The 72,089-nt window shown below is 37.7% G+C and overlaps 1 protein-coding gene across 1 annotated transcript; it reads left to right on the top strand.

Moving 5' to 3' along the window:
- The first annotated feature begins 44,075 nt into the window (after positions 1-44,075).
- LOC139731466 (alkaline ceramidase 3-like) lies at positions 44,076-64,092 on the top strand. Its single transcript, XM_071642351.1, has 10 exons — positions 44,076-44,190; positions 46,288-46,401; positions 46,985-47,037; positions 51,626-51,678; positions 52,890-53,007; positions 54,149-54,204; positions 59,255-59,362; positions 59,784-59,888; positions 60,409-60,454; positions 64,024-64,092. Exons 1-10 carry the CDS (start codon positions 44,076-44,078, stop codon positions 64,090-64,092), a joined length of 837 nt encoding a protein of 278 aa, XP_071498452.1.
- Positions 64,093-72,089: the final 7,997 nt, after the last annotated feature.

Here is a 72,089-nt window from a genome sequence, read left to right as displayed (position 1 = left end):
AACAGGTGGTATCCAGGTCCATTGTTCAGGGTCGTGATTGTAAGTACACACTCACATACACATCGTTAGTTTCTGCAAGTTCATGTGTAAAGTTCATGTTTTGTACCAAAATCTGGAACCTTTTCATGAAACTGATTTAGATTTTCATATTCAAATCACCTCCAACTAAATTGTACACTATTCCGCTATTACTCATATCATTAACAGTTTTATCTGACATTTAGTTTTCGAGACTAAGCATCAAAAGTGGGAAATGTTTTTTTTTTTTTTGTAACACCTAGCACTATGCATGTTACAAAAAGTCTAAAAAAATGTGAGAAGGGGTATCCCCCCTCTCACATCTCCCCCCCCCCCCAAGGTCATTTTCCTCCATCGCCGAGGATCTCACGCTGTCACTTGTTAATGTGCCCCGTCGAAATTTTGCCCCCCCCCCCCCAGAAAAAGAAAAAACAACAAAAAATGAAGTAAAATAAAATAAAAGTTTTAATGCCCGCTTGGTCCGAATAAGCTTCCTTTGCAAAGACGTTTTACCAATTATTGCAATTCAATTCGTAATTATGATTCATAATTATGACCTATATATGTGTGTATGGCTGATAACTACGAGTAAAGTTATGAAATAAACATTGAATGACAGCCATTTTGGATTTCAGGAATAGCCTGAGTGTTTTATTGGTACCTTGCTGTTTCAAAATCTCTGTATAAGTTCTAATGGGTTCCTCGTCTCTAAGAATAGACATTAAAAGTGAGTATTCGTTATACCTACATGCAAAGCTATACACGTGAAAAAAAAGAGGAAAATATAGCGGCCATTATAGACGTCTTCTTGGACAGTCACTGCGGAAATGCCCAAGTAAGGAGGATTTACGAGGACTTTCATTATGTCAATTAAATTCTGACGTATTTCTGGGAATATTTTGGAAAAATCAGCTTGTTATCCAAATGTCAGGTTAAGGCCTATTTGACCTAAAGCTCTTGTCCTAAATAGAAATACTAGTGACTTTCTCGTCATTCGAAATCCATTATTTCTACGGATGGAGAGAGCTTGAAAGTCTTTCCTGGGTAAAGTTACCGAACAATCGTCCTGACTGTAAAGGAAAAAAAAGTGACTATCAACCGTTGCGGTTTTGCAGCACCCAACATCAAGAATAATAGTGTAAAATTAAAAATAACTCTACACCGCTAAGAGTAAGTAGTCATATTTTCTCTTTTTTATACATAAATAACCATTTCATTTTTCTTTTCACACTTTCGAAATGTAAGATTCATGTATTTTGAATTGCACAGAGGATGAAATCCTTATGAGAAGGCTCGCACATTATGTTTAGGCTACATCATCATGATACAAATTCTAACACGATGCATACGTACACATGTACATATAGACACATATTTTACATTCATACACTCACACATAAAATCATATTCACCTGTGCATACATACACACATGCACACAAAGACCCTTTTACATACACCCATACATATAGGATAATTTAACGTATGTATACATTCTGACATTACGGTTCCATATATTTGCTCCTGTGGCAATTGTTCCTATGAACTATCTACAGGCTATTATAAGCCAAACATTGACAAATATTCTACCCCTGACAAACATAACCCTAACCCTATTTCTAATCCTCACATCAAACGAAACTTAAAACCCTATCACGTGCCGAACCCTATATTACTCCTTGAAGAAAATAAGACTGGAGTAATTGTCGCAGGAGCAAAATGTTGGGTCCCCTACATTACACATTCCTACATAATATATCTGTATGAATGTTTAATGCCGCGGACACCACTCTTAGACCCCGTTTACAGTGCGAGTCCATCTTCATTTCAGTGTAAACGCGCAAAAGGCCAAATGCGAGGCCAAAATTGGGCTCGCATTTGGCCACGCTCTGGAGGCGGCCGAGCCGCGGCCGAGCCCTTATTGCGAGGCCGGGCCCCGCAATTTTGTCCGTTTACACTGCCGGGCTCGCCCGCGCTTTTGATTCAAACCTTGTGTTGTCGTAGTGGCGCTCTGCTTGTAAACAAATGCAATAATGGTATTGTCTGGTTTTCAGACCCTTTGCCCAATGAATTTTGTGGCGATGAAGTCGCCGTTCGGGCAAAGGCCTTTGCCGAAGGAAAAAAAAAATCAACGTTGAAAAGTAGTATAGTTAAAGGTGGTTTTGTCCTGGATTTGCAGGACAAAACCACCTTTAACTATACTAGTTTTCAACATTGAGGGGGTTAATATCCTGAACAGCGAAATAGTACAGGCAGAGGGTTTGGAAGCCAGACTAAAATTGGCCGTGCATTTGGCCCAGTTTACGTTTAGACTGAGAAAAGACCACCTCCAGAGCGAGGCCAAGGTTTTGTCCTGCAAAGGATTTTTCCTTCGGCAAAGGCGTTTGCCCGAACGGCGACTTCGTCGCCACGGAATTCATTTGGCAAAGGGTCTGAAAACCAGACAATACCAAATTGCGTTTGTTTACAAGCAGAGCGCCACTACGACAAAATATTGAAAGGTTTGAATCAAAAGCGCGGCCGAGCCCAGCAGTGTAAACAGACAAAATTGCGGGGCCCGGCAATTGAGGCTGGGCTCGGCCGCGGCTCGGCCCAGCCCCGCACTGTAAACGGAGTCAAATTGATGTGTCTTTTTTTTTTAGTACACATTCACCCACATACAATGTGAGAAGCTCATTAACCTATTAACCCCCAGATCGTAGTGATGAGACTTTCTTATAGGAAGAGAAGAGGACTAATGATGTTATAGTCCCTCTTGTTTCTGACTCACTCAGGATTGCCTTTTGAAAAAAAAAAGAACCCAACAAATACAATAGGAAGTCAGCATGACTGAAGGGATGAGAAATTGGTCATACTGAATCTAGAAGAAGAAAATTTTGTTGCTACCCAAAAGCGGTTATACTTCATTGCACCTTACCCAGCTATGCACATACATGTAAATACATAACTTTTGAAGGACCTTATTCACGGACTTAAATTTTACAGCTGTATTAATAGAGACAGGATGTTCCCTCGGTTGTGACTTCCGAATTCAGGGATTTGGCCTTCACCCGGGATAGTCATTAATGGAATCTGAGAAAACAAAGCTGACAATCCATCGGGTTTTTTTTTCTCTCTTTCACCCGATGACCAATATGCTCATTTATGCCGTTCCCGCTGCTAACGGTAGATAGGCGTGAGTAGGAGGTCGAAGCTGTGACGGGATAGATAACAGCAGAAGTTTGGTCCTCGTGTTGTGAAAAGAGGCTATCACATTTTATTTATTTCTTACTTTCACGAGACGCAGCGGGCAAGGAAACTGGGGTGAAGTAAGTATTGAACGGAATGATTTCTAATGCTATTAATATGTGTGTGCTCTTCTTTGTGTAACTGCCCTCTTTTTCACAAAAGGGGTGACTGCATTTATTGGCTGTTAACACTAACAGTCCTGTACAATATGCTGGTTCTCCCGGCCGCGAAAAATGATTTTCCTTTATTGCCTTGGAGTGCCGGCTCGTTACTAAACCCAAACGAACAGTATACCGGCCATCTGCCTATCAACAAAAGTCTTCAAGACTTCAAGTCAGTTTTTATCGTAATCAACCTCCTTGGTAAGACCATTGTGCTTATAATAATGTATGATAATCACACATTGTATGTGCTCTGTTGAAGTTGCCCTGCTAATCATCGTTGTGCGCATAAGAATTATCCATGTAACTGATATGCATGTTTGTATAGGCCTATGGATGCATTGTATGCGTTCACAATTTAATTATTGGATAATTCATTGCGTGATCGACACAAAGTATAGGCCCTACATGGGCTGCAGAACATGGGGGCATTTCATGAAGGAACTTGTCGGATAAAATATCTGACAAGTCAATTATATCCGACAAGTTTTGAGAAATTCTTTAGTCTGATTGGCTGATTTCTCTGAACTTGTTGGATATAATTGACTTATCGGACATTTTATCCGACAAGTTCCTTCATGAAATGCCCCCCTGGAGGGCATTTCCCAGCCCCCCCCCCCCCCCCACACACACACACACACACATACATGCAGACATACACAAATATGGAATTGTCATCCCCTCTCCCTCCTATTCACTTCTCTCTCCCTCCTCTCTGTCTTTCTTTCTATCCTTCGATCTGTCTGTCCTTCTGTCTCTCACGCTAACACACACGCATACACACATAGACCTACATACACCAACACCACCATTCGCAACAATACGACATGCGTGCGAAAGGACAGAAACACGTAACAGTTCGATATTCCGAAGGTTCTAAATAACGAAACAACCTTCTTTCATTTTCCACATTTTCCAATTAACGAACTTTCGGAGTAAAGTATCTTCGGAAAATGATACTAGTATTCGTATTAACAAACGCTTCATCATTTTCGGATTAGCAAAAATCAGATATATACGAATTTGTATGTTTCGAAATAACGATCCTTCGGAACATTGAATATCGTTTCATTTTCAAACGAACTTTCGAAATAACGAGTCTACGGAATAACGAATTTCATGTCATTTCTTTTGAACCGCCCGAAACCGCTTGAATCCACCAGTTAGCTTTTCTTTTTTTTTCTTTTTTTTTTGGTATAGTTTCTTGCTCTGCTATTTTTGTTAGAAAATATGATTATATAATTTGAAAGAGGTCAAAGGTCACCTAAAGTATGTCAAAATCATTCTGTGACACACAATTAAAGTCTCTTGGCAAGTCTTAGGTTTTCAAATAAACATAACACATAATAGTAACAAATGAATAGACAGAGAATGTATTCTGTTTACTAAGTAATTTAGAAAGTTGTCGAAATGAGAGTAATATTGGTGTACCTTCCAAGGAACAATAGGCCATTTTGTACAGAATCTTCAGTTGCTAAAGGGGTAATGAACTTTCGACAGTAAATATAACGAACATCACTGGGACTTGTGAGGGTCCGTTTCTGGGGACCCCAGAAACGGACCCTCACTGAGCCTTTTTGAAAGTACTAAGTACTTATCTAGAAATGGAGATGAAGAAGACAGGCTGTGTCTTGCTCAACGAAGAGAGCGCTTCGCAACGTGACTCTTGCAACAACGAAAGATGGCCCTCAAGCCTCAAAGGTGACCAAGAAACTCGTTGTCGGGATCGTCATCCTGGTTGTTCTCTTTGTCGTCATCTTCGCAGTCATTGTCGCAGGTAACCACATCTATACGACATGAGTGATGTATTTGTCGGTTCTAAGAAAATCACTTCCTGGACAATCACCCCAGACCCTTCCCCTGACCCTGACCCTAACTCAAATTCTAACCTTATATATAACCCGAATCTTTCCACTATCACTAACCGGTATTGTCGGTGGGGATTGAATGTCCTTATACGATATTTGTCCAACATTTTGAAGTGCGACAAATTCTAATAAAGGACCCTCGATTGAGACTATGCGTAATGTTCTGTTTCTTCAGTAAAAAAAAAAAGGAAAAAAAAAACAGTACCCAAATCTTGAAATGCTTGAGTTCAGGATTTATCATTGAAAGTACATGTAGGAATTGATACAAATGTAGATATGGAGATTCGTGTTTCTACTTATTTTTGCCACTGTTTAGTAAGCTCTATCAGCTGCTTCTAAATAGCGATTACTGTTTGATTTTACACTTGTCTTATTTCTTTCTTTTTTTAACCGTTGTGTCGAGCAAAATAACCGACCCAGTGTGGTTGCCTAATGAGGACACATTACAGTAAGAATAATATAATTAACTCATCCGCAAAGCCCCCGGCTTCCGTTTACAATTATACTGATTTTATTTCTAACAGGGAACTGAATAATTCATCATGTTTTCAAAATATCTGAAGTACAATACAATTATTATTCGGGAAAAAAAATTTATATTTTTTTTTTCTTCTCTCATCATTTTTGTGTTTCAGGGAGAGGGAAGGAGAACAAAGACACTGCCAGAGGTAGGGAAAAAGAAAAGAAGGAAAATTTTGGAACATGAAAGAATGGAAAATTTGAATTCAATTTCTTTAAAACTGCGTATCAGCACGATCAGATTCTTGTAAATTGTTTTGAAGATTTCCCATTCTTCTGCAAACAACATTTGTTCTCTCTCTAATCAGCGAAATGCAATGAAGGAATTGCCTAGCATTGTGTGATATAGGCCAATATGACAATCAATGACAGCATAAGAACACTTTCGATATTGCTTTATATATGGTAATTTGCTATGTTTGTTTTATTTCTTTCATGATACGTTTCTCTGCTACAACCACGTAGTATCCCGGGGAATTATCTATACACGGAAAACAAACAATGATGATGATGATGATGATGATGATATAAAAATTGTATGTAGTTAACGCTCTCTTTGAATACTCAACTAATAACCAGTTGCTTCTCCTCATGAAACAGGCTATTTTTTTTTAATGAATCGTCATACCCTGCCTGCCTGTCTGTCACAGAGTATGTCGAACTAGAGAGAGGAGCAGTCGACTACATCTCGTCCAATGACTATCCCAAGCCGGCGCCTGGAAAGGAGACTACGTATTCGACTGTCTTCGAGACACAGTTGACCAACTACGTCATCCGTTTTGAATTCACCCTCCTCCACATGGATGGCTTGTCCTCGCTCCTCATCGACGATGTGGACCCGTCGACGAACGTGACGTCGAGCCTCGCAGCCTTTCGATCAGGCGATCGGCCGACCACGTTGTTTTCGACGTCGAACAAAGTGGCGCTCACCTTCTCTCGCTCAAGTGAAGATGACGGAGTGGAATTTTCGGCCAAGATATATGTCACTCGCAAAGGAGGTTCGTGGCGCTTCGCGCTGGCAATACACCGAGTTGATTTATCTGTTGTTGTTTTTTATATGCTCAGTTCACGAAGACAACTGTCTGTCTGTCTTCTATCTTTCTCTCACCCTGTCTCTGCTTGATGATTTCATAGGTAATGCACATTACACCAAAAAAATGCAAATGTTTAGCCCTCTACACAACTTTTAAAGTTAAAGATGCAGATTCGGAAAGTGAGGAACATTTCGTTCCTCTTTTTCTAATAATTAACCCGCTGTAACTTTTTTATAATTTCTGTTGAATTAATTAATTAATTAATTAATTATTGTAAAGTTAATTGCAGCAAAAGTAGGGTTAGTGGACATCTCATCAGGTAGTGTAGTTTATGCTAGCCATAATCATAGCAATGAAATTGAAATATCTAACCGTACAATTCATAACATGTTTCTGTAGAGGATATCATAGCTGGTAGCATGAGTTTTGTTTGTTTGTGAGAGTTTTGATTGAGGCTGAAATCATTGTGTGTGTGGTTTTTTTTTCGGTGTGTTTTTGTGTTTTTGTTTCTTTTTTTTTTTCGTGCCTCCGCTACGTAGTGGTGCCGGAGGCATTATGTTTTCGGGTTGTCCGTCCTTCCGTCCGTTCGTAATCAATTTTGTGGACAGCGTAACTAAAAAACCTTTTGAGGTATCCTGATGAAACTTGGCATGCATGTGTATGAGGGGGTGAAGTTGTGCCTATCAACTTTTGGGTGCACATGCTCAAGATCAAAGGTCAAAAGGTCAAGGTCAAATGCTCAAAATTTCACTATTTCCCCTATACCTATGCAGTGCCTGAAGATATTTTCTTGAAATTTAGTGTAAAAAAAATACATGTCCTAACCAATTAAGTTTCTCTGGTGAGAGTTTGAGGTCATATTCCTAGGTCAAAGGTCAAAGGTTAACTGAAAATGTTAAAATGTTACTTTTTTTTTCTCCATATCTTGGAAATGTTTCAAGGTATCTTCATGGAGCATAGTGTATATGCATGTATTGACTGACAGTGATATCTAGGGAATTTTGGGGTCATTTAATAGGTTAAAGGTGGGGGGTTCAAAGGTCAAGGTCAACTCTTCAAAATTTGATTATTTCCCTCATATTTATGCAATACCTGCAGAATTTTTTTCAAACTTGTTGTATTCATGTATTATCCAATAGAGATTCTCTGGGAAGTCTTTTTGCCAAAAAGGTCAAAGGTGAAAAGGTCAAAGATCAAGTGAAAGTGCTGAACTTTACTTCTTCCTCCGTAACTCGGAAGTGGCTCAAGTTGTCTTGAAACTTAGTACATATTTATGCATGTTCTGCCTGACAGTGACTCTCTTATGAATTTTAGGGTCTTAGGGTCAAAGGACTAGGGTCAAATGCCATGTGAAAATGGTAACAATTTACTATTCAGTACAGAAATTGCACTTTTTCTCCATACTTTGAAAATTACTCTATGCATAAACTTATAAAAGGGTCAAAGTCAAGTAAAAGTCCTCAAATCCTCAAATACATGCTCTCCCATTCATCCAATCAAACCTGCATTGTAGGTCAAGGAAGGTGAACATTCAACACATTTGTGACAAACATGTCACTTCAATATTTTGCCAATTATGTGAAACTGTCATCACACGTTGTCCACATGTACAATAGACCTATTAGGAGAATCATGCATTATGGCGGAAGCATACCAGTCGCCATAGCGACATTTCTAGTTTTGTGTGTGTGTGTGTGTGTGTGTGGTTTTGTTTTTTGTTGTTGTTCTTTGTTTTTTGTCTTTTGTCTTTTGTCATCACTGCTTGAAGGCGTCGATATAATAGAGAAGTCCGGATAGGAGATGGCGGGGTAATTGAGATCGGACTGTATCTCATAACATCCATGTTTATGACCTATCCTTTTGCCCCTCCTTTGTTGCTCAGCTCTTCCAGCTGTGAGCTGCGATCCCGTCACCGAGTGGGCGTGTCTTGATGGAGTCACGTGCATCCCAATGGACCAGAGATGCGACAACGCAACGGATTGTCCATTGTACGGGGAAGACGAAGAAGCATGTGGTTGGTATACTATCAGAAAGCAAGCTGGCCCCCCAAAAAATTGTTGGTTCAAATGCCCCTGCCGCTTATTTTTCTCTTCCTTCTTTTCTCTCCTCCCCTCCTCTCTTTTCCTTTTTTTTTTGCATTGCCTTTCCACCCGTCTTTCCTTTCCTTACTTTTCTTTTTGTTTCATATTCTTTTTTTTCTTTGCTTGTCTTTTTGTCCATCTGTTTTCTCCTTTATTCCAATCACTTTCCGCTATATTCCACCTGCAAGGCCTGCCAAGTATAAGTTTTCAGCCTAAATGGAGAAAAATGACAAATATATTCACGTTCATTCCACGATACCGACACCCACAAGTACTGGACAGCCCACGAGTTCAAAATTGAAAAAGGGTCCACGAGTCATACAGCCCACGAGTCATCACAGCCCATGAGTTTGACACTAGGCAAACAATAAACGACCCACGAGTTTTACATTATCACGGGGCTTAAGTCGGTTACGTGGGCCTTTTTTCTAAGTGTCGAACTCGTGGACCTTGTTTGCATAGTGTCGAAACCATGACCCATATTTGCTTAGTGTCGAACTCATGGGCTGTATGACTCGTGGGCTGTATGACTCGTGGGCTGTATGATTCGTGGGTGTCGAACTCGTGACTTGCACCCGTATTATTCTACGCCAACAGTTTGTATTGCATTATAAAGAGGAAAACGGATTGTGCATTGAGGGACGGTGGAAGATCTATCGAAGAGACGAACATATTTCACGGGACGCATGACATTTCAGTATAGGGGGATGGGACGACACCAACTGACGGGGAAAAACAGGGTGAGGTCTTACTGGCAGGGGGAGGGGATGTTTATTTGAAGGGTAAATATTAGTTTGTTTGTTTTTCCCCTGTGTTTCTGCATGATCGTGGTTCATTATGTTTGAATCTGTGTGTATTTTGGTTTTTGTCTGTCCGCAGATGTCTGCGGACATGGCCACTTCCGCTGTGGAGACGGAAAATGTATCCCGAAATACATGTTGTGTGATCAGTCACAGCAGTGTCTTGGGAATGAGGACGAAGCACTGTGCCCCTTCACTTTTACAGGTGATATCAAGGGTCCGTTTCATGAAGTCATCACATAAAAGTCTTTACAAAAAAAAAAACAACAACAACTCAGAATGACCAAAGTCGCCCATAGTATATGTAGATATGAGGGACTCTCGAAGAGAAGTCAAATCCATTTCATGAAGTCTCTCACGTGTCTTATGAGCGAAAGGTCTTTCATAAGACTTTCATGAAACGAACCCCAGGTAGCCTTTACGAAGGCATTTGCGCTGCTGATCAGTCCGCATCAGTCGCGAATTAAGACTGGGCTGTAGTAGGCTTGCTAAGGGCAAAAAAAAGGGGGGGGGCGATCGCTGCATTTTATAGTACAAATGTCCTATTTGGCACAGATGTTCCCTATAGAGCAATTGAAAAATTTCCATATAAAGAGACAATCTGTATCTATGCAAATAAGCCCTAATTTGCATAATTTATGCAAAAATACATTTAAAATTATTTTAAAAATATATGTGCATCCGGCAGAAATACCTAATTTGGTAGTAGTATTCTATAGAATATCTGGAAACAATTCCTGCAAAAATTGATTTTATACTTATGTAAATAAACAATTTTATCCACATATTTTGCACAAGTTTATAATCAGTTTGATGTGAAAAGCCTCTTATTCGCTTGGTTGTCTACAAAATACAATGAAAATCAGAATTCACTCTTTCACTATGGTAGTGTTTTTTTCGTAGACAACCAAGCGAATAAGAGGCTTTTTACATCAAACTGATTATAAACTTGTGCAAAATATGTGGATGCAAGGGTATCTGCACACATTAAAAACTTACAAGCTTGAGTTAGAAACAAAGTCTGTTTCTGAAAATAAAAAAGTTCCCTCTGGCCTCAGTATACAACGAGCTGCTATGGCATGGAAATTTACAAAAGTTCCTTTTGTAAGCAATATTGTTCCGATTTGCATGATATCAGTGCTTTTCCTATGTAGGCCCTACTGTTATATTTGCATAATCATATTTAAAGAGTGTCACTGTCGATTGTTATTTTTCCCACCCTGCAAAGCATTTATGCAATGAGGAAAAATTGATAGTAAAAATGATTTTAAAGATCAATATGTTTCGAAATTTCACGCCTTGTATACTTATTTACATAATTTATGCATAAAATGCCTAGGTTGATTAAATAATGGGAAACAATTCAAGCAACAGAAGAGTGTTATTGCGAGGATATTGTCTTATTCAATTAGCTTTTGGGATATCAAGTTCAACGCGATTTAAAACATAATGTCACAATCCATGATTGCTTTTTGTTTGTCCTGATTATCTATGTACATGTATAGGTGTTGATATGCATATTATGCAAATAACAGGTTGCTTGCAATGAGACAGTTTGTCTCTTTAGATGAATCATTTGCTTATGACCAAGGAACATCCATCGCAGGTTCAAAATTTGTACTACAAGATCCAATTCTTAATAGATTAGACATTCTTTCGATGATGCAGATTATTGCACAATAACTTGCATAATTATGCAAATTTTATGTTTATTTACATAGGTATGAAATAAATTTTTGCAGGAGTTGTTTCCACATACTCTGTAGAATACTTCTACCAAATTATTTCTGCTGAATACACATATATTTTTTAATAATCTTTATATGTATTTTTGCATAAATTATGCAAATTAAGGCTTATTTGCATAGATACAGATTGTCTCTTTAGATGAAAATTTTTCAAATACCCTAGGGAACATCTGTGCCAAGTAGGACATTTGTACTTGCAAACGCAGTGTTTACCCCTTTAACAAGTCTACTACTGGGGTATTGATCCCTCTTTCTCGTTCAATAACCACAGAAGGCCTTCGACAAAGACCGTTCCGTCTGGGCCGCATTTCATTAAAAAAAAAATTGATATGAAAGAAACCCTTGCTGGAAGAGCAATTGCCATAGGAATGACAAGAATTCAGCTTCCTGATTGACTGTTGCTATGAGGCTAAAAAGCCGGGAAGTATCGTATAGTTATAGAAAATGTGTATGACTTTAAGCTAAAATAACATAGTTTTCAGAAGGGCTCAAATTCATCTTCAACCGATCGGAATTCGCTTGCAAGATATCTGAAGGCTCTACCAAAAAACTTGTCTGGCTGACGCGATTTTCCTGTTTAATGAGTTGTTTTGGAGCATTTTGAGACCATAAAGTGTGAAATCACAAAAGTCGGTGTACCCGACTTTTATTTCTGAAGCGCCCTTCCCCGTTCGGTAGTGTGTATTGATGTTGAATGCTTCCGGATACCTGATGATCGAATCGTACATCGCATGCAGTTAACAAGTTGCATGCAGTTCATTGTTACTATGTTTAATAAAGTGGTGCTGTACAGCCCTACACTTTTTATTAAAGACAAACGACAGAGTCTCACACTAATAATAATAAATGGAAATGATGTTGATGATGACGATGATAGAAATGATAGTAACATTGATAGCAATGATCATAATGATCATTGTAATCATCATCAAGATTATAGAAAATAATTATAAATGACAGAGTAGAAGACGATAATCTTGACAATGATGGTGCCATAACAAGATGATGATATCAGCACACATCGCGTTCTACTCACTTACTGTAGCCTAATACCCCAACGTATTCCGCTTTAATACACTGATGGTATTTTCGTTGCGTACAGGCTCTTGCCCCGCCACGCACTTTACCTGCGACGATGGCAACTGTGTATATCGGGACAGACTCTGCGATCACAGAAATGATTGCTCCGACAATTCTGACGAGTCTCCAGAACAATGCGGTGAGTACTGTAGGGTAATGATCATTATTCAGTAAGCTCGTTTTTATACCGAAAATGAAATTAGATTCGTTATTGCAAAGATTCTTTATTCCGAAAAATACAAGTCATACATAAAATAATCAATCATTAATTTTTATAATAACCTTGATGTTCATTAGGAAAGCCGTAAGTGAAATTAAGTTCTTTAATCTGAACATTTGTGGCGCTACTTCGAAGGTTGGACAATTCAAAGAATGACATAAGATTCGTTGTTCCGAAGGTTCGATAGTCCGAAAAGGAGAATAGAAAAAAAAAAAGATAATGCGTAGACCCTACGAACGAGCCTTCGGAATTACAAGCAAGAAAAGGGCATTATAATGCGAAACATTAATAATGAAACATGTCTAACATGTACATGGTGTCATGTTCCACCAATGAACAAGTATGTGGTAAAGAGACAGAGAGAGAGAGAGAGAGAGAGAGAGAGAGGGGGGGGGGGGAGAGAGGGAGAGAGAGAGAGAAAAAATGTTGATTGGTAAAAGCCTCCAGGGCAAGTTCGGACCAATATGTTTGTACTTGGACCAATACGACCAAATGTGTTTGTTTCTTCCCGCGCAGGCACATGCAACCCAAAGACCGAGGTAACTTGTGACGACGGGTCGTGCAAATCGATGTACTACACCCGATGTAACGGATGGGGGCATTGCCCAGGGATGGCCGACGAGGTGAACTGCTCGGCTTACCACGGCACCCCCATCGGTGAGTTTATTGGCGGAAAATAAAAGTTGATATCCCTATATCGATCATTATCCATTCAAAAGATAAGAATGGAAATTATACATATTCATGTCAATGTCCAATTTGACAAAAACAAACAAGAGTAAATGCGTACAATGTGGTACAGGGGTCAGCAGCACTGGACGAAGAACAGAAAGTTATGGAAATTTCATTATTGTTACTTTCTGTTCTAAGTCCAATGCTGCTGGCCCCTTTACCACTGTACAGGTACCCTGTAACAATAATGAAATTTCCCATGTTTTGACGATAAAATTGGTCGTATACTCGCATGCAAAAACAAACAAACAAACAAACATCTCCCAACAACTCGCCTGTTAATTGGCAGATACAGAAATATTGCAAAATGGTGTTGTTGATAGATCATTTACCAAATGCAAAAGCCTCAGTCATATTCAGGTGGTATTATTCGCCAGTTGTTACAACACTACAATATTTTGATGCAATAGGTACACGACAGTGTTGCACGACAGTGTCATTCAAACAATGTTTGTCCCTTACGAGCAATTATAGTTTGGCCAGCCATTGCAACAACTTTAACACGTGGAACGTGAGTTCACTATCACTGCAATAATATCTTGTTCTTAAATAATATATATCAATGATTAATGTATTAAGAGAGAGAGAGAGAGAGAGATTAAGGAGGAAGCTGTTTTAAGTATAGGAGATGTTGTAAAATACAATGAAGTTCTCTTCAAAACTGACAATATCAACATGTAAATGTTATTTGTATTACTGCAACTCGTATCAGGGCAATCCCCCCCCCCCCCCCCAGTCTTAATACTGGTTAGTGATAAGGTTGGAGCAAAGATTAGGTATAAGGTTAGGTGTAGGGGAAGAGTTTGGGTACGCTTAGGATCAGGTTCAGGATTTAAAATTAGGGTTAGGGTCAGTGGAAGAGTCTGGGGTAATTACCCGCGGGCCCAGGGTAAATATTGCCCTTGACTCCTGCAACTTAAGGGCCTGTCACACCTTTCTGGGCAAGCCTTGCTTGTGATTTGCGGAGAGCAATTTTTGCTACCCGGAGATCCTCGCAGATGGCCGGCACATGACAGTACCTAGCACGTATCTCGCAAGTAGTCGCCCGGAGGTGAGCATGCAAATCCTTTTTACCCGCAGCAATGTTTAGGCCCTATCACACTTTCCGGAGAAGCTGCGCTGCCTGGCTTATTGCGTGTGGGGATTTTCCTGCATACCGGACAATTTCTGAGGGCGGACAAGGATTTGGGCGAGTTTTGCATATGCCTTACTTGCTGGACGCGTGCTACTTAAGTTCTATCTGCGGGTATTCTGTGTGACCTGTTTGTCAGGCGCTTGGGGGCTGACAACTCAGTGAAAGAATTCCTCTGAAGGGATATGTTATTTGACAGATGTCCCAAAGAATGTCATAATCCTGGTCACAGCTGTCTCTCAACTAACCAGCAGGAAGGCAGTAACTGACCCTCAACATGCACGCGGGTAACTACCTGTGACTTGCGGCAGCTACATGCCTCCTGCTGGTGTTCTGCGTGGACCTCTGCTGGCAATCCCCGCGAGTCAACCCGGAAAAAGTTTTGAGCATGCTCAAAACTTGTGCAACTACGGGCGGCTACGTGGTAAAGGGGCTGTACAGTACTGGTTGAGGTGGAGATTCTTGTTTTTTACATTCCTAAGTGAGATAATGAGATACCTCTTATGAAATATTAAAGAGCATGTAATTTTAAGAAGGATTCAACGTTTATTTGATGAAAATTGCTTTTCAAATGGCTCAGATATCCAAAAAAGTGAAAATAACAAAACACTACAGGCCACGCCTTTTATTAGAATCTCTTTGTTTCACCTTGTTTTGGGATATCTCAGCCATTTCAAAACCGATTTTCATCAAATAAACTTTTGATACCCCTTAGAATTGCATGCTCTTTGACATCTCATAGAGTGATTTCTGAATATCTCGCAAAACGTTAAAAGCTAAATCCTCACCTTGACCACAACTGTACACACCCTTTACTGACATTGTGCAGGTCAATTGTGCAGGTCATCTGCGGGGACCTCCGGGTAGCAAAAATTGTTCCCCACAAGTCACAAGCAAGGTTTGCCCGGAAAGGTGTGACGAGCCATTGAGCATGCTCAAACTTGTTCCGGGTGAGTCGCGGTGATCAGATTGCCCGTACTGTCCACGCAGAGCACCAGTAGAAGGACCATATCGGCAGCAGATTGCAGGCAATTACTCCCACGCAACTATCACGTAACTAGAATATGAGTAGAACGTAAGTTGCACACGTCCAGCGGATAAGACGCACGCGAAACTCGCCCAAATCCTTGTCCGACCGCAGAAATTTACTAGTACCCTGTGTGCTGGAAAATGACAGAGCCTTTAAAGACTGCTGTCAAGACACAGACGAGTAAGCAGATTTGACCTCCTACATTAAACCAGTCCAAGATTTGAAAACAAAGACAACGATAAGACAGGTGGAAAAATATTATACAAACCCAATTACCCAGTAAGGCGTTTTGAATACACTGGTGATAAGCTTATACGATGATATAAGTTAGGTAGGCCTACTTAATATTATACTAAAGTTATTAAATTCTTATCTTTGTTGTAGTTGAATCCTTTAAATCTTATTCAATAATGTTTGTAAAAATTATCGTTATGATTACTCTATAATGTAATTAAACGAATAACAATATGAAATGCCCCCATGAAAAAGACAAAACTAAAAACACAAAAGTAATGCTAGCATGCTGTATTGGTGGACAAGCTTTTATTATGATGAGTACGACAGCAATGGCCCCTGGATAGTGTCGATGGTAAAGTTACTATAATGCAGATGGATTTTTCTTCTCCTTTGTCTTCTTCTTCTTCTTCTTCTTGGAGAAGGACGCACCTTTCACGAGCTCCTGTAAGTTCAAAATTTTCACGCTCTGACCACTTGGTCACCTGATTACAACTCTCACAGATGTGAGAGACGGTTTCGTAGCAGTACCTAGACCAAGTCCACCCACAAAATATATGTGTATTTGTTGTATATAAAAGGGTTTTTCATCTAGTATTTCTTGACTTGTGTACGCGGCCATTATGGCCAGCGAGGCTGCACAGGTCCCCCGGGACCAGCCGGGGACTAGTACCTCGCAGCCCGCACCAGCTGCTTCCAATGCTCCCGCTACACGAACGGAGCCCTTCAGCTCCGTGAGCAGGGACAATGGAATCTATTTCGCTGCCATGCCAGATGTTTCAATTCATGAGTATGTGAAAGCTCTCTCATTGACTACCTCTGCCGAATCTATTATCTCTGCATCACGAATACTATATAAGCAATCAGCGCATTGCTGTTTACCTGAAATCACGACAAGCTGTTCTGGAAGCAGTCAACAGCGGGTTGACATACCAAAACACGTTCATACAGATTAACCCCTTGGCACTGCCCACAACCAAGCTTACACTCTCTAATGTGTACCCAGAAATCCCAAATCATGTTCTGTCAAAGCATATCTCAACCTTTTGCAAAGTGGTGTCCCCAATCAGACCCATCCCCCTTGGCTTCAAAGACAAAAACTTCTCCCACATCATGTCGTTTAGACGCCAAGTCCAAGTCATGATTCTGCCCAATGTAACACCACCTGACCATCTGAACATAAGCTACAATGAGGGGACCTACCGTGTCTTCGTGTCTACTGACTCTGTAAGGTGCTTTGAATGCGGCGAGCTTGGTCACGTGAGCCGGGCGTGCAAGAAAGTCGCAAATCAAGACCCCATCGGGAAAGGGAAATCGGACCCCAAACATCCCCCCAAAAAATCAGTAAACCAGCACCCCGACCCCACCACTGCCCCTCCAAAAACCCCTACCCACGGTGCTGGCCCATCAAATGCCAACCATGACCCCACCCCTACTGAATCGCCACACACTCAAAAAGAAAACTCCCCTACCCGCCAACTAAACGACACTGCCCCGCCCCCTGATGACAGAAACAAATCCCCTCACCGTGACGCCCCCTCGTGTTCATCAGTCTGGGGCTCACCCCCTAGACCGGTTAGGCTGTTTTCTGACGTCGTATCTAAAAGGAAACAAGACCCACCAAATTCAGCTGTGGAAACATCCCAGCTCACTGTACTTGAATCTCGAACCCCTCCACGCAAACTCATGAAAAAAGCCTCCTCTCCCACAAGTTCAAACCCCACTCCCACCCCCACAAAATCCTCCAACCCCGCCTCCTCGGGACCCCCTACCCCCGGGCGGGCGACACCAACACTTCCCACCCCCGTGACCCCAAGTCCATCTACTCCCACACTAACGTCAAACCCACCCTCCCCAATCCCTTCCTCCCCTGTCTCTGTTCAGGATAGCAGCATCACCGATGCAACTATGTGGGAAGATGCACAGACATCCGATGACGAATCCGTTGATTGGGCATCATCCTTCCCCTCGAGCCAAGGACCCCTCTCTGACAAACAACTCATTCACTTCCTGAAAGTGGTTAAGTCCCGCAAAAAAACCCTCGAAATAGCCAGGAAGTTCACCCCAAACATCCCTGGACTTGTTCGTCAACTAAGACCACACAGGAACAGTTCACACAGCAGCGAATAAGTAAATTAATCAACAAACTAGACGATTGTATGTAAACACATTAGCTATGGATAGAGCCCTACATGCTTTTCTGCGTTACCTTATGACGCTGTCATTGCTCACCCTAAACTCTGGGGGCTGCTCTTCACCACTGAAGAATGCTTCCATTAGCTCATACATTGAAAACATTGCCTGTAATCCTGACATCGTATTTCTTCAAGAAATCAACGATCTACCTCAAAACTCCCCCTGCTGGAATGTATGGCCATTGTACACCCCGGTGTGCACTCCCAGTCGTACCCGAGGCTCAGGAGTAGCGACCCTTCTAAAACACACTGTTAATGTTGTAGACTCTGTATGTGTCTTTGAAGACCACATCTTGTATGTTAAAGCCGAGTCTAACGATACTCTTTATCATTTATACAATGTATTGATACCTCAAGACGACAAATTTGCATTGGAAGCTATCCGCCGTCTTTCCGTTGACCTAACACAACATGAAGACGGTGTAATTATAATTGGAGGAGATTTTAACAGCACTCCAAATCCTTTATTAGACCGTTTCTGTACATCACAAGAGCACAGACGCAAAATATCTGACTCTCTTAAACACGTCCTAGAGAGCAACCACTTTTGTGATGTCTGGCGTAGATTACATCCCCTCGACCAGGAGTACTCCTGGCAGAGAAACAACCCCAGCATCACTAACCGCGCTTCGAAAGCTAGACTAGATCGTTTTTACACACCTTTCAACCTAATGCCATCCATACATTCATGCTCTATTATTCCCTGCGCTCTGTCAGACCATTCTGCTGTCATCCTGAAAATAAAACCCCCCTCTTCACAAAAAAGAACCAAGAATATTTGGTATTTTAATAACACCCTCCTTGAAGATCAAGAATATCGAAACACCATCATACAATTCTGGTCCAACTGGCGAAGTGAAAAGAGTAGTTTTCCCAACGTCTCCCTATGGTGGGACTTCGGAAAAATACATATTAAATCACTCACGCATATGTATAGTTCCAAACTTGCATCTGAAAAGAGAGAAACTCTGATTACCATAAACAAAAAAATCAAATCTCTCCAGGCTGAATCAAATATGTCACCTGACCTCCAACAAGCCCTCGCTGAACAAAGGAATGAATCTAACTCATTACTTATGAACCAGGCCAGAGGAGCCCTTGTCAGATCGAGATTTAAACTCGCAAACGAAGTAGACACGAGCTCCTCATTCTTCTTTAACCTTGAAAAAATAAACTCTTCCTCCAAAACAATCAACAGAATCAGAATCCCCACAGGCATTATCACTGAAAATCAAAGTGATATAAAAGCCCATGTACATGATTTTTATGAAAGGCTTTATAAACGTGTCGATACTGATCAGAACTCTTTTAAGACTATATCGTCTGATCTACCAAAACTCAATGCTGAAGACTCAAAAAATCTCGACACCCCCTTCACGCCTGACGAAATTACCACAGCTGTTTCACAACTCGGAAAAAATAAGTCCCCTGGCCTTGACGGCCTGACATCCGAGTTCTTTCAAACCTTCTGGCCCACTCTCCGAAACGACTACATTGAAGTTCTACAATACGCAATAGCCTCCGGAAGTTTACCACCATCCTTCCGAAGAGCTGTAATCACTCTCATCCCAAAGAAGGGAGATCTAGCAGATATCGCCAATTGGCGTCCTGTATCTCTTCTAAATACAGACTATAAGATATTTGCCAAAGTACTTGCTAACAGACTAAAACTGTGTGTTGATGAAATTATTCATGAAGATCAAACCTATTGTGTACCGGGCCGCACCATACATGATAACTTACACCTAACCCGAGATGTAATTAATTATGCCAATCATAACAATACTCGATTCGCAATTGTTAATCTTGATCAAAAGAAAGCATTTGATAATGTGAGTCATGTCTTTCTTTTCAACACCATGAAAGCCGTGGGTATCGGCGACTCATTTATCTCCTGTATCAAACTCTTGTACGAAAACGCCGAAGGCATGGTCAAAGTGCACGGGTCGCCCTCACCGCACCGTTTTCATTACAAAAGGGGATCCGACAAGGCTGCCCATTATCCGGCCTTCTGTACTCCATTGCCATCGAACCCTTTCTTCACACACTCAGGCACAGACTCAATGGCCATAGCTTTTTATTACCTAACACCAGCACGTGTGTTTCAGTGTCAGCGTACGCTGACGATATATCAATCTTTGTTACCACTGACACTGCCTTTGATATTATTCATGATGTGTATTGCATATTCAGTAAGTCATCCGCAGCATGTCTTAACTATGACAAGTCACAGGGACTGTGGCTTGGCCAATGGGCAAATCGTAGTGACAAGCCCCTCGGATTTAAATGGAGTAATGAGGGGCTTGTCATCCTCGGAGTACACTTAGGTAGTAACAACAAACACATAAATTGTAACTGGATTAAATGCAAGGAAAAACTAAGTAAAACTCTGTCTCGTTGGAGTTCACTCTCCAAAAGTCTCTCCCTCAAAGGCAGAACCGTAGTTGCCAATCAACTAGCTGCCTCCAAAACATTCCATTGTCTCGCTATTCTTTCACCACCCCAGCGTGTTCTGTCTGAATTACAAGACATGCTTGTTAATTTTATCTGGTGTAACAAAAGACATCTGTTAAAGAAACAAACCTTGTTCCAGGAATGTGAAAAAGGTGGACTTGGTCTAGCTTGTCTCCAAGCACGAATTTTTACCTTTCGCCTTAGTTTTGTCCAACGGTTTCTGAACCTCTTTCCTCACCCCGCGTACAAAATGTGCTCACACAATCTCCAAAAGTACAAGAATCTCAAACTAGACTCTCAACTTTTTCTCACTGACCTAGAACCAAAACATTACCATAGCTTGTCACCCTTTCATGCTGAACTACTTAGTGCTTGGAGAATATCCGGAGCTCATATTGAAGCGTCGTCCCTCTCCTTCAACCATGTGATGAATACACCCCTGAACCATCCCCTATTAATTCCAAGTTCAGTAGTAGGTCACACGGCTTTCCCCGCCAGACTCTTCGCAAGTGGTACCAAACTCGTCAAAGATCTCATCAACCCAACCCATGGCAAGTGGCTCCCAGCCAGCGACATCAAGCTTCCCCTACTTCTGCGACGATCTTCACTCCGCCTTCTTGATCACGAACTTTCCCATCTACACGAATCTCTCATCGAACACTTCCCTGCCCTCTTCACCATTGACGGACTTCGGTCATCCACACATCCCCCTCATCACATCTCTCCGCAGGCATTGTTTCCCCCCTTCCGGCCAGAACCAGTGACAATCGAAACCTCCTCATCACGCCCATATGGCAAGCCATATTACTTTTAAAAAAGATTTTCTGATATCACGAATTCCCTTTCGTGATATCAAAAATTCGAATTTCTGATATCACAAATTCAATTTTTGATATCACAAATACCCATTGGTTTATCACGTAAAACCAATTTTTGATATCACGAAATCGAATTACTGATATCACAAATTCAATTCGTGATATCACGAATTCAATTCGAGATATCACGAATTCACATTCTTGATATCAAGAAATACATTTTGTGATATCACTAATTCCAATTTGTGATATCATTAATTTACATGGAATTTCAGCACATATCTTTCGCAAAGAAATAATCTGATTTCGAGCATTAGTTTTGCGCTAAAATTCAACCGTAAATTCTAGCGTTAGTTGAGGGCAGAAATACACAGGGAATTCGAGCTTTAGTTCAGTGCAGAAAACCAACTTGAATTTGAGCGTTAGTTGAGCGCAGAAATACACACGGAATTCGAGCATTAGTTTTGCGCTGAAATTCAACTGTGAATTCGAGCGTTAGTTGAGCGCAGAAATACACAGGGAATTCGAGCATTAGTTTTGCGCTGAAATTCAGCTGTGAATTCGAGCGTTAGTTGAGCGCAGAAACACACAGCGAATTCGAGCATTAGTTTTGCGCTGAAATCCAACTGTGAATTCGAGCGTTAGTTGAGCGCAGAAATACACAAGGAATTCGAGCATTAGTTTTGCGCTGAAATCCAACTGTGAATTCGAGCGTTAGTTGAGCGCAGAAATACACAAGGAATTCGAGCATTAGTTTTGCGCTGAAATTCAACTGTGAATTCGAGCGTTAGTTGAGCGCAGAAATACACTGTGAATTCGAGCATTAGTTTAGCGCAGATATTCCTATGGAATTTCAGGTGTTATCTTTACATAGTATATAACGATAGTTACAAAAAACCCTAAATGAAGAGTTTTGGCAACTCGTCTTCATTTAAAGTGATTAGGAATTGATTTTAAAAGAATCGATGAAAATAAATCGTTCAGCAACATATCTAAAATGCCATTATTGATATGTTGTCAATTACTTCAAAGTCATTATTATATTCTTATTTTTCTCCATTTCTCGCCACTGATTTGGCAGAGACTGGTTGACTTACAACTTCTGTTTGCGTTTCTCTTTACTCTGTCATGTGAAAGATACTCTCTCCCGACCTCCCCCTGTTACTCCTCCGAGTTAATAAGAGAGATTTCTCATTGCGCAGATTAACAAAATTGAAGTCCTTCGTACCACTGCTTTTTTCTTACTACAAATTCTAACTGTTTGTTTGCCATGCATACTGCTGCATAAAATCCTCATAAGATCTGGATATCTTCACTCTTCTTGATCTGGTCTGAAGACTTTTGGGCTTGTGCATTCCAGTTTTGTTCTCCCCGGTTTTGGTTCTTGAATAAACTTACCTATATGATTACACTTTAAATTATTTTACAAAATCATAAACATATTGGGGCAGGCAAACTGTACACCCAACACTATTGGTCTTAATGGATACACCCCTTCGTTCTGGAGGACTGATTTTGAGGAGTGAGAAAATGTCTTTAGGAGAAACACGTTGCTTTATGTGACCACCAGCCGACACCAGTGGTGGACATTTGACAAGTTTACGACTCCCTCTCGCACCCTGCATGACTCACAGTCTCTCTATCTTATTCTCCGCTGCTGACATACACAGACCAGAGGGGTGATTGCCCTCGGTCGGTCCTCCGCAATACAAACACATGGTATGCTTTTATAACACACATACACATACAACCACACATAATTATCATCGATTTGGTGGAAGAGTCTTACCGTATATAAAGGGGATTACCACATGAAAAATGGGGGGGGGGGATGTATAATGATTAACAATAATGTAGTAATAGATGACAATTTGAGGACCAAAACGATGAATTAAATGTAGGCCCTAAGTGAACATAGTATCATTGAATTCATGATAAGATGTTGCAAAACAATAATTGATTTGTATCAATAATTCAGCGGAATATACCTTGATGATCATTTAGGGAATGATGGATGTGTAAATCTCTCATATATAGTTTGTATTTTGAACATTGTTCTAAAAAAAAGTTAGCAGTATAATATACCTTCCATCTGAATATCAGCTCAAAAGTAATGTTCCAATTCCTTGTGTATTCTGCGCTAAAAAAGAAAAAAAAACGCTCGAATTCACAGTTGAATTCCAGGGCAAAACTAACTATCGAATTCCCTTTGTATTTCTGCGCTAAACGAATGCTCGAATTCACAGCGATTTTCTGCACTGAACTGACGCTCGAACTCCCTGTGTATTTCAGCGCTCAACTAACGCTCGAATTAACAGGTGAATTTCAGCGCAAAACTAACGCTCGAATTCACTTTGTATATCTGCGCTAAACTAATGCTCGAATTCACAGCGATTTTCTGCACTGAACTAACGCTCGAAATCCCTGTGTATTTCTGCGCTCAACTAACGCTCGAATTCACAGTTGAATTTCAGCGCAAAACTAACGCTCGAATTCACTTTGTATTTCTGCGCTCAACTAACGCTCGAATTCACAGGGATTTACTGCACTGAACTAACGCTCGAAATCCCTGTGTATTTTTGCGCTCAACTAACGCTCGAATTCACAGTTGAATTTCAACGCAAAACTAACGCTCGAATTCACTTTGTATTTCTGCGCTCAACTAACGCTCGAATTCACAGTTGATTTTCAGCGCAAAACTAACGCTCGAATTCACTTTGTATTTCTGCGCTCAACTAACGCTCGAATTCACAGGGATTTACTTCACTGATCTAACGCTCGAATTCCCCATGTATTTCTGCGCTCAACTAACGCTCGAATTCACAGGTGAATTTCAGCGCAAAACAAACGCTCGAATTCCCTGTGAATTACTGATATCACAAATTCGATTTTGTGATATCAATAATTCAATTCGTGATATCACAAAATAGAATTTGTGATATCAGAAATTCGCATTTGTGATATCACAAATAAGAATTGTTGATATCACAAATTCAAATTAGTGATATCACAAATTTATTTCGTGATATCACAAATTCGAATTTGTGATATCAAAAAATAATTTTGTGATGTCACGAATCACCATTGGTTTTTCACGTGAAACCTATTTTTGATATCAAGAATTCGAATTTCTGATATCACAAATTCATTTAGTGATATCTCAAATTGAATTTTAGATATCACTAATTCGAATTTCTGATATCACAAATTGAATTTGTGATATCAAGAATGGATTTTGTGATATCACAAATTCGATTTCTTGATATCACAAATTAAGTTCATGTGCTACACTTACGGGAATTTGTGATATCACAAATTTGATTCTTGATATCATTAGTTGAATTCTTGATATCAAAAATTTGATTTTATGATATCACAAAATGGAATTTGTGATATCAGAAATAAACTTTAAATGTAAAAAAGGCTTGCCATACGCCCACCCGTTCCATATACCGCATCCTGAACAAATCAGTGAACTCTTTGCCGTCTTTCACCTCAACAGCCTGGCACGAAAACGGCGTGCTGTCACCAACAAAGACAATTCACTGGTCGGACGCATTCATCGTCCCCCCTCCTCCAAACGAGATGGAGATACACAGTATAAACTGTTGCACAATGTCCTGCCACCACTCACAGTCCTCCACCACTTCAACCCTGACATTTCGCCGATGTGTGGATGGTGCAACGAAAGGGGGACCATTCTTCACCTGTTCCTCACCTGCGAGGCCATACAACCTGTCTTGGACCTTCTCCACAACCTGCTATCGCGTCTCCTGCCTACGATTAAGCTCGACTTCGACCTCTACTGGACACTGGTCCCACACGCGCGGGGTCGAAGCAGGGAAGCCGTGTGTCTATCCAATTACCTAATCATCAGCCTAAAGAGCACCCTCTATTGGCTCTATCGTACCTCTCGGTTCCTAGACCCGATCCCCTTTTGGACAACAAAGATATAGAACAGGATCACTCTTGAATATGAATTTTATAAGCTACAGAACAACACGAGCACCTTCACAAAACGATGGTGTCATAACAACTCACTCTTCACGATGCACGGGGAAAACATCACATGGTTGATATCATAATTGATATTACTGTCAACATTATGACCTCCATTTGCTTTTGTGTCACTCTTGGCTCAATACACCTTAAGCGAAAGTATGAGATTTCTTCATGCTGACTGTAAGCACAGTCATATTGTTCGCCTTGAATCATAACATGTACCAATGTGAATAGTATGTAAGTGTGATGTAAACAAAGTGTCTTTTTCAAAAGCCACAACGTTTTTCCTTTCTTCGGTGTAGAGCTCACTGCCTCCCCATAACGCGGCACAATGTCTTGCTATGTTTATATAATCCGCTGCTAACACAGCATAGATACGCCATAACCTGGCAAAACAAGCACATTTGAGTTTTTCATGTACACCCGCTGAAAACAGCTAATTATCCTTAATATTGTCACGAGTATTCTGCTTACAAGCTGGCTGCACCTTGTAAAAACCTCTTTTAGCTGTTATAATAATGCAATCATGCCGACTGCAAACGCAGTCCTCGATTAGTGTTAGACCCGACAGTTACACAGAGTCTGTTCATTTCCATTTACCACCGACTGAATCCCCTGATTTGTATTCAACACCTCGATTCTACCGCATGGAAATTGTAAAATCACCCGTGATGTATTAAATGTCAAAAAAAAAGAAAGAAAAGAAAAGAAAAAAAAAACATAGAAATGAAATGTCGAGGGCGAATATGTTTTCCCTCTTTTTTTGATTTGTATGTTTACACCGCATTCACCATGTGAAAAAAGCGCAAAAATGCAAAAAAAAGTGCAAAAATTATTGCCTTCTGTGTCACTCTTAGCTCGTTATGAGAAATCATCATGCTGACTGTAAGCACAGTCATCAATTGTTTTGACTTGTATGTACACATCATAACATGTATCAATGTGAATAGCTTGCAAGCATGATGTAAACAAAGCATTTTTTTTTTTTTTTGAAAAGCCATAACGTTTCCTTTTTTTCGGTGTAGAGCTTATTGCTCCCCATATTACGCCGCACAGTACTTTGCGACGTTTATATACCATCCGCTGTCACCACAGCATGTACGCCATAACCTGGCCAAATAAGGATATCTGAGTTAATCATGCATATTATATACCCACTGAAAACAACAATTAGTTCTCAATATCATGGTTACGAACTTTCTGCTAACAAGCTGACTGCAACAATGTTGTAAAACCTCCTTTAGTTGTCATGACAATGTAATCATGCCGACTGTAAATGCAGTCATCAAATACTGTTATACTTCATTTGATTTGCATTTAACACCTCGACTTTACCCCATGGAAATTGTGAACCACACGTGGTGTATTAAAATGCAAAAAAAAAAATGAAAATGTCGAGGGCGAATGTACCCCCTCTTCTAAAATAATTTGTATGTAAACACTATATTCACTGTGTGAATAGTGTGCAAGAGTGATGTAAATAAAGTACCAATTTGAAAAGTCAAAAAAAGTCTTTCTTCTTCTTCTTCTTCTTCTTCTTCTTCTTCTTCGTCTTCTTCCTTTGATGTTAATTTTACCACTCTCATTCATTATCTTTCAAAGAGTTTATTGAACTCGGACTTTACCAATCCGTGAACATCACATCCCCCGATTGGCCGCAGCCGTACGCTGCTGACAGCTGGATGGCGTGGAAATTCCAGGGGCCATCTGAAAGTGCGTTTCGCCTGGACTTTCTTCACTTCGAGTTGACTCTGGCGGCGTTTGTCAACCTCCATGACACCCACGATCTCCTAGACTTTAGCAACCTGACACATTTTGGGAAATTGTCACCAGGCGATAGGGTATTACGTACGAAAACCAACAAATTGGCCGTCCAATTCTCTGGCGGAAGGTTCGGGGGCTCTCGACCTGGTTTCTACCTCACAGTAACCGCTCTCCCGTTTGGTGGTAAGTTCCAAGTGCCTTTTACACCATTCTGTCCTGCGTCTTTCTTTGTTTGTGTACAAACTGGAGTGGGGTACGAGGGGCAGCAATGGGGCTTCGACGCTGGGCTGACCCAAGTATCCACATTTTGAGGAAATTGCAATTATGCGGCTACCCACTCGATATATGCCAATGTATACTGAAGCAATGACAATGTACACAACATAATTCATCTTTGTAAAGAATGAATGATAATATGCTATGTACCACACCCAATATGCATTAGAAATATACCTTTAATCTTTTTGTCATACATGATCTTGTCATTTTGCAATACAAAGTAAATAGGACGAGATCCGGTTCAAAAGTTTGAAAACAGGCAGACTGACGAGGAAACGAGAGATGTATAGAAAGGAGAAATGGAAAATTAAAACACAGTTTACCTTTGGGAGCAGTGATTAAAAAAGTAGAGTTATCACATTTGATGCATATGTCGATAGGTCAACGGTATCACAACACATCTAGCTATCATATGAACATTTTGCAATTAATCCTAAAGCAAAGGGAGATATCACTATATTTTTATTATGAAACCATAATTGCCAACGGCTTAGGCTGGAAGCAATTTTATTCATTTTTAACATTGAATATCCTGATTGAAATGTTTACAATGGTTGTTTCTATGCCTAACTCACATTTCAGAACTATTTTGAAGCACTAAAGCTGGGCTTTTGTTTCACCTGCAATGGTAAATAATGCCTTTAACAATATTATGATGTAGCAAAGACAACAAGCATGTGATAGGATTAATAAGGTGCATTTACGTACATATCATGAATACAATGATTGCTTTGGCGAAAATATTCGTCATAATAAGTAAACGCAATGGGATCTTCCGATTTATTGTATAACAAAAAGCAACAACAACTACAAGGCTAGGCTCGAGAGGGTCGAACTTATATATAATATATCCATATAATCGCATAATGTATGTGTATCAGTATGTCTCTTTTTGTATTGATCATACGTGTACATGAACATTATACAACTGCTGTTATTGCTTCCTGCATGTGTATTATTAAAATGTATGTCCAATTTAAATCATTTCTCTGTATCATTCTGACGACAAAAAAAAAAATAAAAATAAAAATAAGATGAAATAAAATTTGAGCTTGAGCTTGAATAGCTTTGCAAATTGCCGCCTTTCTCAACAGACAGCGAGCTGCCTGTCTGTAATCCAGGAATGATCAGTTGTAACTATACGCTCAACGCAAGCGACTCCTCGTGTGTCACTCGATGGGCTATTTGCAATGGGTATAAAGACTGCCCTCTAGGGGAAGACGAGCAAAATTGTACTGCTGCCGTCGGTGAGTTTGGTGTCTAGTTTGATTCATCAAGTTCTGGTCAAATTCATCATCTTGTTTTCACTAGTTTGGCACCTTCGAATGTCACTGCATATCTGATGCAGAAAAGACCGTATACCATGTATACGATGAAATACATACATCTGTCATGACACACATTCCGTAAATTTGAGCTGCTTGGACATGTGTGTGTACTCATTAAGTTCAAATAGCAGACTGCTGAAGAATCACTCAAGCAAACAAAAGTTTTGCAATTTTCACCATGCTTCAATCTTTGAACCATTATCGTAACAAACAAATTCCTGAAGTGCTCACTCCAACACGTACTCCTGTCCACTGAAAAAAAGAAAGCTTGGTAATTCCGGTCAATTGAATAAGATTTGTTTGTATGAAGTATTATGAACCCCCAATTTATTTCATTTGTAATATTGTTCACCAGAGGATTGGAAAAATGAGGTTGTGTACTCCTGCAAGAATTTAAGTGATTCTAGCTTCAACGAACAACGCGTATGTAACACCTACCCGGACTGCCCACTTCTGGATGACGAAATGAGTTGTAAGTGACAAGTATGTATGTATGTATGTATGTATGTACACGTATATATATATATATATATATATATATATATATATATATATATATATATATATACACACGGTGGATGTTCAGTACCTTGCCTTCTAAAAGTGATATATTTTTGACATCATTAAAAAGAGCATTTTTCGCAGAAGACAATGATACCAAAATCATTAAATTTGGTTCAGTACTTTTTACTCTACGCAAATTTCTGTAAATGCAGTCATTTTCAAATTTCGCCGGATTTTTGCGACTTATGAGATAATAATTGTAGTGCGACACACAATCCATACGGTGAATATTGTGTAAGCTCGGTGATCCATGTCAACAAAAGATACAGCTTTCACATTGGGCGCGGGCCAGGAAAAAAAAAACAGTGTGTGTGTGTCTGTCTGTGTGTGTGTGTGTTTCCGCGCCCAGTATGAAAGCTGTATCTTTTGTTGACATGGATCAACGAGCTTACACAATTCACCGTATTTATGAAACGCGTGTCGCACTAAAATTATTATCTCATGAGTCGCAAAAATCCGGCGAAGTTTGAAAATGACTGCATTTACAGAAATTGGCGTAGAATAAAAAGTACTGAACCAAATTTAATGATTTTGATGTCATGGTCTTTTGCGGAAGACACTCTTTCTAATGATGTCAAAAAATATATCACTTTTATAACGCAAGGCACTGAAAATTCACCGTTCCGCTTTTTTTTTTGCGACACCCGGTATAATATATATAATATATATAATATATATAATATATATATATATATATGTATATATATATATATATATATATATATATATATATATATATACACACATAATGAGACAATAATGAAGACTACTAACGAAAACCTGAGGTCGAAAGCTTCTTCCACCAGCCGGCATTGTGCGACATCTACTGTCTTCATTATTGTCTCATCATTCTTCCCAAGATGACAGAAGCGTTCAGTAAAGATATCAGCATCACACACACGCACACACACACACACACACACACACACACATATATATATATATATATATATATATATATATATATATACGTATACATATACATAATCCATTGGGTGTATATCCGTCGGGTATAATAGTTTGTTGAGGATTGATGAAAAGTGCTCGATGTTGTAAAGCAGATCATTATTAGGCGTATCTTTGCTTTGGCGTCTTGTCCGCTACCGGGGTTTCATGCTGTGGCGATATAAGCATATACATATACACATACACATATACATACACACACACACACACACACATATATATATATATATATATATATATATATATATATCCACTGCAAACTTTCGGGTGTTAAATAAATTTCTTTAGTTGATTTTAGACGAATAAAAACTTCTTGATTTTTGAAGAAAAAAATGTGAATGTACCACAGTAATAATAGTTGGTGTGGTCTTATACCACAGAAATCAACACCAGCAGTGTCAAATTAACACCACAAAGTGTCAGGTCAACACTTTTCAGCACCATCACAACATTATTTTCTACACTTATCACATTGTGTCCTCTATTGACACTTTATTGGTGTTAGATTTAACACCTGTGGCGTTAAACCTAATCTTTTTGCAGTGTATGTATGTATATATATATCAATATATATTATACATATTATATAAGGTGGTTGAACATTGTATTCTTGATCTCTTTTACATTCTTTAATAATGTTACTATACTATGATCTGTATCCTGAAGACAATTTGCAAATTTTAGCATTTTGCAAAGTTTGAAATCAAAAAGATTTTTTTTCCGCAGTGAAACTATATGTTCTTGTATCTATTTAGTGACTTTAAGAGATGTGGTTGTCTGTTACCATATCTAATGAAGGCGTCCAAGTTATGATCTTTTCTTTTGAATCAGATTGAATAACACCATTTTTCATTTTATGATTCCGTCTGAATCTCCGCTTGTTTTGTGGAATTCACTACCATATAATCTCATTCTAAGTCAGGGACTCGTCCAGGAATTACATAAGTATGGGGGGGGGGGGGGTAAAGCAGTTTATATTTCTGGTGCCACTTCCTGGTTTAAACAGCTGACAATAAAAAGAAGGCCTTTCAAGCAAAACAACAATAACAACAACAACAACAACAAGGCTTAAGCCCTCCCACTGTAGGGAGATTTATTTAGATATATCTATATTGGTCATCGTGTGATTTCATGCATGCTTTAATTTATCCACCAAAAAAAAAAAAAAAGAAAAAAGAGGAAGATGGAAACCAAAAATTTAAGTTGACGCGCACCGTAACCCTTTTTATGCCTCCGCCACGAAGTGGTGCCGGAGGCATTATGTTTTCGGGTTTTCCGTCCGTCCGTCCTTCCGTCCGTCCGTAATGAATTTTGTGGACAAGGTAACTATCTAAACCTGTTGAGGTATCCTAATGAAACTTGGCATGTATGTGTATTAGGGGGTGAAGTTGTGCCTATCAACTTTTGGGTGCACATGCTCAAGGTCAAAGGTCAAAAGGTCAAGGTCAAATACATAAAATTTCACTATTTCCACCATATCTATTGAATGCCTGAAGATATTTTCTTGAATCTTAGTGTATACATGTATTACCCAATTAAGATTCTCTGGTGAAAGTTTGGGTCATGAGGTCAAAGGTCAAAGGTCAAAAGGTCAGGGTCAAATACATAAAATTTCACTATTTCCACCATATCTATTGAATGCCTGAAGATATTTTCTTGAAACTTAGTGTATACATGTATTACCCAATTAAAATTCTCTGGTGAAAGTTTGGGTCGTGAGGTCAAAGGTCAAAGGTCAAAAGGTCAAGTAAAAATATTAAAACTTCTTTTTTTTCTCCGTACCTTGGAAAATTGTTCAGGGTATCTTCATGGAACATAGTATATACATGTACTGACTGGAAGTGATTATCTAGAGAATGTAGCGTTCATGGGGTCAAAGGTCAGGGGTCAAAGGTCAAGTGCAACACTTCTAAATTTTACTATTTCCCTCATATTTATGCAATGCCAGCAGGGTTATTTTTTTTTTACACTTGGTGTATGCATGTGTAACCTAATAGAAATTCTCTGGAAAGTTTTTTTTTTCTTCTTTTTTTTTGCCTCAAAGGTCAAAAGGTCAAAGATCAAGTGAAAGTGCTGAACTAACTTTTTCCTCCATATCTCGGAAGTGGCTCAAGTTATCTTGAAACTTAGTACATATTATGCATGTTCTACCTGAAAGTGATTATCTTATGAATTTTAGGGTCAAGGGCCAGATGAAAATGGTAACAATTTACTATTCAATTCAGAAATTGCACTTTTTCTCCACACCTGTACCTTGAAAATTACTCAATGCCTAAATGTATGAATGGGTCAAAGTAAAGTTAAAGTCCTTAAATCCCTAGATACATGCTCTCCTATTCATCCAATTAAACCTAGGTCAAGGAAGGTGAACATTCAACACATTTGTGACAAACTTTTCATTTCAAAATTTTGCCAATTTTGTGAAAATGTAATCACACATTGTCCACATGTACTATCTAGACCTATTGGGAAAATCATGCATTATGGCGGAGGCATACCAGTCGCCAAAGCGACATTTCTAGTTCCTTCTTATTTCTCAAATTTAAAAAAAAAAGACATTTAAGGGGCACCCGGTGCGCCCCCCCCCCCCCCACCCACCCGATCCGCCACTGCAAGTCTACAAGTTTAACCCATTGAGTATAATTGTTTCTTTGTCGGAGAAGCGTTCTGTACGTGTAGCAACCAATGAGAGTGGATTTGTGTCGCTTTTACAATGCAGGTACATGTGTCGACACCGACTTTCAGTGCGAATCTGGCATGTGTGTCTCAGCATTTGCTGTCTGTAATTTCTTCTACGAGTGTCTTGGTGGGAAAGAGGACGAGCTAGAGTGTGGTGATGACACAAATACCTGTAAGCTTCGATCTCTATTTGACATTCCATATTTAGCTTGTATTCATTTGTATTTGTCTTTATTTTTGTCAGCATTCAAGCATTAAAAACAGAGTAACACAAAGACGTTAAACAAACATATCTTAAGATATAGCACATACAGAGACAGTACAAAAGAGATCAGGCATACATGGATACGGATGGATTGCCCATTCAGCTGATATGTCAGCAAGGACACCGCTGTTTTTCCTTAGGGTCCAGAAGGTATTGATGCGACGAAAAAATTAAATGTTCATATGAATAATATACTAAGTCAATAAAATACATGCATAAGATATGACTCGCAAAAAAATCAGTACGAAAGACATTGTAACTAAAATGGGCAATCGTAAAAGATTAGGACAATTCTTTTTAATCTATTTCTTAAAGATAATAAACTATCTATAGGCAACTTCAATTCAGAAGGAAGACAATATCGAATAAGAAAGCACCTCTGTTAAAGAAAATGTACTTTTGCAATGATCCATACTCATTGGGTTTTGGTAAAGATAAAGTTCCGTGGGACCCACGGAAATGTTGGTTGTATTTGAACAAATCTTGTGAATAAGGAGGGGCCAATTCATTAATTGCTTTATATACCATTGTGTTTAGATGGCAATAACGTCTAGATTCCAAAAAGATTATACCCTATAACTGGTATGAAGCCCTTTATGAAACCTGCTCATATGGGCTCACTCTATAGTATAATGCAAACAACTCGATTTTCGTGATTTTGCAATCGAGCTAACCATTTAGCTTATTGCAGAGATTTTTTTTCAATACTTTTTGAGAAACTGAATTTAATGGAAACACATAGATTACATGATATGATAGATTCAGTCCATAATTATTAATTTGGTTCAAAAATACGCAAAGTGAAGTTTCGACATACCGTTTGTATTGTTTTATTCCCAAGAGGACATAATCTACCCATTGCTAAACGACATATACAATATTATAAGAGCACATCTATCCACCATGCCAGTGTCTTTTTGTCGCACGTGTGTTTACAGTTTCTTTCGAGATCGACCCTCAAAACCCGGTCAATATCACCTCGCCGCGGACCGTCCCGCAGAAATTTTACCATGGGTCCGGATACGCCGAGTATCACATCGCTGCACCGCCTGGACAGATAATTGTAGCCTTCGTAGAGGAATTCGACATCGAAATGCTTGCCCTGATTACCATCACGGACGGTAGTAATGCTGACGACCGCCGGAGAATTCTAGCCCTTTTCGACTTTAAAGATCGTCCACAGAAGATCTACTCGAAGACTAACGCAGTGACTCTAAGTTATTACTATAACAGCGGTGCTTCACGGCTCCACAAGGGATTTAGAATTGAGCTACATGCTGTAGAGCAGTGATTTGTTGGTTTGTTCGTATTCTAATCTACTTCTCAAATCAAATCAAAATAAATTACATGGTTGTGACAAATCTAAGCAAAACATAACCAAATGACAAAGGAGCAAAGCAAAGATACAGTCTATACTATGCTTGCATGACCATCATACTTGTAAAATATTATGGTTGCACATATTGATATTAAAAAATAAAAGAAGCAGAACATTCAACAAGGAAGCATGGAGACCGTCAGCATAAGCATGGCTTGACTGGGCTGATGGCCTCTTTGGGAATGTAGCTCAATTTTGCCTCTCACAAAAGTTAGCTCGTTATAATTAATATCATCAATGTTTATGGTGCTGGTGATGATGATAATTACTATGATTATCATTATTATAGCAATAGTTCGTTAAAGTGGAAGATAGACATAATAGAAGTGAGGGTGTGCAGCTGGAGTGTGCAGTAAGTGAGTTAAATGTTTGTGCACGGGCCATCATAATTCATGATCATTCTTTAAAATATCAATACAATAATGCTAAGAAAATCAGAGCAAAAAATAAACATTTCTTTTTTTTTACATTTTACTGAATGTACTGAGTTAAAATATACTTTTTATGCTGGCTTTAAAGGAAAACAGTGATGTTTTTGTATTCAGGGAGTCAGGTAAGGCATTCCATGTACCTGGTCCTGGATGCCTCACTGGAGCTATAAGGGATTTGGGACTATGCAAGTGGAAATCTGTTGAGTATCTTGTAGGGTAGGAGTGAATGTTTGTATCATAATCGAAAAATAAATAAATAAAGGACTGCGGCAGCAAGCTCTTAGTTGTACATGAATACAGAAATTTGAAATGTATGCACATCATCAATTTTAATGCATTTTGCAATTTGGGGTCGTATGCGCTTTGTATGCAGAGTGTGTATATACACTGATTGCCTTAAAAAATACATAGCATTACAATATTGCCCTAACAATATTACACTACGTGTATAGGTCATATAAGGGAAGAAAAAGTTCATTGTAAAGCATATGTAATGATTTGGATGACAATGAATATAAAAACTGCAAGTATCGATTTGTGCCTATTTTCAGTTGAACTATTTCTTTTAATTCTGGTCTTCTTGTGTTCAAATCGGGGAGGGGGTGTTTCATCAATTTAGTCAGCGCTGACAATTACAGTAAAATCCTTGGTTTTGATTGGTCGAGACGCTCTTGTCACTGACTGTTATTACGGTAATTACATGTCAGAGACTGACAACTTGTCACCGCTGACTAACTTGATGAAACACCCCCAGTGTTCCAAAACAACAAACACGCATATCTATCAATGTCTATGTTGAATTATTATCGTGATTATCAAACATAATATATAAATTATTTTCTTTTCAAGTAAAAGCATTCAAGCCATTCATGAATCACCCCTCCCCGCACTTGCATCTTTTCACTTCCACTTCTTATGTGTGTAAATCAAAGAGAATAACTTTTTAGTTCTTTTGTCACGAGCACTGATCTGAAACAGGGTGAATGCACCCTCAATAGTGTCGCATTATACTTTGTATCGTTATCAATCGTCAATTGCGTAGTGGACAGTCCTTCCATTTCGTTCTCTCCTGTTCTTTCTCACCATCCGTCCCATTATTGCTATCCATTTCTTTTTTTTATTTCTTTTTTAGCATCACCTGTGTACATGACCATGTATGTTTTGTTGTGTAAAATAGTATGGTGTTTGCCGTAGTTAAGTGAGTCGATAGTTTGTTAAACTGTATGAATAGATTTATATCTCATTTGATGAGGCCCCAGTATTAAGCTCGGCTTAATAGGAATCCTCTTGTATAGTGCTTTGTTATTTCTTCCTGTGTTGTATTATCTCTGTCACAATGATTCCCTTACCTTTCATGTTTAAAGTTATCCGCGAATGATGATGAATCAGTGTGTATGTTTTCGAACGTGATTTCGTTGATTACTTGTGTCATGCAGAAGCAATGAAATGAAGATAAAATTTTTTTTTTTTATCAAGCACTTTTATTTCGGATTATTGTGACCGTCCCTGCAACATGGAACATGTCACAGAAGAAAATATGCAACAATTCAGCGTATAGTCCGAGGTATCTATAGTCGGATGTATGTGAACAAAACTGGTAATGTTAAATTTGTTGGTAAAACTTGATATTTCTTTTTCAAAAATCCAAGTTTACCAAAATGTCTATATGTAAGTTTTACAGTTTCGTTTGTTCAGTGCATTGTTGAAAGAAAAAAGTTGCAGAAATAAATTAAAATTCGAAACAGTATGACACAATCCATACACGTTGTGGAGCTGTACTCCACTGTCACTGCGTGCTAAACATGAATATGACTGCATTCTTTGTCGTCAAACCAAAATGACTGAGATATCAAAATGCAATATACCATCACTATACCAAGCCTATGCCAATACTACTGACGATTTGAAATTACTGGCAGAGGGACAAATTTATTCAGAATTAATTCCTGGGTCCCGTTTTATCAAAAGATAAATAAATCATAAATTCTTTAGCACAGGCTGCCATAGACTTGTATGATAGAAATCAACTATAAATTATAATCAACTAGAACTCTACATAAAACGGGGTACTGCTATATCTGTTCCAAAGGCAGAGGAGGAGGGTCTGTGTCCATTATCAGGTTTCATTGATTTTGTCAAGGGGCCGTAGAAGACAGTCTGTCCCACCTAATAAAAGATGAAATCGACTGAAAGTCGAGACAGCCTGTGTATGTGCGCGCGCGTGTTGCAGCACCCGAATCGGATCCCAAAGTTTCTTCTGACGAATTGTTTTAAAAGAAGACCACATTTTGAAGATATAAAGTTCTTTTCAAGTGGGTTCTGTTGTTTTGTTATACTTACTATTCCAGTCAATATCAGCATCACGACTTGTTGGTTTAAAGACAAACAAATAAACAAACTACAAGAATCAAACAATAACATTAAGTCATAAAACATGTCATAGACCAGGTATCGTTCGTCAAGAATTAGCAAAAGCCCGATCTCGAGCAGTCGTTGCTTCTTGGCGTTGTGGCGGTCGGCGTGGTTGCAGTCACTGTGAGCTACGTATATTTCTTTTTCTTCCATCCCATGCCAATGCCATTGGATGATTTATGCTATATCATAGCATATATATATATATATATATATACACACACACTTTGTATATAATATATACATAATCATATATATCATATATATATATATATATATATATATATATATATATATAACGAAGAATAAACCGGTAATGCAATATTTCGCCAATATAGAGTTTATTGAGCAACTCAAATTTTCGGTGGCTTCCATCCACCTTCTTCAGGAGTCTCGACGCGGAAGAAGGTGGATGGAAGCCACCGAAAATTTGAGTTGCTCAATAAACTCTATATTGGCGAAATATTGCATTACCGGTTTATTCTTCGTTACATTGGAGCCAATACGTGAATTTGCAACATATATATATATATATATATATCATATCATATTTATCCAAACAAACACACATGTTAACATTTGAATTTAACAACCGTGTCTCATCATCATAGCATTGCAATATACATCAAGTAAACAAGTGTAATAAGCAGACCATTATTTTTCTGAAACACGTCTTGTAGTGTACAATAACGTCTTGAATTAACTTTTCATTACATGGTATTCTCTATAAAACAATATCTCTACACGAGCGAAAACAAGGTAAAAGATTCTCTTTAATTCACAGTCATAAATTTTAATTTCCTATACAAGGATAGTACTGAAATTAATGCTGGATTGCTGTACTAAAAACCAAATGATATCCAATTCAATTCAATTCAATTTTTATTTTCCACTCATGGGGTGGAACACCCTCCTCAGCCAAAGGCTGGTTTTCAGAGGGGTCCACACATTGATTAAAAATACAAACATTATACGTACAGTATGACAAGGATATACATCACATAATATGCAAAGAGCAAGAAACAAGGTATATGCACCATGATAGCTTGTTTCAGACACAAAAGTAGAAAAGGAAAGAAAAACATTATCTACAAGGCCTTAGATTACAACGTAAAGAAAAAGAAGAAGAAAAAAAATAAGGGCATGTGACACTGAATTTCAAATACAGAAGAGAATCGGTATTGCTGAGATATTTTGACTGTGAATTGATGAGTAAAAAAAAAGGGAATGGCTTAAACTCCATCCGGTTAAGCATCCTATATTTATACTTATTTCATATATTTATGTAATTGTTTTTTGAATGTATCAATGGAAACATCAGAAGAAACATGTCGAACTAAATCATTCCATAAAGAAGCACCTTTATATACAAAACATCTTTTACCATAATCTGTTTTAGGGCGTGTAATATTCAATTGCATGTCGCCCGACCTTGTGGCATAATGTGATTGACGTACTCTAAAAAGTTGATTCAAATACGGTGGGGCAGTATGATGAACACATCGATACATAACTTGAGCTAAATGCTTTGATCTGCGAATGTGCAATCGATCTAATTTCAATGAAGAATACAATACTCTACTTGGGAATAACTGGATCACCTTCAACACTGCCCTCAAGGATCGGTTTTGGAGAGATTGCAACTTATCTAAATTTGTTTTGTTGGTGTTTCCCCACACCACAGAACAATAATCAAAATGAGCTTGAATGACAGATTTGTAAAATAATTCAGCTGTTTTCTGAGTAATGAAATATCGTATTCTTTTTAATAGATACAGATTCTTCACTACTTTTGATTTCAGATATTCAATATGTCTATTCCATGATAAATTCTCATCAATATAAACTCCCAAATATTTACAAACATTCACTTTCATAATAGGTGTGTCATTTATATACACACAAGAATCAACACTTATATTGTTCCATTTCTTCAATCTTTGTTTACTACCAATTAACATATTTTCACACTTTGCAACATTTAAAACCAACTTGTTAACGTTCAACCACTTTGAAATAATCTTCAAATCATAATTCATCATGTCATATATTACTTTTGGGTCCTTATTTGAATAAAACAAACACGTGTCATCTGCATATAAAGACAGTTTACACTTTTGTACTTTGATAGGGAGGTCATTTGTATATAATAGAAATAACAGCGGCCCGAGGAGCGAGCCTTCGGGTACACCACAGGTTACATTTCTCACAGAGGATGAAATACCATTTATACATGTAAATTGTTTTCTTTGACAGCACAAATAATTTTCGAACCACTTTACTTCTTTATCATCAAAACCATACAATTTCAATTTATGCAATAATATTGCGTGATCCACAGTGTCAAACGCCTTTTTCAGGTCTATCATAACAACACCAACTAATTCCCCTTTATCTATCGCTGAGAACCAATTTTCTGTTACATTAAGAAGAGTAGTCTGAGTAGAAAAATTTCGTCTAAAGCCGGACTGGCAGTTGGAAAGTATATTATTCTGTAATAAATAATGTTGTACCTGGTTACAAACAATTTTCTCCATTATTTTTCCAATTACAGAGATAACCGATATTGGCCGGTAATTACCCAAAATACTTTTGTCACCACCTTTGAATATGAGGGTCACTCGAGCTATTTTCCATTGATGTGGTAAAATGCCTTCATCAAAGGATCGATTTATAACATGAGTAAGTGGTGACGCAATAATGTGTGCTAGTATGGGAGGGATAACTTTGGCTGGTACACCATCGGGTCCGGTCGCCTTATCACATGGCAGAGCGGTCAAAAGTTTCATGACATCAATAACTGAAACGGTATTAAAAACAAAATTTGATGTTACTTTTTCAAAATGATCAGCTGCCTTTGATTCATGACTTCCGTTCTGAACACTAGTACCAATGTTTATGAAGAACTCATTGAAAGCATTCACCAGCTCTTTGCTGTGAGTAGGCACATTATCGATCATAATACTATTTATAGGCCGACTATTTTTCTTATTTGGCGTTATATACTTCAGCGAGTTCCATATTTCTTTGGAACTGTGTTTAGCTGAGTTAATCTTCTTGGTTATAAATTCCCTTTTAGCTTTCCGAACGGCCTCCAGTTACATCATTGCGTGCCCTTTTGTAAATATCCCAGTCATGCGTAGAATTACTCTTTTTAGCTTTAGCTTTAAGGCGATCCCGGGAGCGAATTGAAGTTAGAATATCTTTCGTCATCCACGGTGATTCTTTTGTTCTTACCCTCCGCTTGTGTGCTGGTGCATGCTTATCAATGACTTCTATCAACAAAGATATAAAAATGTCATATGCTTCCTGAGGGCAATTGCATTCATACACAGAGTTCCAACAAATATCACTTACATCACTGATGAATGCTTCAGGGCTAAAACATCTAAAATCTCGATTTATCTTATATCGATGGTTGTCTTGAGGTTCACTGGTTGTTTTACCAATAATACAATATATCATGTAATGATCTGACAGTGATATTTCAATGACTCCGCTAGAAGAACATTAAGATCCGGACAATTAGTAAATATCAAATCTACTGCAGAAGTGGAAGTCGCAGTTACCCTTGTATATTGCGAAATTAACTGAGTACAATTAAACAAATCCATTATATCAAATAGTCTGGTAGTTTGCCATGACTTTCTGTCACTCAATGCATCACAATTTAGATCTCCAAGTAAAATATAATCCACATTTAGATTATCTATGTTATTGATAACAATTTCAAAATTATTAAATACCTCGGCTTTGGAATTAGGAGGGCGGTACCAACTGATAACAAAAAAGGTTTGCTCTTACTTTGTTTGATTTCGATAATAATCATTTCCAGTTCTGAATTATGCTCAATGAGATCTTGCCTAGCGACAAAATTGATCTCATTCTTTACGTAAGAAGCTACACCCCCGCCATGGCGATTTCTATCACGCCTCAGTAAACAGTAACCAGGGACAACAAGTTCACCATCATCTATGTCCGCGGACAGATGAGTCTCACTTAGAGTCAGTATATCAATATTTGTTCGCAGTATAAAATTTCTAATTTCATCAAAATATTTTAGAAGTGACACACAATTTAAATGGGCTATCTTAAAACCCTTCACCTTGTTGAATTCACATTTAGTGTTTCCTATCCCTTTTGATTCACACTTGAAAGAATCTGCATTTGCCCCTTTTTGACTGGCTTGCACGGGTGAACTGAGTGTGTCATGGAACGATGTGCACCTTCTGTTTTGTGTTATGGTGGGTACATCTGGAGATTCAAGAGGTGGTAATTGATCCCACAAACAGTTGTCACATATCCAATCAGCATTTGATGCGAAAAAAATCTAATGACATGTTAGAACATAGGAAATAGGAGCAGAAGGCTGATGTTGCAATGAAGTCGTAACAACAATGTAAGAGTCTCACATGTAGTATATGATACTCACAGAGTCACTGCTTTCTTGGAGCCGTTGGTAGTGCATGTGGGACTAGCAGGACTCCTCAGTAAACGATGGCACATTCATTCATGTTGCCGTCCTTCACAAAAAGGTCGCAAACTTCACGTTATTTCCAACACTAAGTTCTTCATGAGATCACATTTGTTCTTCCCAGGAAAAATATTTACTTATCACATATTAAGGTCGTAGTTTCCATGAAGAGCCGACATTTTTCTTGTAGAGAAGCTTAAGGCGTTACATCCATGACGTACGCTTCCATGTCAGTCTCCTTATATTAATTAATTTACCGTCTTGAATATAATTTTTCAGTCCATGGTGTATCAACAAATTGGCATTCATTCAATAAATGTATTATAGTTTCTTCATGTATATTATAAAATAAACATTCTTCTCTTGTAATCGATCCAATTCTTTTCGATATGTTATTTGTATGTACCAATCTATTCAATATTTTGAACTGAAAGTACCGTAAATTGACAGCGTTTATAGCCCTACTGTTATATTGGGTCAACGAGAATAATTGAAATTCTTTCCTCAAGCTGTATTAGTTGATTCCATGTATACATAAGTAAACCTTTACATTGATGTATTTTATTCTTCGACAAAACTACGTTTAAGCTCTGCCCGTGTTCTCCTAGCAACTCGGTTCTGAAAGGTGCTTGCTCTCGTGCCTGCGGGGAAGTGGTCAAAGTCCAGGCGCTTTAAAGGGATGATATGTCTTGGTTGAGATGGGGCTTCAGGTGTCCAACTTTTTGTGTCAGATAATGAGAAAACTTTATGAAATATGAAAGAGCATACATTTCTAAGAGGAATTCAAAGTTTATTTGATGAAAAATTGGCTTTGAAATTGCTGAGATTGCCAAAAACAAAGAGGTCCACTTTGTTTTACTTTGTTTTGCCGGGAAATGTGCAAATCTCTGAATTAGCATCAGCGGTGAATGTGCGAACATGACGTCGGGAAATGTGCAAATGTTCAATTTCTACGAGAAATGTGCAAGTGTGTGCGCATTTCCCGGCAACACGTGTGCACTTCAAGTTGTTTGCACATATCCCGGGTCCACGTGGGTTTCCAATTAAAGAGGAATATGTTTTATGTGGCGAACAGGAGATGTGCTATGTCACCCATCATCCTCTAGTATTTAGCAGTTGAGTCTTTTGTTTTAACAATTAGTACACTTCAAACAAAATGAATCTAAAATTGAGATGTTATTTCAGGCCCGTAGCTGGGGGGGGGGGGGGGGGGGGGGGGGTTCGGAGTGGGATGCCAGCAGCCCCCACATAAACGTAATAAAAAGAAAAAAATGAGTGGTGGAACCCCCCCGTTTGAAAAAAAAATGAAAGGGGGCTTGTGCTTGTGGCACCAGAAAATTGCACTGCAGCGTTTTTGTTTTTGCTCTTTTTTTGCTTGTCAGTTGATTAATCTTGGAAGTGGTCCACTTTTTCTAATTCTGAACCCTCCCATAAAAATCCTAGTTACGGGCCTGTATTTTCATACACGTTCAAATTTGAATTTACCTGTGGTACGACGGCGTTTGTCGACACCAACATAATCAGTGACTAATACACAGATTAAAAAAGAGGAAACTTTATATTAAAGACTGCATCTTCATGCATTGATAAATTCACACAAACAATGAGAAAAGAAACAAGGCTAAAAGAGACCGAATGTATCTTGTCGGAAAAACCGTTGCTTCACTTCTGATCGAAGTGAAGGTACACATTTTGTTATCTATCTCACGTAAACAATAGGCGTGCCTACCGCTTTCATGACTGAACGGATCCCATCATTCAAGAGAACCTACACTAGCGGTTTAATTGCACAATGCGTCTACGCGCCACAGTTATCACAGGCAAACACTCCAGTTGGTTATCGAAAAAGTTCGACGACCCAGTTTATGCGTGTTTTGATTGGTATTTGCTCACCAAGCGTGACGATTTTGCTTACCAGTGTACACATCGTGTGAATTAGTGAACACGCACACAACACGCTGGAGTGCATTCTGTCGCCAGCAGAAGCGCCAGGCGGAGCGTGCGGAGGGCCAGGGCGCAGCTTGGAAACAGCATGTAGGATCCTACCGCTTGGCGGGTAAATTGACTGTCCGTATTTCCAGATCCTTGCCTACCAACATCCACCTGCCAAACTTGTGCATGTAGCAAACAACGTGTGTCTGCTGGCCGTAACTAAGGACGCAATCCAACCAACATACCCAATCATGGCGCCTGCACCCCCGTCTCCCGAAGACGGCGAAGGATTTTGGGGTGCTCCAACCTCCACTCTGGACTGGTGTGAAGAGAACTACGTCTCATCGTATTATGTCGCTGAATACTGTAAGTTAGCGATATATGAAAGGACTTTGCAATGACCGAGATGCAGGCCTATATAGGTTTATGTGTTTTCAAAGATGGTTAACAGGCCTAACACAGTCACTGGACACTATAGTAACAGTTACTAATTGTCCTTCGCTTTGATAACCGAATGCGTTCAGTCATTCTCATGCACCAGAACGTAGATTTATTTACGAATGATATACGCGAGGTTTTAATCCGGTTGCAAATCTCACTGTCAATACGAGATGTTTTTTGCACTGTAAGACCAACAGACCACTCCTATGTTTTAATTATATAGTCGGTGTTGTTGGGGGTTTTTTTATTAGTCATACATGGTCAAACCTGTAATCACGTGAAGTGGGAATAATCACACTCTCATAGTCACCTCAGTACATTGTTGTATGATGGTGTCTCTGAGACAAATTGATACTTGAATCTATAGGGGCGGATCCAGGAATTCTATAAAACCTTAAAGGGGGTGCACGAGCTCCCCCCCCCCCATTTTTTCTTCTTATTTTTTGTTTTAAAACAAAATAAGGGGGGCGTGCACTCAGTGCGCTCCCAAGGATCTGCTACGGATCTAGGCATAAAGACTATTATACAACTACACAATCATGTAGTTTCATGTGTGTGCCTGGGTTTCTATAAGATGGTGAATGATGCACTTTTCAGCTTTACCTTTGATGGTATTTATAGCCTAGCCGGTTTATGGTGTTGATTTGTCTGATACTCTTTCTCTCTCTCTCTCTCTCTCTCTCTCTTCTCTCTCTCTCTCTCTCTCTCTCTCTCTTTGTAGAGGACAGGCAGATAGCTATAGACAGATAAGAAATAAGTTAATGGAGTGATCTGTCTATATGTCATCTTGATAATTTGTATGCATGCACTTCAATGGCCGTATATACTGGTAGTATTGTCATATCAAATTGGCATATTTAATTTGTATAGTACGGTTATTCCACCTTAGAAATTAATGACTGTAACATTTGACAACAACTGTCTTTGAATATAGCAATACTTCCAAAATCATACATTCAAAATTGAAAAAAAGTGATATGTATAGTGATGTGATTAAATTCAGGTGGCTTGGAGGGTCGGTGTGAGAGTTTAGAGTTAGGATCAGGGTTAGGGTAAGGTTAGGGTAACATTGATCTCGGTGTCCTAGAGAGTAACACACACCATGGAGTCCTATGTTTGTGGGGGGAGGGGCACATGTGGAATTCTTTTCCATTATGACAGTGCAACAGAATGACAGAACACGAAATGAAAGAAGAAGGAGATGAATGCAATCCATTTCAATCCATGGTGCAAGCCACACAGAAAACACAAACAGCTCACGTACTGGCTAAAGTGTGCACATCAGTGAATACATGTAGATCAAATACCAAAGTGATGATGTCACAATCTTTTGTTATAACTTAAAGTATTTAGAGCTGGTTAATTCTATGCAAAAAAACAAAAAAACAAAAAAAAACCTGCACAAGGTTTTGGGCAGTGTATGGGTTGGAACCAGGTGAGGACATGGTTACCACCCTTTTTTGTCACAGGATATTCCAGTCAGGTGAGGTGATTTAAAACCAGTTTCCATGGCAATGAATGGCTATAATGTCATACTTTCGTACTCTGTCATAAAAGGGATGGTATAGTATTGGTTAAAGTAAGGATATCAGCCTTTAACTTTTTTTGCAATACACTTAGAAATCACTTTCTGAAATGAAACATACTACAGGCACTTTAAAGTTTAGTTTAAATGAAAATCAGTTTTGTAATGGCTGCGATATAAAAAAAAAAACAAAGTAACACAAAGCTAGCAATCCTAACTACTGTAAAGGTTGGTCCCACCTTTTATTAGATCATTTTTCTTTTCTCTTTTTTTTTTTGGGGGGGGGGATGTATCAGCCATTTAAGAACCATTTTTCATTGAACAAACTTTGAATTCCTCATGGAATTATATGATTTTTCATATCTCATACAAATTGTTCTCTATAAAAAAATTATAATCATTTTAAAAAGTCAGAAACCTGAAACCCCATAATCTCAACTGAAACTGTACCATCCCTTTAAGCATAGTACAGTGATCGTTCTCTCCTTCTGTGGCAGGGAACACCGTCACCAATGTCCTCATGATCCTGCTACCGGTCATCTCAACGGTCATTATGTGGAGGGACAAAGTGGTGGAGTCGAGGTTCTTATGGGCCAACCTCAGCCTCTTCAGTAAGTGATCATCAAAGAGAGCTTTCAGGAGTGTGTTTCAGTCCAAAATGATCAAGAAAGCTGGGTAGCTGCTTTTATAAGTAAAAGATGTTATCACTCTCTAAAAAAAAATTGAGTGAAAATATTCACTCTTAAAGGAGTGAATAAATAAAAGAGTGAAATCAGAGTGAATTTTGAGTGAAAATGTTCATTTTCACTCATTTTGGAGTGACCTCAAGGATTATTCAAAAATTTTTGGAGTGATCACTGAGGTCACTCTAAGACGAGTGAAAATGAACATTTTCACTCAAAATTCACTCTTCTTTTTAATTTACTCCTTTAAGAGTGAATATTTTCACTCGATTTTTTTTTTTTAGAGAGCAGTTTATATTCTTGGGACCAGATTTGTTGATGAACATGAAAATATGGTCTTGCCTTTCCTCATTTAATTATGAAATTCATCAATCTATTTGAAATAGCAACTGGCATATCACAGGTATACCTGTATATATATATATATATATATATATATATATATATATATATATATATTATTTATTTATTTATATGTGTTCCTTTTTTTTTCTCTCACCTTTATTCACAGTTGTTGGTGTGGGTTCTTGGTGCTTTCACATGACTTTACTCTATGGAATGCAGGTAACATGTTGAATTAACTCTGATAAGTCCTAAATAGTTTGTCACCTCAAGCTCCCAAAACCACATTTTTGTGGTTGGTTCTGCATCTTTTGATTATAATTTTTGCTAAATTTACTGCATGTGTCTCATGAGGTATAGAATGTAAATATTCCTTTTGAGCTGTTTGATGTTCGTAAATCAAAACCTGTATAAATGTTAAATAAATGGCTCTAAAGACTGCAAAACATTTCAAAAGTTCCTCTTCTCCCTTACATTTTCAAAAGTTTAATGAATTTCTCTCAGATTTTGTACAGCTTTAATGAATTCGACCATCCACACGTAACTTTTCTCCATTATATACCTACAATCTATGGTATGAATTTAGAGTTGTCAATTTGCTGATGGCAAGAGGATAATTAATGCAGCAAAATTACCCCAGGACTTGATAGGCTAAATAATATGAGAGTTTGGATAATTTCACCCATTCATGCAATACTGTAATTTCTGTCACCTTTGTCGAGCCTCAAGCCTTGTAATATATAGGCAGATGAGTCTTTCTTTTTTGCTTGAAGGCCAAGATAGTTAATAGAGTGTAAAGTTTCTGTGATGTGTATTCTCTATATATTTACACGTCATGGTCAAATTGGCACAGTGGTTTCAGGTAAGGGGGGGGGGGGGGATTACACTGCATGGTTTCAGTATGTAGGCGTGGGATTTTGTGTGCACAGTCGCAGTTGGAAAGTTTAAGAGTATCACACATACAAACTACACCATTGATGTAGGGAGTGGGGTGTAATAGGCAATTCCATGAGCATATATCACATCAATATCATACATATTAAAATGTGGATTGTGTACTAGTTGATTTATTTACAAATACTGTTAAAAGTTGAGTGTTATAATGCTATCATTACTCATGACTTACAGTTAAAGGCATTGCAAGATTTTAAGACCATGTGAACAAAATCTACGAATAATAGTTTTTGACAATAATTACAAGATTTGTTGAGCTATTAATCATTGGTTGTCGGTTATGCATAAGAGTTGAATTGATGTGGCATGAGATATTCCCCTGTCCCTCAGGGCAGTGTTGATCCTTTATAAACCAGCATTGCATACAAAACCATCAGCTACACTATAGCTGCATTGTAGTCGTGCCAAATAAATTGTGTGCACTGGAGTGGAGTGTCTGACGCATGCCCATTGTACCTTAAACCGAAAGTCCTTTACAACTTGCAGTAGTTGGTGTATCTTTACAAACACTAGTGATCCAATTAATCATATACCAAAATTACAGTTTCATGCTAATAAGCCCTACTTGATTAACTGCATGTCTCTGTAGTTAAATATTAACTTGACCACGCTCATTTCCACTGTGGTCACTACACAGAGTGTGTACACAAGGATGCAAAGTATAGCAGATACAACAAACACACCCATTACCTAACAAATTAATGTATATATGTTGAATGCAGTGATAATAACTTAAAGGGTGTGTACAGTTCTGGTTGAGGTGAGGATTTAGCTTTTTACGTTTTGCGAGATATTCAGAAACCACTCTATGAGATGTCAAAGAGCATGCGATTCTAAGGGGTATCAAAAGTTTATTTGATGAAAATCCGTTTTGAAATGGCTGAGATATCCAAAAACAAGGTGAAACAAAGAGATCCTAATAAAGTTGTGGCATGTCGCCTTTTATTATTATCACTTTTTTGGATATCTCAGCCATTTGAAAACCAATTTTCATCAAATAAACATTGAATCCTTCTTAAAATTACATGCTCTGTCATATTTCATAAGAGGTTTCTCATTATCTCACTTAAGAATGTTAAAAACATGAATCCCCACCTCAACCAGTACTGTACAGTCCCTTTAAGATCTATATCAGTACACTTAAAGCCAAAATTTTAATCAATCTTGCCCTTGAGTTATTTTGCATTGTAAACGTTTGTCTCATTTGACTGACAACTTTTGTTAAAAGTCATTTATCAAGAGTATGAGGGGGTTAGGTGGATTAATTAAAGTATTAACTATTGCATTATTATAGCTACTATGTAGCACATTATGTATGTACTTTTTATGCTTACTTTCATACTTTATACTTACATCTCAATATCATACATCTGCATATGGAAACTCAAATGCATGTTGGAAAGCCTAAGGACAAAATACAAAAGTACAATCACACTCACTACCCTTACAAAAGGTTCCTGTGGTAATCACCACAGGATCAGTACCACAGGAATATTCCTGTGGTATTTTGGGACATTACCATGTACAGGACTGTTATCACAGGATTACCACACAAAATTACTATAGCATATTCACTATACCTCAGCACTATCACTTACCATGCAGTCAGCATTAAGAAATATACATATATATATATATATATATATATATATGAAGAGTTTGTTTGCAAAAACCGATAATTCCATATTTGCCAAATGGAGATTCTGTGTATTTGCGATTAAAGGTCAAGAAAAATAATGAGAATAATAAGAAAATTTTTGCTTCAAAAATGTACCTTTATATGTAGTAACCAATATATCATTTAAAAGGTATTATTTTGTACTTTATGACAGAGACCGTACTTCAAAATCTTAAAAAATGGACTTTTCGGTTTTTGCGAACTAACTCTTCATATAGTTGCAAATCAAAATACTGTAATCAATCACATTGAACTGCAGTCAACTGCTAAACCCATTTTCACCAGCACTGTGTACACACACAAACACACACACTTGGCAACTGCTATGACGTCTTCAGAGCATTGATCTTCCAAGCCAGTAATGGGAAAGGAGGTTGCAGGCAGAGACTATCCATAAACAAATGAAATCTTATTATGCATGTATTGTAGGTGAGCGTAGTCAAATATTTGAAAATAGATAGTGAACAAATATTTGTGTACTGTAATCATGTCACTCCTACTTCAATACAAGCTCTTCAAGTGTCACCAAACTTTTAAGACCTGTATACACTGTGCTCTTATGGTTTGCATTTGGTGTCAGAATAGCATGAAATAAACCATACCTTGACTCATGCTCTTGTTAAGTCAAGCATTCCAAGTTGTATTAACTGAATATTTTGATACCCTCTTTGAGCTCTTACAGTGTGTTCACACAATGTTCATGGATTATTCCCTTTTCTGAGAAATGTAATACTGAATCTATTCACTAGATGTTGACTACTATCGAAGCATTGAATCACATATTGTAGTTGCAAGTCAAGACAATTGTTTGTCTTTCTCTAAACACAGATAAAGACTAAAACAAAGGTATTCTGAAGGAGGTTTGTCATTCACTGGTGGAAAATCAACTTCTATGGAGTTCAAACTCAGAGTTTCTGTACCACACACCATTTGTTTGCATTCCTGTGCAAACATGGCTGGTCTAATTATCAATCCAGCTAGTGGCCAGGCAGACTGGCTCAATAGGTGACTAAATATGTTTTGTCCCATCCCATGATCAAGAGCAGTTTAATGGAATTTCAGTTGTATAATATACATCTGAAAAGATATACAAGGAATTTTAGGTGCAGTATTGATAGAAAGTTAAGCAACTGTCTGGTCACCTGTCTTCCAGTAATTAATGACACATCACACACATTTTTTTATTTTATTATGATTGATGATAGCAGGCATAGTTTCAGGTCTGAGATCTAACCTTCAAAACTCTCTGCCATGTTGCCTTATACAGATAATTATCATGCCTGCTTGCTATTAGTTGTAGTTGTTCGTTTAAAAAAAAAAACTAATTTAATGCTTTAGAAACACATACCCTCTTTTACATAGTAGTCAAGATCTTCATTTTTTTTTCTGTGAACTGTTGTCATAATAATCAGTAATGTAAATTATGTTATGTATAGTATCCAGTATGGAGAGTGCTATTTAATTACCTCTGTCAAGGAGGTTATATGTTTTTGTCAGTGTTGGTTTGTTTGTTTGTGTGTCTTTTTGCAAACTAACTAAAAAACTTGCAAATGGGTTTGCCTGAAACTTGCAGGAAAAGTTGATAATGACGCAAGGAACAGATCAATGTCTAAATTCTGGTAGTGATCCAGGGATTTTTATGAATTTTGGAAGGATGTTTTTTTTTTTTTTTTCTGGCAACTGTTGGGTCAATGAACTTGGAAGTTCAAGCTGCACATTTGAGGTCTATATCTATCTGCGCACTAAAGCGTGCATGCTCACAATACACACATAAAAAAATGTTGGAAACCTGCAGCCACATGATCTAAACCGAAATTGTACTATCCCTTTAAGGTGAGATATTATACTACCATCATCATATCACTATCATCACTGAAATTGTGAAATTGTCCCAGAAACACCAAGCATACTTTTCAAAAAGACCTATTGACATAAGTAGTTATGATTGTATGTTTTGCTTTCATAGTAGGATCTTGAATTTGGACCTCAGTATGAAATGGAATTGAATACCTCCTTAAAAAAGGACACATACATAAAAACAGCATCCTGTTTTAACAGGGTTTTTTTTTTTGAGAAATATTGTTCAATTCAAGGTGTCAAGCATGTACACAGTAGCTGACAATAAAATTGCCCCTCTTTGTCCCACTATTTTAATTGTTCTATCTCCTTAACCCTCAGTTACTCGATGAGTTACCAATGATATGGGGATCAGTGGCATTTGTGTACTGTGCGTAAGTATATCAATACTCTGTGGATTTTTTTTTCTCTCCCTTTCTCTCTTCATGCTTAGGAATGTCATGGCGTGAGAGCATGCATACATATATTGATATAATATTATGATTGCATAGATAGATACATAGACAGATATGCAATTTTTTGATGATCAATGTCTGTTAGAATACATTACATGGTATAATTGTTTCAGGAGCCTAATTTTTGCCAAAAATAAAGGGTAGCAAGGTCAGAATTATGGAAGTATGTATATTTAGTGAGAGGTTGTTACAATATACTAAAATTTAATTGTTGTTATAGAGTCTTATCATGTATAATGCCAATGCAAGAAACAAGCTGTATTACAGGCAATATGACTGAAAAGAGAAGCAAAATACAATGTACCTTGTATTGATCTAAGAAGCTATGATAATGTGTTGTGCTGTATATGTGGTCTAGTTAGAAGCTCTGGGGGAAAATCACCCACAAGGACAGGAAAATGACATTTCCTGTTGAAAGAAAAGTAACTGGTACAAGTAACAAGGATGAGGTAAACACTAGGAACTGAAACTGCTGTAAACATCCTGTACAATATTTTTTTTCCACATTAAGATGTCATAAAATTGAATCATTGTTCTTTCCAACAGTAATTTATTCACTGCTTCTTTCATATAGTGCCACTATTATTGCCCAAAAAAAATGGTTGCAATCAGGATGGCATTTTTCGATTCAGTGTTCTCACTGCTGTGGAAAAAAAATGCAAAAATGCATTATTTCTCTTCTTACGGTGAAAAAAAATTGAAATTTAGGTCATGCTCAAGATCACCCCCCCCCCCCCCCATCAAAAAAAAAAAAAAAATTATTGTGAGTGCAATGAGAACTACACCAGTGTTTCCTGTGGAACCCAATCTGTCCATGATTCTAATGCACATTTCCATTATATTGTAACAATACAGTATGCCCAGGATTTGACAAGTTCATGCAAGCAACTTGTAAATTGCAGATTATATTCTCTGCCTCTCTTTCTCTCCCTCTCTCTCTCACTTTTATATCTTCCATGACTTGCTTTTTACTGGCCAGGATACCAGACATGGGAGAATGGTATAATAAAAAAGAATGATCTTTAATGATCTGTGGTTTGATGTGCATGATGTCATTTGATACTTGTTTTTCTTTTATCGCTCATGTTTTATTGCATTCCATTTCTTTATTGTTGTTGTTGTTGTCTTAGGTATGAGAGCCACGCTGAAAGAGGTGCCTTCAACGCCAAGCTATTCCTCTTCCTGTTAACGTACTGTACGCTAACAACAGTTATCTACCTCACTGTAATAAATCCACTATTCCATCAGGTAAGCCATGACCTCTGACCTTTGGACTAGTTTGTACAACAATAAGAAAAGAGCAGTCCCTGTAAGCTTGTCAATAATATTGCAGAACCATGTGGCTTAAAAAAAAAATGTTTCTGTTCAAATTCATCATTCTATCATACACACATGGATATTATTGTCTCCTTTTAAATCATGTCTATTGTTATGCTCAATCTTGCATCAGGGCTCCTGTTTTCTTTAATGCTCTCTGAACCGCAGCTGTTCTGCAGTGGACTTCTTTGTACTATTTTGATTGCACATTTGACTCATTCATTGGTGCCCCAAGCACTGCTTTTGACTTGCTAGCTTTCAGTCCCTTTGCAAAGTATGTGTAATTTGTAGCGACATTCCCTGGGTTTAGAGACCATTGACGAGCAGAGAATATCTAAACATAGGAGCTTGATCTCCTCTCTCATTGTATCAAATTTGTGGGGTTTACGAAGAAGGAGAGCATTTTTTGCCGTTTTCTAGGGAAACTCTTTAAGTGATGCATTAAAGACTGCACCAATGTAGGTAAGTTACCAGTATTTTTCAAGACAATCATATCTCATACCCAAAAATGAGAAATAAATGGCTGGTTCCACTAAGCTGCCCCTATTATGTACAACTTTTTATATTACTTTAGATGTGTTCATATCATTTTGATATTTTATTTTTTTAAATGAAAACAAAGAAATATTAGAGAAATGTATGATATTGTATTGGGAATGATTTTTTTTAATACTAGTATTTCCAATATATCTGGAGTGTTCGGGGAAGTTTTAGCTGTTGAAAAAAAGGTCAATGTAAAGTCTTATAACTTGAAGATTCACTTCTTCTATCTTCTCCGATCATGACTGCAATTATGCCTTAAAATAAAAGAGCATCCCTTCCTTAGAGTGTTCAGAATTATAAAAACATGTGATATAAGCACCATTCTCATTCATTTTGCTGTTCCTATAATTTAGAATGCAGCAATTACATTTACTGTTAGATCACTTGGATAGCCCTGGAAAAAAAAGAAGCATGAGACAGTTGCGATGCTTACTGCACAGTGTACTTGTTCTGAATATAGACCACCCCAAACAAGTTCAAAACCCTTTAGTAAATATGCATCCATTTCTTTCCTTTCTACTTACTCTAGGTTGCATATGGTATTTTAGTGTTCACGCTTGTTGGACGTGGTATTTATTTGTTCCGGTAAGAAAGGAAGAGTTCCATGGTTTTGTTCACTTATTCCATCATGCACTATTTCAAACCATGAAACTTCATTGCCTTCCTTTACACATTAGGCATTTTAAGCCTATCTCATCCTTCTTTCACCTTGTTATTCTTTCTTTCTGTGAATTCCTCCTCCAGAGTGAAAAGCTCCTCGATGTACAAATGTATATTATTGACTTTGATGAATATGGCAGACTCAAACACACTGTCAAAATGTATTCATTAATTATTTATGACTGTAGGATTATGAAGAAAAAATACTATAGCTCTGAAGTAGGTGTTGTGTGAATTAATGCAGTTTCTGCCTAAATAAATTGAACTGCATCTTGATGACATATCTCGCATTCTCAAATCCAATCCCTTTGCAGAACGTGTGATGTCATGTTTGGTTTAGTGAATTTTCCCCCAAAAGGGAATTCTGAACCTTATAAAGGTTAATCTGATAAGAAAGAATATATTCTTACAAACACAATAGTGAAAATTTAATTAAAAATTACACACAAATTTGCACAAAACAACTCTTGAACAGTCAGTATATATACAAAAGAGTGAGTTGATGATGTCATTCCCTCACAACTTACATGTACCATAAATACAAGTATATAGTATGTGACTGTACACAAAATCTTGAATTTTGGTAGTTTTTGTAAACTTACTGACTTATGCCCCCTCTTAAAAATCCTAGTATATATGACTGATCATTATTCTGAAGTTATTCAGCAAGGAACGATATGTTTTGGTATTTTCATGCAGGATCATCAATTTTTTTTTGTATGCCCTCAGTGGAAACTTGTGACATGATAACATCATCAACTCACACACATGCATATTTATATCAATCCTTCAAGAGCCATTTTGCCAAAATTAGTGAAACTTTGTAATTTCATGACTTCATCAATAGTTTTCAATTTTCACTGTTGTGCTTGCAAAATTTTACTGTTTCTTTTCAGAATAGCTTTTATTTGACCTGCAGGAATTCCCCTTTAATTCATCCTGACTTTCACTTTCTTTGTAGGGTGGGTCACAATCTAACTTGGTGAGGTCACAAGGTGATGATGGATGGCACATGGCTTATGAAATGTGAATACTAATAGAGAAAATTTCTGAAGCTCTCTGACTTTTGCTCTTTTTTTCCTTCGTTCATTGCAGTCCACTCTTTTGCAAGACTCTATATTTCTTTCCTAGTTAGCTTCTTTACATCTGAAACTCATGCATCAATTTTCAGGTGGCTGAGTAGGTAGTGTTTCCACCTTGATTGCTAATTACAAGGCCATGGATCAGCAAACTTGTGTTTGAACTTCCTTGCCATATGTTACCCTCTAAGAAGAGGCAAACCATCCCTTCATCTCTGTGTAGAATATGAAATGGAGGTTCTATGTGTGACAGAGTTAGAAGTCAGTATATTTTGAAATATATGAAGAGTTTGTTCGCAAAAACCGATAAGTCCATTTTTGAAGATTTTGAAGTACGGTCTCTGTCATAAAGTACAAAACGATACCTTTTAAATGATATATTGGTCACTACATATAAAGGTACATTTTTGAAGTTATGGTCAAAAGAAGCAAAAATTTTCTTATCATTCTCTTTATTTTTCTTGACCTTTAATCGCAAATATCTCCATTTGGCAAATATGGACTTATCGGTTTTTGCAAACAAACTCTTCATATGCAACTTCACTTCCCTTGATTTGGAAAGAACAGGAAGTAAGACAAATTTTATGTTTCAAAGGAAAGTTAGGACAAGTGCGTTTTAATATACCTGAGAATTGAATGAATGCAGCATTATGAGTGGAACAAAATAAAATCAGTGAAAGTTTGAGGAAAATAAGACAATCTGTTAAAAAATTCTTGGTTTTTAAGTTTATGTGCAATCACCGCTGGACAAGAAGACTACTATACAGTTTGTGATTTTACATCCGTAGAATGGCATAAAGGCATTCCACAAAATCTCAGCTTTTGAAAAAACGTACTTGTTCCCTTGACTAGTTACTGATGTTTGTTAAAGGAAATACTATTTCCCCTGCGTTCTGAAAGTGGCAAGTCATGTGCTCTTTTATTATGTTCAGGGGTTCGGTAAACAGGGGAAAAAAGTTTCATTTTCTCTGCATTTTCCTCATATTTTCTTTATATTGCTCTATGCATGAGACATGACAAGCTGTAGTAGTCTTCTCACCCAGCAATGGTATCATCTAAACTACATCAGTATAAAAGTCTGTAACTATTGTCCAATTTTCCTCAAACTTTCACTAATGTGTTTTACTATAGTATTGCAACATTCACTTAATGTATATCAAGATGAACTTGTCCTCGACCCAGGTAATATATTAGAAATGTAATGTTCCAGGACAACCAGTATAATAAGGCTCTCGTTGAAATGACATGTCACATGTGTAATGTTTACAGTGCACGCGAGTACAATGTATGTCAAAACTCAATTCTGAAATATCATAATTTCTGTATTCCATTATATCATTTGTTTGATTATTAGGTATGAAACTCTACCTTTTAGAAAAAAAAAAAAACATTAGAAAAGAGCACAGGCACACACATACATACCGGATTTGATTTATTGGAACTTGTTTCATTGTAGTATATGTATTAGCATATCAGCTGTGTTCACTTTCTCTCTATCATGTCATCTACAACCATTATTTAGAACATTCTCTTCAAAAGTTGTCTTACACATTAACGTGAATGTGTATTGTATTTCATGCTGTACAATGCAGATTAACAGAACTGTCTTCTAAAACTCACAGAATGCTTATACCTTTCTGTCTGTCTGTCCGTCTGTCTGTCTGCCATCTATCTCAGTTCCATGCTACTTTGTATTAACGCTTTCCCTTTCTCTGACATGTACTTTCAATTTTACATGATATCATTGATGGAATATCAACTACATGTACATTGTCATCAACTCATAATCATCAGTAAATCATGCTTTGATAGCTGTCAGATCATGTTATTTTTTCACACTACATGTACACTCAGCAAAAAAAGAAAGTAAACACTTTTTCAGAGTCATATTTTTCATAGAAGAATCAATGTATTATATACCATGTTAAAGGTAATTTCATTGGCTATTAAGCTAATAGGTTAATTATTAAGAAAACTTTATGCATGACTGAGCACATTCGCTTTTGTCCTCCAAGACACAAAATTCAAAAATTGCAAAAATTGACATGTTTTCTGTCATTTGCAAATACCCTTCAGAATATCATTGATAACAAAAGACCAGTTTTGTGCAATGAAAGTCATGAATGAAATAGGAAAAATAAGTTTTTGTTCTCTTCATCTCTTTATAACCTCTAAGAAAAACAAAATGGGAAACTTAAGGGGAAAAATAAGAATTTTCTGTCAAGTCAAACTTCAGATGACATAGTGAATAATAAGCATAAAGATGATTATTATGAGCAGAATTTCTTTATTTATTTCTTTTAATCTAGTGATTAAAGAGTCCATGTGACAATTTCAAGAACCAAACATTATTTACAATTTCTTAATTTGAAAAAAAAATCCCTCAATTTTCTACCATTTTTGTTAATTTTTACTTCTTCTCATATTTCATTTGAATTTAGATTTGACAAAAGATGCTTTATTCTTTTCCATTATTTTTAGCCTTCATTGATCTTTTGGGCTTTAGAAATATCATAGAGATCAAAGGTTTCTTTTGGTGTGAAATTTATCGTTCTTATTGTTCCATGAAGGACATATATGCATGAATGACAACTTGTTCAATTTTGCAATTTTTGCTTTTGTGCCTTGGAAGAGAAAAACAATGGTGTTCAGTCATAAAGTTTCCCTTCTTGTTGACCTTACTAGGTTGATAGCCAATTCAATTACCTTCAAAATGATATATAATACAGTAGCTTTCAACCAAATATTCGATGAGAAATCTAAACTTGAAAAAGCAGTTACTTTTTTGTTGTTTTTTTTTGCTGGGTGTATTTTAAAAGAATTTTCACACTATTTTAAAAGATTTAAAAATGTTAATCTTTTTTTTTAAATCTATTTCAGAATTATATAGTATCATCAATGTGTTAGTTTATGAAATGTTCAGTATCATTGTGTATTGATGGCCTTTGCCCAAGCCATATCATTACATATTTATGGCATGGGTTTGTGTCGCCTGTATAGAGTGGTCCATGTAGTGGCTACTGAAATGCAATTTCAGGCATTGAATGAAGCCTAGAACAGACCTGGGAGGCTTGTATAGAGTTGTCAAATGAATGCTTTAGTGATTTTATCTCCTTGGAGTTTTGGACAGTATAAGAACGAGAAAATATATTTTGGGGAACTATAATACATGTAGCCTTGATTTTGGTCTGCAGTGGTATCAGGCAAGACAGGAGACAAGTTATATGAAGGTTTTCTATGAGAGGATTGTGCAAACTTTTCATTTCATCATAGTAGTGTCCTGATAAAAGAGGCCTTTTTGTTGAGAACAGCATGGTGACTACCCAGTATTAATATCAAATATGATTAGACATGAATTTTTGATATAAAATGATTAAGAATTTGTGAGAGTATGACATCATCATCTTGCTGATTTGAATAACCCCCATGGCTGGCCAAGAAGAATCCCCCCCCCCCCCAAAAAAAAAAAAAAAAAAAACAACAACAACAACAACAACAACAACAACAAAAAAAATGATAATAGTAATGAAAATCTAAAAAATGGAAAAAAGATATGAGAATGCCATGACTTCCTTATTTTTCCTATTTGATTTTGATCATTTTCGCACTGTTCTGTAGGGATTCTTTTTTCTCTTGTTCTTACGAAATTGATAAAATTCTGGGGTAGATTTTCTTTTATATATTTCATTCATGCATTGTTCATTCATTATTTCTCTTTTCTTGTACAAAGGGGTTCATGTGGACTTTTTGGTTTCTATGCTGTCTGAATATCACACACATTTTTATCTGTCGATTTGTAGGGGGCATTTTTGACAGCTGTTCCTGTAGCATGATACTGTAGTGCAAACTGTTTTATCTGTATGCACAATCTCTTTCTCTCTGTTTTACCTTTCCAGAAACTGCAGCAAGCAACTGGATAGATTTTTGTATTTCTACTGCACAGCACTCTATGCATTTGCATTCTTCCTGTGGAATGTGGACAACAACTTCTGTCCAAGCATCAGGTGACTAACTCAGCATGCCCAATAGAGGGCAGTCTTCAACAACTGAACACAGATAATGAATAATAATCTTTGGCTGGTCACTATCGTCTGCAAAGTCATTTTTTTCCACCTTACAGCTATTCAAGCAAAGATTAACACTTATCTGACATTATTTTCCTTTTCCTCATTGTTTCATGTAGAGCTATGTGCTGCATTAATGCTGTTATTGTTTTAGATGTGCTCATATTTAATTGCCTTTTTGTTAATATGTTTCTCTTGGTTATTGGTTTGATTGTAATGATATTAGCCAGGTATCTCACAGCACATTGAAGTTTATGAATTCATTTACCCTACTAAGTATAGATTGGTTTTGCTGTACAGCAGCCTGGGACAGATTTTTATCTGTGTTTTGTCCTCTGCATGTTTCTTACCTGGCCATCAGAGCTGCCCGCAAGGCTCTGCCGTCGCCACTGAATGCCGTCACTCAACTCCATGGTTGGTGGCACATACTGGCTGGACTCAGCACTCATTGCCAAATAATACTCACGTAAGTGCACTATTAAATGATCAACAGCGCCCACACCAGGTCAGAGGCTGCTCAGCTAATTTCTGTATTCTTGCTTCAGAAGTGAAATATAGAACCCTCTGACAAGAAAAAAAAAAGATTTCTAGGTATTACACTCAATAATGCAGAACTTTCTTTGTTACTTAAATTCATATATTTAGTTAGTGCAGCCACTCAATCAAAAGATATATGAAAAACACTTCTTCTTTTTTCAGCAGAATACTGGAAAAAAACAGAGATACAAGAATAGTATTGATATATATATTTTGTTGACTGAATTGTATCAATGTTTGCGCTGGAATATGTCCCCTATAAGTCTGACCTATAGCATTTAGCATTTTCTCTAATGTCTACCAAAAATGCAAATGAACATGTAAATATAACGGATTATTTCATCTCCCTTTGTATAGACTTAATGTATAGCAAACTCATGTTTCATAAGTACAAAATGAACATTATGTGTAACCATGTTCATTTTCATTACTTATGTATGATAATGCAGGTGCAACATTAGATCCAGTGTTCTGCAACTAAAGTCAAATATACAGGTGAGCATTACAGACTGTCTTAAAATGCATGAACTTTCTTACCTTTAACCCTATTCTAACTGGGGGGGGGGGGGGGGTCAAATTGACCCCACGACATTTCGTGCCACGATTCCGCAACGTGCAAAGATTTTGCTGTGTCGTTTCATGACTTTCTTCATTGAAGTCTCCCGCATATTTTGAGACCAAATGTTTTGCATATGCATGTCAACCCGAAAACAGCTCAAATTCATGATTTCGTGTGCAAATCCAATGCAAATTGTGTTTTTTTGTTTAATTGATATAAATTAGATTATTTCAACTTTTAACCATTGAAATTAATCAATTCTAATAGAGATAAGCTAGAAAAAGTGCCTGCAACAAATTTTGGCAAAAAAAGTAGAAAACCGAAGGTCGAAAAAAGCAATAAAATACCTAAGAAATTAACAAAACAATGCAAAACAAAAGAAACTGATTTTGATTGCGCTATTTTTTTGGCAAGAAAATTGTTTGATGTGTCTTGAGGAACTCTAACACAAAAAAATTAGCAATCCTTCAATCTTTTGAATGGAGTTATAGTTGAAAATATGATTACATGCGTAAATTTGCATAATCAATTTATTAAAAAATATAAAATCAAAATTTTCTATTGTATGACCATATAATCTTGTAGTTCACATCCGGCTCTATCTTCAGGCAAAATTTTGCGGCGATCGCGCGATCGGCGGCCGAGATCTGAAGGGGTCTCAAATAGCCCAGTTAACATGTATAGGGTTAAGACCAGTGCCAATAGCCTCCATTCATGACATGCCCACAAATATATCCCCTCCCCCCCCCCCCCCCAGCCTCAAAAGAAAAAAAAAGAGAGAAAAAGAAAGAAAAATTGACAAATATTGATTACTTGATTATTGGCATTTTAGAATTAGACAGACCAAGATTTTCCAGTGATGCATCTTTTTTTTATGCCTCCGCCATGAAGTGGTGCCGGAGGCATTATGTTTTCGGGTTGTCCGTCTGTCCGTCCGTCCGTCCTTCCGTCCGTCCGTAATAAATTTTGTGGACAGGGTAACTATCAAAACCTTTTAAGGTATCCTAATGAAACTTGGCATGTATGTGTATTAGGGGGTGAAGTTGTGCCTATCAACTTTTGGGTGCACATGGTCAAGGTCAAAGGTCAAAAGGTCAAGGTCAAATACGTAAAATTTCACTATTTCCTCCATATCTATGCAATGCCTGAAGATATTTTCTTGAAACTTAGTGTATACATGTATTACCCAATTAAGATTCTCTGGTGAAAGTTTTGGGTCATGAGGTCAAAGGTCAAAGGTCAAAAGGTCAAGTTAAAATATTAAAACTTCGCTTTTTTTTCTCCATACCTTGGAAATTGCTCAAGGTATCTTCATGGAACATAGCATATATACATGTACTGACTGGCAGTTATTATCTAGAGAACCTAGGGTTCATAGGGTCAAAGGTCAGGGGTCAAAGGTCAAGTGCAACACTTCAAATTTTTACTATTTCCCTCATACATGTATTTATTTAATGCCAGCAATTTTTTTTTTTTTAACACTTGGTGTATGCATGTATAACCTAGATTATCTGGAAATTTTCTTTTTCTCTTTTTTTTTTTGGGGGGGGGTGGAGGTTTGCCTCAAAGGTCAAAAGATCAAGGGAAAGTGCTGAACTAACTTTTTCCTCCATATCTCATAAGTGGCTCAAGTTATCTTGAAACTTACTACATATTTATGCATGTTCTGCCTGACAGTGATTATCCGATGAATTTTAGGGTCAAAGGCCAAAAGAAAATGGTAACAGTGTACTTTTCAATACAGAAATTACACTTGTTCTCCATACCTTGAAAATTACAGTATTCATACACTTATGAATGGGTCAAAGTCAAGTTAAAGTCCTTGAATCCCCAAATACATGCTCTCCTATTAATCTAATTAAACCTAGGTAAAGGAAGGTGAACATTCAACACATTTGTGACAAACATGTAATTTCAATATTTTGCCAATATTGTAAAAATGTAATTATACATTGTCCACATGTACTATAGACCTATTAGGAGAATCATGCATTATGGCGGAGGCATAGCAGTCGCCTTCGCGACATTTCTAGTTTTCACTTTGTTCCAGAGAATCTCTCAAAAAAATGGTAAAACACCTTGCGACTGCATGAAAAACAAACAAACAAAATATGTGCTGTAAAACTGCGAAACTGTGAAGGAAATTTGGAATTGTAATGGAATATATTGTATACCCATCTGTAACACAAATGAAAAACATTTTTTTTTTCAGAATTTGAGAATGTCCATGGCTTCCCGATGGAATCCCATTTCCTTTGCTCATTTTTCCACTAATGTCCATAGCATTGCTGGGGTGACAAGACCTTGTATCTGAAATTTGGTGAAAATGACTTTTTTTGATTGATGGTCAAATAATGGGTTAAGTGATGTCCTGTCCAAATCCCCCAACTGCCTTATTCCAAAGATGAAGCCACCACAGCATGTCAAAGGAAAGCCTATCCCATTCGCTATAGTGCTTTGGCCTCCTGAACATGTGACATTTTGTAGATACGAGGTCTTGTCGCCCCAGCGACAATAGATTGTTAGAATCGTTCAGCTATGCCCAGCTTTGATATTGATGTCGTGGCGTAGTCGTGGGTCACATTTACAAATTGTTATAGAAGACATTACAAAAGAAAAACAAATATTGTAGCATAAGGTAGTAGTTATTGATTTACATGATGTATGTTTGTTTCCAATACATAGTTCTTTGAGAACAGTTACCTAATCCCTGAAGCCATTCTCATATCTTACACTCCTGTAATTCTCACTCATATAATTTGTCTATTCATTCCCAGTTGTCTCAAGAGGATATTGTGGACATTGCATTGTCATGGTGAAAGCACCTGGCCATGGATAATAATTAGCTTATTTAACCATTGCATTATCATCATTTTTCCAACATGGTTGTTAAAATGTAGATCAGCGGTTGTGATCTTTCAAATTTCATTTGTAAAGAGGAGTGACAAATTGAGGAATTCTTCACCCCTCTACTTGATATCTCTTGCTTTCATCTGATATGCTTTGTACACGAGTCCTTTGACTACCATCACAATGTCTGAATTTGGAGCTTTGGTATCTGTTCAAAGTAAAGTTCATTGTGTCACTACTGGCTATGGGGGATAGCCTAGTGGTAGGTTCACCACCCGGAAAGTAGTAGATAACAAGATTGATTCCCACTGGTTCCTTTTTTTCTGACATGTTTGTTAAAAATGCAAATCAGCAGAACTACATTCTCACAAATTTCATTTGTACAGAGGAAGACAAATTACAGAAAAGTCATACCTATCTGATGATATATTATTATCATTATTGATTGTCTGTTTTTAATATGCCACGGGCAGTGAGCTTAACTGTGATTCATTCTATTAGTATTACTTTTTACCTTTTTACACAGAAAATTTAAAAATGAATATCCCCTTCTTCTTCAAGGAGGGGAAAAGTGTAAAATATGTAGCAAGAAAAAGCAAATTGCCAATTCCAGGCAAAACGATGAATAATTATTGATGTAATTTTCCTCTCACAGTACACAGCTGGTCTGATTCCGTTCATACACCATAGCAGTCCAAAGTATGAGAAGAACCACAACATGTGATAAAAATGTAAACGGTTGTCTTTCATCTCTGGTTGCCGTGACGACAGCCTCAAACTGAGTCTTTCATATGAAGGTGCAACGGCAGGTTGTAGGTTCTTCCAACGAGCTACTTTGATATTAACTATATAGCACTGGCTTACACAAATTCACTCAACATGTTTTGTTCGTACATGCAACTTCAAGAGTATTCATGTATCATTTAGTGCATTTGTGCAGTTTTGTGCCGTGATTTTTTTTTTTGGGCAAATTCAGTGTTTATAAAACCAAAAGATGTCATTCTACTACATACCTAAGTTGTCAATCTAGAATACTAGTGTTACACTCTTACACCTTTTGATACTTTTAGTCATGTACTTGTCCATTTTCAATGCAAACCAAATAGTAGTGAATTAAACATTTTACAATGGTAAATAGAAAGTAATATATATATATACATGTATATGCTGTAGTCTGACTATGAACAATGAATACTACAGTGACAGCATTAGACCATGATACTAGACCACACCTTGCTAAAGTGCTAGTCACTGAAATGTTCTGCCTCATATACTGTGTATGTCATGATGAATTTGTATGTCAGCATGTCTGGGAAAGACAGTGTTACTTTCTATGTTCACATCTCCTTGAGCAAGCATGCAGCAGCCAGCCATTTTAATGTAGCATATTTGGTTCAGTTAAATGGGAACCATTTAATAAAGACTGATAAAGCACATGCATTTAGTCATACCAAACTAAATCAATACTGACCTACGCAAATATAAATTACTACTGCTATGCAAATTTTCTTCTTCTCCTGTGATTTTTTTTTTTTTTTTTGGGGGGGGGGGGGGTTGGATGGGATCATGTTTGAAGAGTTCTAGCTGTGCAGACACTAATTCACAAAACTACATTTATTATAGTGTGACATGATACATCTTGATATATGGGGAATGAAATTGGTTTATTTTGTTTTTCCATTTTTGTTTGAGGAGTATCGTACAGTGGGGTCAGACTTGGAATCATTTACAAACGTGATGAGAATTAAGTTTTATTTCTTTTTTTCCCCCCTGATATTGACTCGAGGTTAAACATTATTCGTATTGCTATAGAAAAAGGAAAAATCTTTGCAGAACTGTGATTAGAGTTTTGTTTACTTTTGATAGAATTGTCTCAGCAGAGTAGAACAAAAATAAAGAAAAAAAAAGCAATGTTCTTAAAAATATGTGCTTACAGGTGGGTTTCATGTTTATGGCTGTTGCTCTTGATTTTTATAACACTTCAAAGCATTGTTCATGTTTAATCCCAGCTGCGTAGGCATGATATCATCTGCCTGTATGAGTTGCCAATGTCACACTATTCTATCTTTTCAATAATAGAAATGTAGCAATGCAGTAGATTGTTATTAATTGTGTCTTTAGAAACTTTGTATAATGTAGATGTTCTTTGCTGTTTTAAACTCTTGAATCATGGTTATTGTAGATTCATGTGCTATATTATATGTGCAACATATTCCAGCAGTACTTGTTTACAATCTTTACTTTCCAACAGTGTGTAATGAATCATTCTAAGTATTCTTTGGTTCAAGAATAATACAGCTCAGGTTTGTTTGTTAATTTGCTGTTGTTGTTTTGGAAATGAATTTGCAATAGACTTGCTTCGGGGCTGGTTTATTTTTCACAGCAGACTTTGTATAAGAGGTAGTTCGAACATATGATATTGATGATATAACATAATGTTGAGCTTGAAGGCATCATAGCAATTTACGATGACTGCATATTATGTCTGCTCAACATATTATGTGCAAGAGTACCTGTTGTGGTGTACCTATATGATGGCTCTTCCCAGTGTCTCGCTCTATGATAATCTGTGTCTTGCATACTGAACGTGACTGAAGTACATGAATTCATGATATTGCTGTGTAGCAGACGTTATTATACGTTCCACTTCTTTCTTATCGTTTTGCCATATTACTGAGTTCTAATTTAATAGTTTTCTATTTATTTATCGTTTCTTTTTAATTTGTCAAGCTACGTCGTAATCATAGTGCATGCAGCAATTCTACTCCTTCTTTCTAGCTGTTGGAGTGACTATAGATGTGTGTGTGCGTTTTTTAAATGATGAGTGATGCATTTTGCGTATTATATTACAGTGTACATCTACATGTATATAATTTTTTTTTTTTATATGTGATACAATGTAGGCCCTAAATGAATACCGAGCGTATTCACTTCTTAAAATTGTGCAGTTAAAAAAAAGAATGTAATTTTGAAATCACGTGAATGTGATGCATTTGCGAGAGAATTCATGTGAGAGTATGTAACGGGCAAAGACTGCTTCTCATTGATTGTAGGATTGAGCAAGAGCCCGTAGCATATTTTTGTGTTTAATTTCTGTTAAATATCTTCTTTTATATTGTGTGATATTGTCGATGAGAAGGATATTGAGCCATGCCCATGAGACGTATTATCTCTGATATGAGTTCTGATACTCAAATATCAAGAACGCAATTTTTGAACACAGTCGTCTGGTGACATGGAATCATTTCGTTTCGATTGGATTGGATTGAGAGAATGAAAACTGGATTTCATTTTTCTCAAATTGTAACGATGATGAAAGTTCGATGTAACCTTGACAGCACCATGTATTGAAGCAAATGCGTTTATGTATGATATGCATGTAACACATTGTATGTGCATTGATGTCGTGAAGTCCGCTGAGTGTGTACAAAGCGATCAGAGGGTCATGACCCTGATGATGTCACAAGTGCTCATCTTGAAGCCTTTCTGTAGTTTGAGTCACAAGTCGTCTTCCAGATATACATAGATAGATATGCATTAGTTTATCACTTCTTCTAGAGGTTTGAGAGTCAAACCCTTCATTGTCTATCAGCAGAGAATGAACTAAAAGAGAAACCAACGAAAACAAATATGCAACCATTTTTTGAAAAAAAATGCGTAAATATCAATGTTCATTAAATACTGTACATTGTATATTGTTCAGCGGTGTTAGCGATTAAAGGCATTAGTAAAGAAGACATTGTCAGTGCTTTCTAACACTCTATCTTGCAACTGATTCATTTGTGTTTTTGTTTTATTCATGTGATATCTTGATTAACCCTTTCACAAGACAGTGTATATGTAAGGAAACGTGAAATGCTCTCTATCAAACGACGGTGGTCTGTGCCAATTGTCCTATTGATATGTAACGCAGCTACAAACTGAATTTCAAATGCAAGAATAGATAGGAATTGCAGGGAGTAACGTATTTTCGTCAATGTTTTGCTTTCACCAGCCAGATACCTGTGCATATCATGGTAGCTGCAGTGGTAAATCAGCCACCCGCAACCTCCCCCCACCCCCACCCCTCTCTCTCTCTCTCTCTCTCTCCCTCTCTCTCTCCGATACGTGCACTGCCGTTATAACAAAACGAACACGGTTTTAACGACATTCCGGTTACGACGAAATAAAAATGCAGGCCGCAGCATTATCCGCTCTCTATTTTTTTTCTGTTTGTTTCTCGGTTTTGTTGTTGTTGTTCATTCCTTCGGTTATCACGAAATGTCGGTATAACGAGAGAAAAATATAGGTCCCGAGCACTTCGTTTAAAATACAGTGGACGAAGTCCTTGGGACCGGCACTTTTCGAACTTTCGTTATAACCGAACAAATAAACAATATAAATACAATTGTACACAGAGTGGATAATGCTACGGCCTGAATTTTTACTTCGTTGTAACTGGAATTTCGTTATAACCTTGTTCGTTTTAACAAGAGTGCACTGTAACGGGAGTTCAGTGTATATGCACCAAACTTCTATTGAGTTATGTATGATGAGAAAAATGGATTGTACCTTTTTAAATGTCGCCCACGTTTAATGTTTTGTTTTCTTTTGTTTTGTGTTTTTGTTTGTTTGTGTGTGGTTTTTTGGGTTTTTTTTTTTGGGGGGGGGGGGGGAGGGGGGGGGGGGGGCTACAAAACAAATTAAGTGGAAAACAACCTTCATGTTCTTATTGACTATACCAAAGATGCATATCTCTCCCTTTGTTATGTGTGCACAGTGAGACGATTGTCCAAATATGCATTCGACATAATATGCATGGGCTTAGAATGCATAATATATATGATAGACAAAAAAAAAAAGATTTTGTGAAGCTTCCGCCAGTTTGAATTATTCCTTCATCAACTTTATTTGTGTGTACAGTAAGATAGAACATGAAGTAATAAGTTAGGGTTTATGAAACAGTTGATATGAGCAACATTGGGATAAATACTTTTGAAATGGACATTATTCTAATAAAATAACATTTTAAAGCAGTTTAAAAAAATGTGAACTCCTGCGACATCCTTGTTAATTCCATCGCACCTTTGATACAATGTACTAGGAAACACAGCTTTTAGCACTCGTCGAACTAGAGTATATTAAGAACGGACAACAATACCAAATTGCTTCTATCTCAAGATATTTTGATCGTCACGGACAAAAGTACCGAATTTCTTCTATATTGAGATATTTTGATCGTCATTATTTTCCTTTCAATCCTTTGACAAAGACCATGTAAACAAGCTGAAAACAAAAATGTTTACCTCTCGTTAACAACTTGTGTAGGTTGTGATGACACATGTCTTCTGCTGGTGGACATCTCAGAACGCAAGACCGCGAGTCCTCGTTCACCAGTGCCGTAATGTTGCAGGTACAGTGAACTCCGTTACAACGAAGTCCTCGGGCCCGGCAGATTTCTTTCGTTATATCGAAATTTCGTTATAACTGAACAAATACACAAAAGACAACAGAGCCGATAATTTTGGGACCTGGATTTTATTTCGTTGTAAACGGAATTTCGTTTTAACCGTGTTCGTCATAGCGAGAGTGCACTGTATTCTTCTGGACAGAACAATTGGGAGTGCAATAGCCCCCAACACACAGAGAGAGAGAGAGAGAGAGAGAGAGAGAGACATACAAACCAGATCCCACAAACCACGGAGATTTGATATCATTGCGCTCTGTGATCAAATGTTCGGGGCTGGGGGGGGGGGGGGGGGGTGGGATATTACGATCAAGGCTTCTTTTATATAAATAAAAAAGACGATATCTTTACACTGCATTTCCGTTATGACGGACACGGTTAAAACGAAATTCCGGTTACCACGAGGTTAAAATTTAGGTCGCAATATTATTCATAAAATTATGATTGTGATTATAAGGAAATTTCGATATAATGAAAGAAAACTGCCGGTCCCGAGGACTTCGTTATAACGAGAGTCTACTGTATACATTTTTTTAACGCGTCTGTGTCCCCCTCCCCCCCCCCCCCCCCCACAAACAAACAAAAAAACAAAAAACAGCAGTAAGTGTCTGATAAGTCGTTGGTTTTCGTCTGTGGTAGCTTTTCGCCTCTCATCTCATGCCGTTATCCGCTCAATACCTGCTGCGCACCCAGCGCCAGAGAAAGAGAGAGAGAGAGAGGGGGGGGGGAGCTCCCAAGAAAGCTGATTGAGATATTAAAAACAGCCCCTTCTGAATGGGAAAGTTTCGTCCTTACTGGAGACACTATAGGGGAGTTTTCGCTACACGACGGGAAGACCGAGATTTACGCGGAAGCAATCGCTTTCCTGTTAGGACGGAGGCGTGGAGACAAGATCGCTGATTGGCTGACTGGCTGGCTGGCTCGATCCAGCCCAGCATTGGGACCGAACGCTATTTTGGCCGAGCACCGTGCTCGTTTTCCCCAGGACGGGACGTTTCTTGGATTTGATCATGCGCAAAACCAAATTTTGCACACGACACCCTCAACTACCGGCCGCGTCGTGCTTGCGAAAATTCACTAATGATCTCTATACCAACGACGTTGCAGAAGAGATCAGCGCGACTGAAGGCCAAAATACCCTCCGTAAATTGTTCAAGACAGCGAAAGAAGGCGCAATGCCAAGCATCCGTCCCGAGTCCCATTGTATGCTCAGGAATTATTCATTTCACAATAGGAGAAGACACCTGTCTGGTATAAACTGCAAGGTTGTCTGTCCTAATGAACCCATATTGTTCGCTTTCCATAAAATTGGCCCTGGAAGACGGCAATTGGCAATAGAGATTGTATCCTTCCGCCAGAACTCCAGACTAAATGGAAGAAGTGAAGTTCTGTTTGCTTTGTCGACTTTAGTTCTGGACTTATGTCACAGACATGTCAGAGAAGAAGAAAAGTCCACTTTTCATGGATTCAGTTGTTACTGTTTTTTTCTGTGATGTAATCTTCATCTCACTGAATCAAATGTAAATTGTAATATCTTTTCATTTTAGTAATCAGATAACGCCAAGTCATGTTATTTTGTTATCTTTCAAAAGCAATGACAATGATGAGAATAAACAGAGCAGACCATGGTGTCACATTAAGACAGCTATTTCTATGTTTCATTTTGGTATACCTACGATTTCCATACTCTAGGGAAATGGGCGGAGCCCTGTTTTTAAAGGCTAATAAGCTTCGAACAGTCGAGGTCTCCTTTAAGTATATTTTTTCGCTTCGTTGATAATGGCATCATGGAAAAAAAAAGAGAAGATGGAACCAAGAACGGACTATATAATGGTTGAGCTACGTCGAATCTCTCTTTAAAACACTCTTAACTGTCTCTATCAAGTAAGAGCTCGTGGGCCCCTCCTCACATGATCGCATCTCGGCGCAGTGCTTCGCTTTGTGTTCGACGAGGTTCGGCGTTCTTGCTCATAAATCTTGGCTCTCGAAGTTTGGCGGCATTGGTAAGCTTGATAATCATTTTATCAAAGTATCGGTCATTTATACACTTGATCGTCTTGCAACACGGCACTACCTTAAATGGGACTAATCTTGTTTACAGAGAGGAGTAACTGTTTGGGTGATAGTTGATGAACTGTTCCATCAAAAGCAGTCCCACTGGATGTTGGAACGACACATTAATTATTACCAGACCTATCTGTCAAACAACCACAATAAACTAAATCTGAAAATGTACTAATACAAGCCAAATATCTCTGAATATTGTTCATATACTACGCTTCGTCCTTAGTAGTTTAGAAACCATAAAGAAGTAGCGTTTGCTAATCGGTATATATGTGGCTGATTATACAATATTTATGCACAGGACAGAGTGGATCTGTGAGAATAGTAATGGATGCGCAAGTTTAACTCTGGAAGTGTTTCAATTTCACGAGAGCAGCAAGTGGGTTTTAGACTATTTCCAAAGTAAAGGAGAGCATTAAATTCTTTTTGATCCACGAAATAGGCCTGTGCATCATTTTTCAAACTAAAATTTGCCTGTAAATTCATGAAATTCATCATTTTTTTTGCCATCACGCGTCTCGTACACCTATAATACAAGGCTTAAGTCACGAGCGTTTGTATCTTATCGGTCGCATTGGTCATGCGTTCGGATTTTACAGGATGCCTAACTCAATGATAAATCAGTAAAAATCAATGCATAATGATTGAACAATCAGATTGAAGAGATTTTATTTTATCTATTTGTTTATTTACATTCTTTTGTCAGAGTAGCCTATTCACCAATAAGTAGTGGTCTTCCATTGGGCCTTGAATAGCAATGATGAACTTTTAATGATTGTGTATGCCCTACATTAAATAGTACAAGGTATATACAGATGAATACCTAGATTATGATATAATGTGCATTGCAAAATAACATTTAAAGAAAAAAAAACAGTGAATACTACAACATGAGTTCACCGGAGAATGCCGAGATATTTATTGAATCGCTATTATGCAGAAATGATGAGACATCACAGAATAAATTTCCTTTGTTACTTGCACATCTTTCAAACGAATATTTAAGGAAAAAGTTGATCTGAGCTAATAATCTTGCTTGTTAAGCTATTCAAGAAAAGGTGAGAAATGATTGGGTAACACTTATGACAATCAGACCGAAATCTTGGCAAACGTATATAGACTTCCACTGTCTATTTGTCTTGTGTGATGTTCATGTACATCGTTAGGCTTTAGTAGTGTATCTAAAGCTCATTTTATAATTTGGTCTAAAT

The sequence above is a fragment of the Diadema antillarum genome, unplaced genomic scaffold, assembly GCF_040938485.1.
Source record: "Diadema antillarum isolate AM-2024a unplaced genomic scaffold, OU_Dant_1.0 seq00000375_RagTag, whole genome shotgun sequence".
NCBI lineage: Eukaryota > Metazoa > Echinodermata > Echinoidea > Diadematoida > Diadematidae > Diadema > Diadema antillarum.
The sequence above is the reverse complement of the archived record's forward strand: the minus strand, read 5'-3'. Positions and strand labels throughout refer to the sequence as shown.

Coding starts and splice junctions, on each gene's coding strand:
- LOC139731466 (XM_071642351.1), top strand. CDS start 44,076: ATGGCGCCTGCACCCCCGTCTCCCGAAGACGGCGAAGGATTTTGGGGT. Junction 47,038..51,625: donor CTTTACTCTATGGAATGCAG/GTAACATGTTGA, acceptor CTTAACCCTCAG/TTACTCGATGAGTTACCAAT. Junction 53,008..54,148: donor TAAATCCACTATTCCATCAG/GTAAGCCATGAC, acceptor TACTTACTCTAG/GTTGCATATGGTATTTTAGT.